This window comes from Sphaeramia orbicularis, chromosome 15, assembly GCF_902148855.1.
Source record: "Sphaeramia orbicularis chromosome 15, fSphaOr1.1, whole genome shotgun sequence".
Taxonomy (NCBI): domain Eukaryota; kingdom Metazoa; phylum Chordata; class Actinopteri; order Kurtiformes; family Apogonidae; genus Sphaeramia; species Sphaeramia orbicularis.
The window spans coordinates 6,453,486-6,525,087 of record NC_043971.1 but is presented as its reverse complement, the minus strand read 5'-3'; the positions used below and the strand labels follow the sequence as shown (position 1 = coordinate 6,525,087).

Here is a 71,602-nt window from a genome sequence, read left to right as displayed (position 1 = left end):
AACAACACAGACCGCAGTAGGAGTCAAGATTATCAGACTGAGCTCAAGAAATGGCGTTGTGTGTCACACCAGTTCTTATGGCATTTGGTGTGCTGTGCCTACGCATTTTCAACCTTTCACGTCTTATTCAACGCCATTTGATCCCGTGTCAATTCATGCCAAGATCTCCAGTTAACATCCAATCCAACTTTATTTGTAAAGCACTTTAGAACAACCACAGTGGACCAAAGTGCTGTACAGAATAAATAAAAGAATAAAATACAAGAATAGATTAAAAGACATAGAACAACTGTACAAAAAAAGAAAACGGGGCTGTACAGAAGAATAAATAAAACCTAACTAAAAGAATAAAATACAAGAATCAATTAAAAAAAAACAGAAGCTGTACAATTTAAAAATAACAAAAAATGTGTAGATTAGGACATCGCTGGAGGAGAACATCACTTTATTTACTATTTACCATGTTTTACCTTTGGAAGAATGGAAGCTCCTGTGATTTAAATATTGCATCTGTCCATATTAGCGTTGTATAAAGTACTGGAAAGTCCCACTTGAGTATAAGTACAGGTACCTGACCAAAAAAATGACTTTGGTAGAAGTTCAAGTCACCAACTGAAATACTACGTTAGTATAAACAATGGATTTCAATCATAGATGATATACTTGTCATGGAACATCTTACATATAAACTGAAGTTAAAAGAAAATCTCTGTGAAAAACTGGGGAAAGTGGCTGACATTCACAGACAAATGTATCTATTAAGGGACCTTAATATTCTGACACCATCACAGGCTGTTCTTTTCATGTTTTTTTTTTTCTTTCTTCTACTCCTCAACCTGAGGAGACTGTTTTGTACTGTTAAAAATTGAAAAATAAAAATTGTTAAGAAAAAAAAAAAAAAAAAAAAGAAATACTACGTTAGTTAATACTAAGTTAAAGTCTTTAAGTATTTGGGTGCTTCTATGAAACTGGGTTCATTTTGGTACCTGGCACTTTTCCAGCTTTTTAGATCCAATAATAAAAGAGAAATGTAGACATATTTTCCCCCAGGATGTACCTACTGATGACCTCAGATAAATGCAAAAAAAAAAATCTACTCTTGCTCTGAGCCATCCCAAAATTAATGAATTTAATAAAATATTGGAGCCAAAAATAGGACCTGAATTGGGACATGGAAAAACTACCTAGGTGTCTGGCTGTAAACGGTCTTATATAGTGCTATAAATAAAGACACTGTGTTAAATGTGTCGATCCTAGTGGTTTTTCTAATCCAGACGTGGGGTTTTCATGAATCTCAGTCTCATTCCAGGTTTTGTTTGTAACCCGTTGTGTCCACTGGTGTTACATGCAGAACCTGCCCATTTAAACACATATAAATCGCGAATGATTTTGTAACAGCGGCCATTTTTGTCAAACACTCTGCCTTGCATGATTAGTTTAATTCCCAAAATGTACCTGTGAGAGAATAAAAAGTTATTCAAAAAAATAATAGCATGTAATTTTCGTGTCCTTTTGACCATGTTACATAATATAATAATAATAATAATAATAATAATATATAATAATAATAATAGAAAAATAGTTTCTCTTTTATCTCAGTAAACATTTATTTTTAAAACAGATCCAAAGTGCTTCCAAACTTGCTTCATAACATTAGTCTACATCTGGTTTGAATTTGTAGCCCCTCTGTCCTGTTTTTAGGACCAGTTTCATAGAAGAACCCATCTAGTATTTACTGTACTAAAGTATATCAAGTAATCTACAATGAAATGTATTTAAGTATTGAAAGTAAAAGTACAGGTAAATGTTATTAACAACTAAAGGCAGTCAGAAATTTTAATATTACGCTGCTGCTCACATCAGCAGGTTGACAGGTTGAGTGTGGACCATCATTTGCACTTATTCATTACACGATTAGACCCAATGACAAACCAGCTTCCAGATTTTGTTGCAGTCACCGGTAATCTCAGTGGTGGAAACACCAAATTTGCTTTAAATTATTTTTGTAACCAGTAACGATACTGTGCATTAAAAATATATGGGAGTAGAAGTATACAGTTGAGATATGGAAATGTAGTGAAGGAAAAGTGAAAGTAAACACAATAAAAAAAAACAAAAAAAAAAAACAGTAAAGTACAAATTCTCCCAGAACATACATGAGTAGTGAAGTAGAGCTGCAACCGATTAATCGATTAGGTGCTGGAAGCGAATGCAAAAATTCACGATTTGATTAATCGACTCGAATTGATTGAAGGGAACTATTCTATTGCAGTTTTCCTGAATTGAAGCTTCTTTGTGCGTCACAATAAGCGTCCGTGTGAAACACAACAGTGGAACCAATGTTTAACAGCAGAGAAATGAAGGAAACAAAGCTTTGATTCAGGAGAATTGTGGTTGAATAATTTATTTTTTGATCACTTTCAGTTCAATTCAATTCAACTTTATTTGTATAGCCCAATATCACAACAAGGTTATCTCAAAGGGCTTTACAGAGTCAGTTGGAGTAAATAAGTCAAATAAACAGCAAGAAAATGAGTAGTGTCCTGGGCATCCCCCGTCCTTAGACCCTCCTTCTCAGCAAGGAAAAACTCAAAACCCAGTGGGAAAAGGGAGAAACCTCGGGGAGAACCACAGTGAAGGAGAGATCCACTCCCATGGACGGACAGGCTATAGATGCACCAGGACTGATGGACGTCCATTTGCAGATGTAGTTCCAGTCTGCAAGGATGCAGTAGGGTGGACACATAGGGGGTCCATCCCGCTGGATGAGACAGGCAGGAGCGAGGAGGCCCATCCACAGTGGTGAGGCCGAGGACGTCCATCCAGACTTTGAGTCTATTAATCGATTGCAGCTCTCTAGTGAAGTGTTATTACTTAGTTACTATACAACACTGTTCCATCGTGCACATTTTGGTCATATTAAAATTCTTTAGCTGTAGTTTTTTATCCCTTCTATGAAGTGCATTAATTCTTTCTTTCCTTCCTTCCTTCATCTGTACATTATATAAAACAGTAACTTCCAACGTGCAACTCCACTCTGAAAACAACAAATACAGATAAAGCTACATGACTTAATATGTGCCATTTTGTTTTGTTGGCATGCATTCAATTTAATATCCCCGTGTACTTCCTCATGTGCAAACGTTCCACCAGAAAAACTTGTCTGCTGACACGACTTCCTGCGCCCAGAGCTGCAACAACTCATTAGCTTATTAAAACTGTCGCTGTGATAAATAAATGTAAGAAAATAAACAACAGCTATCATGGTGTGAACACATATGGGTTAACAAATATTCAAAAGAGACATAAGATGGTGTTGATTATCACTGTCTGAGCAGAGGCAGCAGTCCACAGGATCATCCTCCTCCTCCTCCTCCTCCTCCTCCTCCTCCTCCTCCTCCTCCTCCTCCTCACTGGGGTGAAGGTTTTTGTCTCGTCCTAAATCACTCTCGTCTGAGACTCCTACGTTTTAGGTTTCATCGGGGGCCTCGGAGGATTCTCAGAATGTTTGTGAATAGGTGTTTCTTCTGAGGACCAGCTCTGAAACTGTAACCAGGTCATTTATGTCAGCCTCAAAGTCACGAAACAAGCGTCTCTCACGAGTAACAAACACTAATAGAACTAAAAACGTAATTTCCTGCAGCACAGCGTCTGTCTGTGGCCCAACTGTACAGCACTGGGAGATGAAGGAAATGAAATACAGATGGATCAGTGAGCCGTGAAAAAGACTTTAATGCATAAAATGAATAAGCGTCGGTAGAATAAAACAACAGGTCTGGAGTGGAAAATGATTTAGATATTTGGAGAATGATCTAAGAGTGTATGAACATTTACAAGCGTGTTGCAGTCTTTGAAAAGACGCCAAGAGGAAGTAGAGAATCACACCTGATCTGTTTTCAGACCAGAGTTACTGTAGGTTTGACATATTCATCAGTCTGTCAGTTTGGGTTTGGAACAGTTTTATTAGTACATGAGTAATTACACTGCAAAAATCTAAATCTGACCAAGTGTATTTTTCTCATTTTTAGTCAAAATATCTCATCACATTTAAAATAAGACAATCACCTAAAAAGTAACTTTTCAGTGAGATATAAGAACTGATTTTTAGACAATAGATCTGGAAAATCTTATTTCAAGAAATCTTACCGAGGTAATTTTCACTTGTTCCATTGGCAGATGTTTTTTTTTTTTTTTTTGCTTAATTCAAACCAAAAAATCTGCCGATGGAACAAGTGAAAATTACCTCGGTAAGATTTCTTGAAATAAGATTTTCCAGATCTATTGTCTAAAAATCAGTTCTTACATCTCACTGAAAAGTTACTCTTTAGGTCAGGGGTGTCAAACTCATTTTCTTTCAGGGGCCACATTCAGCCCAGTTTGACCTCCAGGGGGCCGGACCAGTCAAATAATAACATAATAGCCTATAAATAATGACAACTCCAAATTTTTTATATGCAAAAAAAAACAAAAACAAAAAACATTTAATTATGAAATCATTTACATTTTACAAACTATCCAAACAAAAAAGATGTGAATAACCTGAACAAACTGAAATTTCTGAAAAAAAAAAAGAAGAAACAATAAGAAAAATTTGATCATTATTCTGTCAACTTAAACATGTGCATTACAGATCAGATCTACCAAGACACAAGACAGGCAGAATATTGTGAAAATTACATGTATTTTCCTTTAGACATTTCAGGTTGTTCATATTTGTTCAGGTTATTGACGTTTTATTATTAAAGAATATCAGAGTTTAATGTTCATTGCAATAAATCAAAGAGAAAACATTGGAGTTGCCATTATTTATAGGCATAACGTCATTATATTTTTTCACATTAAACATTCACATTAAAGAACATTTGGAGTCATTATTTCTAGGTTATTATGCTGTTATTTTTGAGTTCAATGCCCTTGACTGTTAATATCTTCTGCACTTTGCAAATTCATCCTATGGGCTGGATTGGACCCTTTGGCGGGCCGGTTTTGGCCCCCGGGCCGCATGTTTGACACCTGTGTTTTAGGTGATGATTCTGACATGTGATTCTGCTGACGCCGTGTCGCTCTGTTCTCGTAGGTTCATGGAGCCGGCGGTCATCGTGTGCCTCGGGGGAATCCTTCCATTCGGATCCATCTTCATTGAAATGTACGCTGATGCTTGCACTCCTAAATCCTTCCGTACATTCACTGATCCTCGCAGCTGTTGACACTTCCTGTTTCCCTCCAAACTCCAGGTACTTCATCTTCACGTCTTTCTGGGCCTATAAATCTACTACGTCTACGGCTTCATGATGCTGGTCCTGGTCATCCTGTGCATCGTCACCGTGTGCGTCACCATCGTCTGTACATACTTCCTGCTAAACGCTGAAGACTACAGATGGTAGGTGGAGAAAACACCCTAAACATGTTCAGTTATGCTGCGTTTCCACTACGTGGAACTGACTCGGCTCGACTCGAGTACCAGGTCCTATTCCTGGAGACCGTTTCCATTACAGGATACTACCGACCTGGATGTCATAGCCTTGCGGTGCGTTACTTCCGTGTCGTCTGCTCAGAGAGTTGCTGATAAACTCGCTCGTTCCGTGTTGTCTCGTCAAGCTCATGCTGAATTTTTACGTCTGAACCTCCTGGACAAACCATGGTGTAGTTTTACAGGCTGTCATCATGTGGATTCACCTACCGCTAGATTTACTGTCAACTTCTGCATCTGTTTTTTGTAAAACGGCGGGTCACAGAGACGACTGTCTGACCAATCAGTGGTCTGCAGTGTTTACACGTCATGTTTTAGTATCTGGTCCCCACTCCTGGAACCACGGTGGAGGTGATACCAAAAAACTAGTACCAGGTACCAGATTCCAGGTCCTTTTTCGTAATGGAAACACAAAAAGGCTGAGTCGAGTTGAGCTGATACCACGTAGTGGAAACTAAGTAGAAGTATTACACATATTTAACCTAAATAATGTGCTTTTTTTTTTTTTTTTTACTGATTTGTCCTTTAACTGCTGTTTATTTTTTCTTTTGTTTCTCAGGCAATGGACCAGCTTCCTGTCTGCTGCATCCACTGCTGTTTATGTTTACATGTACTCCTTTTACTACTATTTCTTCAAAACTAAGTGAGTTTCACTCTGTGTTTGCATATATTTAACATCATTAATGGTAACCCTGTAAAACCATTTCTATCATATTTGCTACGCCAGGTTCTGAGATTTTTATCTTATCAACAAGGTCAATACTTTCCTTAATTTGTTGTATGTGACCTGATGTTTTGTGCCCCTGGTGGATTATCATCCCACTACAGCCAGTGGAAAGGCTTTTTTTTTGTTTGTTTTTTTGCCTTTTTCAATATGAGCGCTAACATTAAATCATCCAATACACATTTTATAGGAAAGTCTTTGGTAATTTTCAAAAAGTTACGTTAAGAAGAACATTTATTATTTGGTTGAAAATAGAAAAATATTTAAATTTTAGAGCCATTCAAGGAAATAAAAAGGCTGTAAAAAGTTTTAAGAAAAAAAAAAAAAAAAACTACCTGAAATGTTCTATATTTTCAAAATGTACTGTTAAAATTATTTTTTTTGTTGTAAAGTTAATGTTGTGAGCAAAAAGTTGCCAAAAATGGCCAATTTATTGAATGTGATACAAAAATATATCAAACAAAATGATACGGCAATTTTTTTTAGTTTGGATTGTGTTAAAAGGGCTGATAAACATTTCAGTTCTAAAACATTAGGATTTAGTGGGTGCGGTTTTCCAGGGTTAAGATCCTGCTCTTACGTGTCTTGTTTTTTCCTGTGGTGTTTCAGGATGTACGGGCTCTTCCAGACGTCCTTCTACTTCGGCTACATGGCGGTTTTCAGCACCGCTCTAGGAATCATGTGCGGTGAGTTTCATATGCATTACAGAACCAGAACCAGAACCAGAACCCACCACTTCAGCTCCGTCCTCTGGTTCCAAACCAAACCATTAAATGTAGATGACGGGACTGAAAGGTGAAGCATGTTTCCTAGAATTCTCTGTCAGTCCACGGCTGATATTTGCTGATATCAGACGATCTGCACAGAGGATCATTTCACTGATGACAGCCGCTGATTTTTATCAGTGTTTTTTTCATGCATTTCACCTCGTCAGGGCCCCACAGTCACTGGACACCTTTGAAAAAAGACTCAACACATTCCTGTTTTCCCAGCTTTTCATGATTTATGATTTTTAATGCTAATAATAATGATGATGATGATGATGATGATAATGATAAATTGAAAAATTAAAAAAATATATTGAAAAATTATATATATAATTTAAAAATATATAGAGAATACAATGAAATATTAAAAGAAATTCTATAAGTAAACAAGTAAAAATAAAAAATGCAATATATAAAAATATTTAACATTTTTGAAAAATAAATGAGATAATATAGAAAATATAAAAAATAATTTCTCTGTTGCAGATTTTTCTAAATGAAAAGTGCTATGTAAAAGTATTATTCTGCTCCTTTGTGTGACTTAAAAAACCCCAAAATAACATCAGATATGAGTAACTGACATTTAAATGATGAATATCTGTAATTTACTGATGCTGAAGTTTTAAGGAGCCGCAGGAGTGGAAATGAGTGGAAAATGCTCCAATACTGAATGAAAACCCACTTTTTTTCCAGTCCTCAGTAGAAAATGTGTCCAGTTGAATCTGATCAGTGATCAATAATTCCAGCTGAGTTTCCACAAACCTCTTACCTCCGTCGTGACCTCCGTCTTTCCCTCATCTCTCTGATGGAGTCGAGTCCTATGATGAAAGCTGCTTCTTTTGTCTGTTTAGTACAATGAGCTGCTGTTTTTTTGACCCGTTAGATGAGATGATGACGTTCAGGTCAGTTCATAACGTGGTTTAATGTGTCAGTAGGAGACGGAGGACGTCAGTTTTATTTAACAGACGTTTGATCACACGTGCAGAACTAATGGAACCTCAGATGGAAGAATCCTTTTAGTCTACCTCCTGCTGTAGTCGTGTTGGTCTCGTACACGTCGCAGATCCATCTGTAGTAACCGAACCTTCAGTCGACCCCGGGATCCTTGATGTGATCAGTTCCAGGTCACAATCAAGTATCAGGGAGTCGAAGCCGATGAGGTGAAAAATAAGGAATTAAGACCAGGGTAAAAAAGTGATTTTATAAACCTCATGTCCTCTGATGGATACGAAACTATTTAGAAACGGTTCTTCAAAATTATTAATTACAGCTTTGAGCCGCGTATTTTACCACAGTTTACCTGAAACCTCCTCCTGTAAACTTAGTCCACAGTCAATAAGAAACAAAAAAAATTAAGGAAATAAAATACAAAGTAAATATTTAAAAACTCAAAAATTTCTAAGAAAAAAAAACAAATCTATAAAATAAAAAATTATGAAGTCTATTGTAAAAATAATCTAATCCATAAATCTAACAAATCTTATGTATAAAATAAAAAAATCTGACATCTATAATAAAAAATCTAATCCTTAAAATCTATTAAAAATATATAAAATCTAAATAATCTTCTGTAGACAGTCTACAATTAATAACAAATAATAAAATATTTTAAAAAGCTATAAAATTATGTGAAATAAATCTTACAAAAATGTAATCCATAATAAAAAAATCTAAAATCTATACAATAAATTATTTAAAAAAAAATCTAAATCTTGACGTGAAACCCCCACAGACGCTTCTCGTTTCTTCTCAGACTTTTAATAATAATCGACTGAAGGTAATTACCGTCACTATTTGCTCTGTGTCCTAAATCCACCTTCATCGTCTACAGTTCAGCCCGTTCTTCAGCTTTTAAAACCCGTTGAGCTCCTGGTCATTTTGTCTGTTTTTCTGCATGTTTCTGGTCAGTCCTCTGTGTATCGGTCCATCTGACCTGCTGTTTGTTCCTCAGGTGCCGTCGGGTACATGGGAACAAGTGCCTTTGTGAGGAAGATCTACACAAATGTGAAAATCGACTAAAGCGGCGCCGCAGCAGCAACAACACCAGGGATCTAAACGGATTTACCTACGCGTATCCTGAAAGACGGCGGGCACAAGTCATTCTTTATTACGTTTTCTTTCTTGCAAAGAGATTGTGAGAATCTCACTTTATACAAATGTAGTTTTTTCCATTTTCTGAATGAATTTCAGCGCCGCAAAAACAAAAGAGCAAATCTGTGGGAGAGAAAATCAAACACACAGTTCGGTTTTTATCAGATGCTTTCAAAACCAACGTTGGGGTGAAGGTTTAAAAAAAAAAAAAAAAAAAAGGCTGACATGGCTTTTTTTTTTTTTTTTTTCTCCTCCCTCCGACCCAGTCCCACCTGAGACCAGAGAACATACGGTAAAGTTTATGGATGGAATAGTGAAGCTCTCTTCGTGAAGAGGCCTAAGTATGGAAAGCCTTTTGTTCTATTGTGTCAGAATATCGCAGAAGGCGCGTGTTCTGACTTTATTTCTATTTTGTATTCTTGAAGTCACTCGACGTTGCGTTACGACACAGTGCGGTAGTTTGCTCAGATTTACTTCCACTGCAAAAAGAAAAAAAAAAAACAAACAAAAAACAGTACGATGCTGTCGTCACTTGCGAATCATTCCCCCGTTTCCGCCGTGACTCTGACTTCCCTGTTACAGTAGCAGTCCATCCAGTCGCGATATTTTAGTCCTGCTGTAGTTCGCTGTACGCACGACGGCCGAGGGACAGTGGAGGTACAGTAAGAACCCATTTTTAAAAAAGGATGTTTTGATGTGACCGCATTTCCCCATTTAGTCTTCTGTTTTCTTAATGGTTGGGTTTGAATGAAGTCCTACTTGTAAAGATAATATATGGATGAGGGGGGGAGTGTATATAACCTTAATAATGTACCTTAGATGTAGATCCCAAATGTATTTTCGTTGTACAGATTTACTACAGGGTGTTTTTTTAAAGAATCATTCAGTTCCAAAACAAAAAAAGGTATATTTTGATTTTTTTTTTTTGTTTGTTTTGTTTTTTGTTCTGTGTTGGTGCTTGGGGGTGGGGCTGGTGGCGCTGTTACATCTTTGCCTGAAATTGCATGAAGTTTCACCGAACCATCACTCAAATTCCACTTCAGTCAGCGCTGTGTTTTTTGTTCTGTTTTTTTTTTTTTTGTCTGATTGTTGAGCATCTCATCAGTCTCTAAATGTAAAAAAGTACGTTTGGACGGCCGGTAGGGGCGCTCACGGACACACTTCAGATCTTGAGTTGTCGTTTAAAAGCTTTAAAAGGCTCTACAGTCTTCTGGTTAAAGCCATTTCCCTCCTGTTCTTTCTTTGGTTGCCTAACCCGAAACAATCTTTGTGAATGTCAGAAGGAATGAGGCACTTGCTTGTTTCCCGCAAAACATACTGTACAAAGTGACGTTTCTGTACACTTAACTAGATGTTTTCATAACCACATGCAGTGCTGCGGAGTGTTTCAAAATGCTTTTTTTTCATTTTGTGTAAATACAGTATGTACCCTACTTGTATGAGAAGTTGGCAATGCCTTTTTTTTTCTAATTTCCAGTTCTCCCCCACTGAAGTTGATTTTGGCACCTCATGTTGTGTACCGATGTCTGATTAGACATTTTGAACCTGCATATTTAACTTGCTGTAAAAAGAGAAAATAAACATGTTTATGTACAGGGGTTATTAAGTGTGGTTTGCCTCCGCAGATTATTTTATCGCACTGGGTTGGAGTTAAATTCATGCATAATTCAGACTGGTTTTCAGATCTGGAGCAGAGACTGGATGACATGAACCGTCGCTGCAGCAGGAGAATATTTCCACTGGTGATTAATCTGCCAATTATTTACTCAATTAATGAATTAATCATATGTTTCAAAGCTTTTCAGCACAACCTAAGATGTTTCACTCCTTAAAAGACAAAAACTAAAACTAGTTTGTCTTGAATCAACTAATTGACATTTTAAGTTTTAATCGACTGTTGCTGTCGTTGTTTTATTCTAATTTCAGGACATTTTGCAGATTTTACAGCTGTCATAACACTTTAAAGACTCAGTTGGTTTGTTTGTATTAATTACCCCGCCCCCCCGAAAAGGAGGCATTATTTTTGGTTCGGTTTGTTAACCCTTTCATGCATGTGGTCACTCCAGTGGACAGTTATTCAAAGGTGTTCTCTTGTATTTTCATGGGTTTGTTGTTTTAGTTCCACATCAGCCAACACAGTGGACACTTATGCATCATCCAATACACTGACATTCAGACCATTACTGTAACTTTACTGTTCTAGATAAACATGATCTGCACTAACATGTTTGAGTGGTTTAAAAAAAAAAAAAAAATTGCTAAGTGTTATTAGACTGTAATTAACAGTTTTGTTTGTATATTTTTTTTTCATATTATCTCCATGCAGGTATGTTAAAATGTGAGAAACATCAGATTAGCAACATTAAAATATTTTTATATCATAGTTTTCTCACATTATATCAGCAATACATGTTTCTTTGCTTCTAAAATTAACACATGGTGTCCAGAGTGGACATTTTGTAACTGTATGAAAAATAGGTTCATAAAAAAAATCAATTGTGTTTTTTTTTCCCATACCTGAAGAGGAATAAAAACACTCAGGAAAAAAATCTTGATTAAGGTTCTGATAATTAATGCATGAAAGGGTTAACTAAATTTCACATCTGTAGCAGCAAACTATAGGTTAAATTTATACCCAAATTGGGTTTTATATATACATACCCACACCTTTTATATATATATATATATATATATATTATATATACACATATACATATATACACTAGCAATATATATATATCATATATATACACATATATTATATATATATATATATAATATTACACACCCCACATACAATACAGATATATATATATATTATATATTGAAGTATTTGGGGCCAGCGATTGTAAAATAGATGTCATTACATTTGGGAAAAATAGGTCAAAGTTTGAATTTTAATTAATTTTTTCCAGTCTTTTTTTTTTTACCATTTACTTATAATGGGCAAAAATTCACATCTGTAGCAGCAAAACTATTGGTTGAATTCATACCAAACTGACGTTAGAGATAGCCAGTGATCCAGAATAGATGTCATTACATTTTGGGAAAAGTACGTCAAAGCTCAAATTTTTTATGAATTTTTAAAAATCTTACCATATGTGTGAGGGGCGGGGTCTGCTGTATCTGGCACCACTTGTTTTGATGTGAATTTAAGAGATAAAACATCAAAGTTACACCAAAAAAACATGATGAAAAAATGTAAAATGACAGTTTTGGTGGATTTGACGAGAACCATTATACAGAATCTATCCTGTTAAAGTTTAGGACGAGGAAATACTTTAATACTCAATACTTTTGTAGAGGCGGACAGACGTAACGCGCAGGAGCTGAAATAGTGGAAAAACTGAAATACACACAGTCTTTCTGCAGCTTTTTCCTCTCAGTCCAAATTTAAAGATGCACATTTGTTTTTTATTCACTCGTTGACTCTTTGTTGCAGTTTCAATCAACGTCTAATATTTACTCTCATTTGAGAAAAGGCCTGAAATTTTGGATCTACCATCTGTTCTACAGCGACATTATTTATGAAAGACAACAGGAGCGTCCTATTGGATCATCTATAATTAATTTAGGAGATTTTTTCAGGAATAAAAAGTCTGAATTCTGATTTGAGCTTCTTAGGTGAATTTTTTTTTTTTACTGCTTTGTGACACTGAACTGTATATAACTATAAATATTTTTGGGTTGTGAAGTAAACAGCTGTGAGAACCATTAGCAACAATTTCTGACATTGTAGAGACGAAATTCATTAATTAATGGAGAAAATAATTGGGCAGTGAACAATAACCGGTCTTTTTGTGCAGGTTCATCTATAATCCAGGACGTTGTTGAGTCGCGTTATGTAATAAATTCCTATTATGTAATAAAAGTTCAAAATGTAATAAGAATGCCACGTCACTCGTAATAAAGCAGCATTATGTCATAAACTGACGCATTTTGTAATAAACTACTCAACACAGTTATATAGTAAATTTTCGCATTATGTAGTAAGTTATGACAATTGGAGAAATTTTTTCCAAATGCACTTGACACATTTTTATGTTCAGGAAACTGTAATGCGCTAAATAATGTTTAAACTGTGTGGTTAAAGTTCGGATTCCATTACCTGTAGCTCCTGTGACTAATTTCTTCTAAATTGCTCTGAAATTATATTAATTTGGATTGTTATTACATCATGAACCATATTATTACATTTTTAAAAAAAATAAAAATGTGTCAAGTGCATTTTGTAATAAATTTCTCAAATTGTAATACTTACAACATAATGCGAAAAAATTTACTATATAATGTGTTGATGTAGTTTATTACAAAATGCGTCTGTTTATTACATATGCGGCTTTATTACAAGATGACGTGACCTTCTTCCTACATTTTGAACTTTTATTACATAACGCGGCTCAACAACGTCGAGGGGAAGGTGGTTTAACTCATTAACTAAGTAAATAAATATTGACATAAAATTAAATGGGAAAAAAAAAACGCGCAACTGAGTCTCATTTATACAGAATATATTAATCATATAATTCAGTGTTGAATAAATAGAACTTTGAACAGTAAACTAAACGTGAATATGACGTTTTTCGACTGGTACCATTTACTGAAGAGTGGAGTCGTCTCTAGTTGACCTTTCGAAGTACTCCTTGGATCCTTCTGGGGTTCGGTTTAATCTGGAAACACCAACAGAAACAGGTCAAACTAATGACACATGATGGCTTTTACTGATGCGGATCCTCTGAAAGGGTCCCAGGACTTGTGCTGCCTTCAGGTGCTATCGGGAAGATGAGTTTTTCCACTTGTGAATCGACATTGCCGGTGTGTTGCGTTCAATGCTTTTGTTTGTTCGCAGTGAAATGACAATGGTTTGAAACACAAATTAATCGTGACTCTGCTACATGAGTAAAACAGTTATGGACGAGTTAATTCAGGGGTCCCAAACTCATTTTCTTTGTAGGGGCCACATTCAGCTAAATTTAATCTGAAGTGGGCGGGACCAGTCAATACTAGCACGATAACCGATAAATAATGACAACTCCAATAGTTTCAGTGCAAAAAATAATGTTCAGTTATGCCAATGTTTACATTTACAAACTATCCAAACAAAAAGTATACGAATGACCTGAAAAAACGGAATTTGTGAAGAAATATAATACAATTTTATCATATAATGCCTCTACTTATTTATACATATGTTTATTTTTATTTTTTTAATTTATTTCGAACATGCAAAGAAAATAAGACAAAACAAAGCAAATTAAGACAAACAAAATAACATTTAAATGGACAGAATCTATCTTCAAGCACATACAAGTCTGAATTTTGCATGGTCGAAAAGGAGTAGGAAGAAGTATAAACTTATTTAATCCAACCCCTCAGTGCTTTTACACTTTTATTATTAACTTTATACAACAATCAGCCGATACTATATTCCCCTGGGTTTAGCAGTCGAACCACAACAATCCCAAATGCAGTAACTGAATTATCCACACCAGTCTGTTCGTGTCAGTGCAGTCATACAAACAGACTCAACAAATCAACATTCTCTTCAATAATCCAGCAGATTTATCAGTACATCATTCTAAACAAACCTCATTGTCATTATTAAATACTGGACCTCTCAACAATCAATTTCTTTATATCTTTTTTTAAACTGAATTATGTTGATATTGTTTTATCTCCACACACAATTTGTTCCACAGTTTTACTCCACAGATGGTGATACAGAAACTTTTTAAACGTAGTGCGTACTTTAGGAATCTTTCAATTTAATTTTCCCCATAAATTGTAGCCTCCCTCTCTTTCACAAAAAATTTCTTGAATATTGCCCGGTAGTAAATTGTTCTTTGCTTCATACATTATTTGAATAGTTTTGAATTCCACAAGGTCAATGAGTTTTAAAGTTTTAGATAAAGGTAAAAATAGTGGGTTTGTGTGTTCCCGAAAAACAACATTGTGAACGATTCTTCTTGCTCTTTTTTGTAAAATAAAAATTCTATGTAATGAACTCGTATATGTGTTTCCCCATACCTCCAAACAGTCACTTAAATAAGGTCAGATCAATGAATTATACAGAATCTGAAGTGATTTCTGATCTAATCTCCCCTTTGCTCTGGTCAGGACTGAGATGCTTCTGGATAGTTTGTTTTGTAGATATTTTATGAGGTTTCCAGCAAATTTTATCATCAATTATCATTCCAAGAAACTTGTTTTGATTCACCCTTTCTACAGGGTGGGGAAGCAAAATGTACAATGAACATTTAGTTGTTTTTTCTCAGCAGACACTACGTCAGTTGTTTTGAAACCAAACATATATTGATGTCATAATCATACCTAACACTATTATCCATACCTTTTCAGAAACTTTTGCCCATATGAGTAATCAGGAAAGCAAACGTCAAAGAGTGTGTGATTTGCTGGAATGCACTCGGTCACAACATACCAAGGAGATTTCAAAAAATAGTTGGAGTGCTTCCATAAAGACTGTTTCTAATGGACGATGAAGAGAATGGACTATGAGCCAAACTATAGGAGAAAGTCCTGGAAAGATACTATTAAAGAAGAATGGGAGAAGTTGTCACCCCATATTTGAGGAACACTGCCGCAAGTTTTCAGGAAGCTGTGAAGGCAGTTATTGAGAAAGAAGGAGGACACATAGATAAAAAACATTTCTATTATGGACATTTTCCTTGTGCAAATAAATTCTCAGTGACTTTGCATAAACTAATTGGTCATACACTGTCTTTCCATCCCCTGCCTCAAAATATTGTACATTTTGCTTCCCCACCCTGTATATCTCCACATCTTTTTTGTACCTTTATCTCATTACTTGTTTTACATTTGCCAAAACTCATGAATTTGTTTAACACAGCTTTATTGACAACTTATTTTTGTCAAACCATAATTTAGTTTATTTAGCTCAGAAGTGATTATGTCCAAAAGTTGCGTAAATCCTCACCGGTTCCTAGAATATTTGTGTCATCAGCATATAATATAAATTTCATTTGTTCAGACACTTTACATTAGGGCTGCTCGATTATAGAAAAAAAATATAATAATCACGATTATTTTAGCAATAATTGAAATCACGATTATTAAAAACGATTATTTGTTAACCTTAAAGTTGTTATTTTTTTCTTGCAAACAATGTAAAATATACTCTTAAACATAAATAAAGCTTTTAACCACTAAAAGTATGTTCACTTTTGTACGAAAAAAAAATCTTTGAATGCAAATAAGTGTACTGTAAATTCAAGTATGTTTTCCTTTTGTAAATAAATAGTGCACTGGAATTAAACTGCTCTAGACTTGCCATTGAACTGTAGCAATAAAAAAAAAAAAAAAAAAAAAAAAAAAAAAAAAAGCTCAGGTGAAGTGCAAATTATAAATTCAAGTATGTTCATGTAGTATGAAACATAGTCAATTCAGTGTGTGCCGTGAGGTTTCAGGTTCAGGCCTGCTGTATACATCAGCCATCTAGAATACATACGTTAGGGCAGTAGTTCTTAACCTTGTTGGAGGCACTGGAACCCCACCAGCTTCATATGCGCATTCACCGAACCCTTCTTTATTAAAAATAAAATATGATTTTTTTTCAAATTCAAGACACAGGTATATGTTTGACTGGTGCACAAAATGAACCGTGCATTAACATCACTGTGTTCAAAGAACAAAACCAATACAGTGCATGAACTCACAACAAATTACTACCTTTTCACAAAGACATGACCTTAATACTACCACACTGAAATAGTTTTAATTTTTACACCTTATGTATTCCACTAAGGAACTTATTGTATTTATGCTATGTATTTATCGTCATAACAACGATGTGGAAACTACTCAAATAATTCCATCGTCAGACAAGTGGAAGAGATTATAAACACTTCCGGATGTGTTGGTAGTGCTATAAGCAACAACAATACACCGCGTATATTGGATGTCAATCAGAGAAAGAGTCTCCGAAGCCGTTTGTTTACATACACGGACCTAGCCCGACACACACACCCGACTAATGAGTCGAGTGTGTGTCTTGACCTCCGCCGAACCCCTGAGACTGACTCACCGAACCCCTAGGGTTCGATCGAACCCAGGTTAAGAACCACTGCGTTAGGGTTATACGGGTTAGGGTTAGGTTAATACGGGAGTTGGGAATACGGGAGTTGCAGCGTAAAGAGATTCGGAAACTGAAGATTGCATTACGGACGAAGTTGTAGACGGAGTTGTTTTTATGTTTTAGTTTTTCATGAGATTATGATAAAGGTGGCGGTGGTTAAACTTTAGATGGTTCAAAAGGTTTGTTGTGTTAGCGGTCGGTGCGGACCACAATTACGAACACTTTTTGCACGTGATGTGTTTTTGCTCTTTGTCTTCTTCATCAAACCCAAAGTGATTCCATACAATTGAATTTGACTGCCTTTTTGGTTTACCAGCACTTCTGCTGTGATTCTCCTGCCGTTTTTCCAGACCGCTAGGTACAACTTTCCTCTTGGGGTGGACCTGCCGGCTAGCTGGCAGCTGTAGTTTAGAGGGGGGCGGGGCAGAGCAGCTCATGGGAGCTTGCGTGCGCGTGAATTAAACAACTCAAAATTAATAATCGTTTTTTCCTCGATTACATAATTTTTGAATCGTTGCGTGTAATAATCGAAATTGTAATTGAATTTCGATTAATTGCACAGTCCTACTTTACATATATCATTAATTACATTAGAAACAGTTTAGGTCCCAACACTGACCCAAATGCATCAAACACCCATATGCACAAAACCTTTAGTAACAGGCAGAATATTGTTAAAATTGCACTTAATTTTCTTCATTTTGTTCAGGTTATTCACATTTTATTGTTAAAGGATAGTTTGTTCATGTAACATCTTCATAATTTTATGTTTTTTTGCACTAAATCAAAGAGAAAAAAATTGGTGATGTCATTATTTTATATATTATTGTGTTATTATTTTTCAGTTTGATGCCCTAACTTGCACTTCGCAAATTTATCCCAGTGGCCGGATTGGAACCTTTGGCGGGTCGGTTTTGGCCCCCGGGCCGCATGTTTGACACTTGTGAGTTAATTCATCTGCTACAGCATCTTTAATGTTGTTTTGCTAAATCCTCAGCTAACGTAGAACTAAGCAGAACGTTAATACAAGCGTAGGTTATCATTCGAAATGTTGAAAAGGTCAAAGGTTATTTTCATCTCATGGATCAAATTTTTTCCCACTTCTCCAGTGGAAAATACGACACGAAGGGGCGTTCATGTTCAATTATGGAGTCTGTAACTAGTATTTACCATAAAACTACTACAGGGTTCCTACAGGTTAAATTTAAGACCTTTTTAAAACTACTTAGAACACAATTTAATGCCTATTTCACGGTCATACTGGCAAAAATTCGGGACTCCTAGAATTTAGGAAAATATATTTATTTAATCCAACGCCTTGTTCCCATCGTTCTGTTCCATTCCTCACTGGGGGGTGCAAAGTTAGAGATAACTGGTTCCTAACTTCAGTATAAATTGTCAGGTTGGAACTGAGTCGACTAACGTTACTTTTGTTGCAGTTTGAACATTTAAACACAACACAGCCTACAAGTTAATGGCAACAAATTTAAGACCTACCATATCAAATTTAAACCTTTTAACCCTTTCATGCATAGTGGTCACTACAGTGGACAGCTACTCTACAGCTGTTCTCTTGTATATTCATGGGTTTTGTTGTTTTAGTTCCATATCAGCCAACACAGTGGACACTTATGCGTCATCTCATAAACTGCAATTCATACCATTATTGTAACTTTGCTGTTCTTGATTGGTTCTTGAGTGGAAATCAATTGTTAATATTATTTTTTGCATATTATCTCCATGAAGTGAGTAATAACTAGTATTAGAATATGTTAAAATGTGAGAAAACATCAGATTAGCTGCATTAAACATGGTTTCATTTCACTGTTTTCATATCACTTTATGATATTGGGTTTTAAATACATGTTTCTTTGCTTCAAAAATAAAATTCACGGTGTAGCTGAGTGGACATTTTTGTAACTCCATGAAAACAGGTCAATTAAAAAAAAAAATTCAATCACATTGTTTTTTTTTTTTCATGCCTAAAGAGGAATAAAAATACTCAGGAAAAAAAAATCTTGATTAAGGTTCTCTTAATCATGCATGAAAGGGTTAAAGACTTTTAAAGTAGGTTTAATTAAGTGGGACTGCAGATGCAAATTAGCACTGATGCTAACTCTGGCATATTTACATGTTTAGACTGAAATGGAATGGATAAATGAGTTCATTAATGTGCACCGTCCTGCCTAAATAAAGATATATAAAAAAAAAAATAGTATAAATACCGTTTTGTAAATTCAAGACTTTTAAGACTTTTAAGACTCCTGTACTACCTCTTATTTATTCTTGTTCAAATTTTTTTTTACCTTTTTTTTTTTTAAATAACAAGGTCAGAGAGAAACAATGTCCTGTGCATCTAGTGACTGGACAATAAAAAAAAAAAATCTTTGAATCTTGAAAACAGGGTTCATACACATTTTTCAAGGTCAAATTCAAGCACTTTTAAGGTTTGTTTTCAAAGTTTTCCAGCACAGCACCTTATCCCTGGGGTCAAATTCATATCTACAGGAATATATATATATATATATATATATATATATATGTGTGTGTGTGTGTGTATGGAAGATTTTTTTTTTTTTTTAATCACAATAATGTACACTGTATTACGCTATAAACATCTAAAATTAAGTCTCATAACAGCAAAAAGTTTAGAAATTAAAGGAGAACATAAAGTTTGATTCAAAAAAAGGGAAGCCACTGGGTGTTCTTCAGACACACTCACACTGAGACTAAGATTAAGATAAAAATGAACCTGGAGTCGACCTCAGAACACCTGGGAATTTTTTTTTTTTTTGACAGTTTTTTTTTCACCTCTCTGTAAGGTGCTTTGGCTTGGACATCTAACCTGGCAGAGTTCATATTAAAAATAAATAAATAAATAACATCTCAGAGTTCTAATTTGAGCACTTTCCAGACTTTGAAAACACCACCAAAATTCAAGTACCCGTATGAACTCTGTGTATAATTCCCACAGCACCTGAAGGCAGCATTAGCACTGAGTGGACTTAAGGGTAGCGGGGTCTCACCGTGGGGGACTCCGGGGTCCAACTGGCCGGACACACCTCGCCGTGGGTCTCCACGAACTGGAAGGCCTTGACCAGACGGAGCGTCTCGTCCACGCAGCGGCCCACGGGAAGGTCGTTAACGCTCATGTGTCTGACCACGCCGTGAGGATCGATGATGAACAGACCCCTGAGGAAACAGGAAGTACAGCAGGAGTCAGAACCACACCCCCGAGGAAACAGGAAGTACAGCAGAGGAGTCAGAACCAGACCCCCGAGGAAACAGGAAGTACAGCAGATGGAGTCAGAACCAGACCCCCGAGGAAAACAGGAAGTACAGCAGGAGCAGAACCAGACCCCTGAGGAAACAGGAAGTACAGCAGAGGAGTCAGAACCACATCCCCGAGGAAACAGGAAGTACAGCAGAGTCAGAACCAGACCCCCGAGGAAACAGGAAGTACAGCAGAGGAGTCAGAACCACACCCCCCGAGGAAACAGGAAGTACAGCAGAGGAGTCAGAACCAGACCCCCGAGGAAACAGGAAGTACAGCAGAGGAGTCAGAACCAGACCCCCGAGGAAACAGGAAGTACAGGCAGAGGAGTCAGAACCAGACCCCCGAGGAAACAGGAAGTACAGCAGAGGAAGTCAGAACCAGAACCCCCGAGGAAACAGGAAGTACAGCAGAGTGAGTCAGAACCAGACCCCTGAGGAAACAGGAAGTACAGCAGGAGTCAGAACCAGACCCCTGAGGAAACAGGAAGTACAGCAGGAGTCAGAACCAGCCCCCGAGGAAACAGGAAGTACAGCAGGAGTCAGAACCACACCCCGAGGAAACAGGAAGTACAGCAGGAGTCAAACCAGACCCCTGAGGAAACAGGAAGTACAGCAGAGGAGTCAGAACCAGACCCCGAGGAAACAGGAAGTACAGCAGGAGTCCAGAACCAGACCCCCAGGGAAACAGGAAGTACAGCAGAGGAGTCAGAAACCAGACCCCGAGGAAACAGGAAAGTACAGCAGAGGAGTCAGAACCAGACCCCGAGGAAACAGGAAGTACAGCAGAGGAGTCAGAAACCAGACCCCTTAGGAAACAGGAGTACAGCAGAGAAGGAGTCATAACCACTCCCCGAGGAAACAGGAAGTACAGCAGGAGTCAGAACCAGACCCCGAGGAAACAGGAAGTACAGCAGAGGAGTCGAACCAGACCCCCGAGGAAACAGGAAGTACAGCAGAGGAGTCAGAACCAGACCCCCGAGGAACAGGAAGTACAGCAGAGGAGTCAGAACCAGACCCCCGAGGAAACAGGAAGTACAGCAGAGGAGTCAGAGCAAAGACGGACCTCCAACCACTGCAGCCATCATCTAATGCAGGGGGGTGGTCAAACATGTGGCCACCAAAGGGTCCAATCTGGCCCAAAGTGCAAAAATTACACTGAGACATGAAGTCAAGGACGTTCACACGCATTTCAGTCAGGTTCAAACCAAGGTTATTGTCGTTAACGAAATAACAAAATGATGGAAACTAGAATTGTAAAAACATTTTTAGTTAACTGAAATAAATAAAATAATAATTAAAGAAAAAAACGTAACTAACTGAAGCTGTATTGTGTGTTACAAACTAACTAAAACCTATAAAAATTATGATATAAAATTCCCTTCGTTTTCATCTTCGTCAGTGTCGGATTGATACAACAGCGATTTATTTCACTCTAGCAATTTTAAGCTAGCGATACTTCACAGTCCGTCACTTCTCGTCACTTGTGGTTTCCAGTCGTCTTCTGGTCCCCACTCTACCTGGAAACATGGAGACTAAAGTTGGGGAGAAAGTAGCAGAGTCCTGTCTGGGATTTATTGAATACGACGGAGGAAGAAGAGAAAAGATATGAAAAAAACTAGAACTAAACTAAGCATTACGAACTAGGAAAAGCACTCGGAGAGCGAAAGACCTCCACCAAGTCAGATCAGTGCCCCCCCCACCCCTGATCAACACCAAATTTAATCATTGTTCTTTGTGCAGTATCACATTTCCTGAAATGTTCATCCAAATCCGTCCATAATTTTTTGAGTTATCTTGCACATGGACAGACAAACAACGCCGGCAAAAACATAACTCGCGTGCGTCACTTTCCGTCCTACTTCTAATACTATGGGGTACAGTCCAGTCCGTGCCCCCGAAGAAGTGAAAGTGAAACTTTTCGCTCATTTCTCTTTTCCTCCTGAAGCTTCGTAAATGCATTCCATAGCTATGATCCGAATCAGGAGTCTGGAGGATGTTTTCAACTTCTGTCTCACGACCGTGGGACTAGACCAACCTCCAGGGAAAACGCTCCGATACCGACCTCGCATTTGTGCGTGTATTTAGTCGGAGGTGCACGCTCCCACAAACAGACAGGTCGGTGTGTGTGTTTGGCTTCCATCTCCATACAGACATTCTAACTCATCAACACCATGATCCAGTTCAATGACCGGCTATCCCCAGCCGCGGCGTCGCAGGGCAAACCGACATGTGTGGGACAGGTACACAAGGGCAATTAAATGACAATAATGATTTAATCGAGCAAATTCTTATCGGCAATTAATCGTTAGTCGATGAATTGTTTACATCCATAGCACACACACTTAAACTCACACATACGATCTCAACAGAACCGCTGCCGAAAAAAGGTAGTTTTAACCTGTTTTTTTAAAAATGGATACTGATGCGGCAAGTCTAAGTGTATCAGGCAGGGTGTTCCATGTTTGTGGGGCACAGACACTTACAGCCTCCTTTCAGCACAATGTGACCATCTAATGGGTCTGACCAGTGCGTAGCCTAACAGGCATTTTCGGAAATGTTATCGTGAAGTGCATTGTGGGTGCATTGTGGTCTTATGGTTGATGTTTGTATTTTATTTGAGCACTTTACAGAACATAAAAACAAATTTCACTGCACTGTACAATGGTATTTGCAGTGACAGTAAAGCTTATTCTATTCTATTCTATTCCCATCCTGTCTTCTCTGTACTTTATTTTCCTATTTGCTGCTGTCAACTGTGTCATTTCCCCGTAGTGGGATCAATAAAGTTTTATCTTATGACCTCTGATTTAATTCTCTTTAATTACTTAATTAATTGAAGTATATAATGATGTAAAATGATCCCCAAATGATGGGAAGGCTCCAGATGCTTGAAGTCGGCTGCTTCATATGAAACATTAACGTCTCCGTCCAGTGTTTCTCCACAGCGTTGTAACACGCGGTCAGTTTACGACTGACAAACCTGTTTTACTGCACGCTGTAATCACAGACCACCGCCGCCGCTTCAACAGCCTTTCCTCTGAGGGACGGTAAAACTGCACTGAGCTGATAAACCCACTCCACTGGTGTCTGTGCCTCTGCCTCACACAGATGGAATCCTCCCAAACACATAACGGACACTCGGGGTGTTCTCCTCTAATGAACATCTCACAGCTGTGGAACCAACTGATAAACTCACTATTAGAGCAGTGGAACCAGGACTGACTGTGTGTGTGTGTGTGTGTGACAATGTTCTAATAGTTTTGGATTTTTCATTATAGTTTAGTTTTATTTAGTTTTGATTTTTTCTCTAATTCAGTTAGTTTTCATTCGTTTTTAGAGCAGGTTTGCTAGTTTTTATTAGTTTTCATTTTTTTCCTAAATGCTTAGTTTTAGTTTAGTTTTAGTATTAATTTTAGTTTTGTCGTATCTTTTCTCTTCTTCTCCGTCGTATTCCCATAAATCCCCAGACAGGACTCTGCTGCTTTCTTCCAACTTTAGTCTCCATGTTTCCAGGTAGAGTGGGGACGTGAAAACTGACTATAAACGACAAGCGAACGAGAAGTGACGGACCATGAAGTGTCGTACGGTGCTGCTAGCTAAAATTGCTAGAGAGCGAGATAAATCGCTTTCATATCAATCCCACATTGACAAAGACGAAAACGAAGGGAATTTTATCCATAATTTTTATGCGTTTTAGTTAGTTTTGTAAACACACAATACAGTTTCCAGTTATTGTTTTTTTCCTTTAATTATAGTTTATATTATTTCAATTAACGAAAATGTTTTTCCATTCTAGTTTTTGTCATTTCGTTAGTTTTCGTTAACGATAATAACCTTGGTGTGTGTATATGTGTGTATATGTGTGTGTGTGTGGTGTGTGTGGGGGGTATTACCTTAGTGCGATGCCTGGACCCTCCAGCAGAACCCCGTAGTCCCGCGAAATCTGCTTGTTGAGGTCTGACAGCAGAGGGATGTGGATCTGTCCAAGACCGCCAGTCTGGACCAGAGACACAAACAGGTTCAACATCAGAAGTTTTTTACAAAATGAGGAACGAGTGCAGGTGTGAAGGTGCACGAGGACTTCAAATAAAGACGCAAGAAGTTAAAGACAAGCAGAAATAGTGGAATAAAAATATTTACATGGGAGAAAATAAAAAGACAATAATAATAATAATAATAAAACTGGAGTTTAGGGTGGAAAACCTGGAGGAAAAGGCATGATGGGTAACTGGAGTATTGTGTTGAATATCTGTGTAATAAACTGTAAGATACGATAAGATAAGTTAAGATAAGATAAGATACGATAAGATAAGATACGATATAGGAACTGAGGACAGACAAAACCACCAACAAAGGACCAGTGGATCACAATCATTGAAGGAGTATATACATTGGCAACTAGAAAAGCACTCGGAGAGCGCAGACCTCCACCAAGGCAGATCTGCCCCCCCCCCCCCCCCCCCCCCCAACTCACCACCAAAATTTAATCATTTGTTCCTTGTGCCAGTATCAACATTTCCTGAAAATTTCCTGAAAATCCGTCCATAACTTCAAACAAACCCTGGTAAAAACATAACCTCCATGGCGGAGGTAATAATGAAAAAACAATGATGTAAAACTCCCAAATCTGTCCTCCAGAAAAGTGCTGTTCAGACCATAGTACGGGGGGGGGGGGGGGTTAGGGTTAAGCTTAAAGTTAGGGTTAGGGCTAGGGCTAAGGTTAGGGTTAGGCTGGGTTAGGTTTAGGGTTAGGGCTAAGATTAGGGTTAGGGCTAAGATTAGGGTTAGGCTAGGGCTAGTGCTAAGGTTAGGGTTAGGCTGGGGTTAGGTTTAGGGTTAGGGCTAGGGTTAGGGCTAAGATTAGGGTTAGGGCTAAGGTTAGGGTTAGGGCTAAGGTTAGGGCTAGGGCTTAGGTTAGGGTTAGGGCTAAGATTAGGGTTAGGGCTAAGATTAGGGTTAGGGCTAAGGTTAGGGTTAGAGTTAGGGCTAAGGTTAGGGTAGGGCTAATGTTAGGGTTAGGGCTAGGGCTAAGGTTAGGGTTAGGGCGGGGTTAGGTTAGGCTAGGGTTAGGGCTACGATTAGGGTTAGGGTTAGGGCTAGAGTTAGGGCTAAGGTTAGGGTTTAGGGCTACTGTTAGGGTTAGGGCTAGGGCTAAGGTTAGGGCTAGGGTTAGAGTTAGGGCTAAGGTTAGGGTTAGGGCTAATGTTGGGGTTAGGGCTAGGGCTAAGGTTAGGGTTAGAGCTAGGGCTAAGGTTAGGGTTAGGGCTGGGGTTAGGGTTAGGGCTAGGGTTAGGGCTAAGATTAGGGTTAGGGCTAAGGTTAGGGTTAGGGTTAGGGCTAGGTTAGGGTTAGGGCTAATGTTAGGGCTAGGCTAAGGTTAGGGTTAGGGCTGGGTTAGGGTTAGGGCTAGGGTTAGGGCTAAGATTAGGGTTAGGGCTAGGGTTAGGGTTAGGGCTAGAGTTAGGGCTAAGGTTAGGGTTAGGGCTACTGTTAGGGTTAGGGCTAGGGCTAAGGTTAGGGCTAGGGTTAGAGTTAGGGCTAAGGTTAGGGTTAGGGCTAATGTTGGGGTTAGGGCTAGGGCTAAGGTTAGGGTTAGGGCTAGGGCTAAGGTTAGGGTTAGGGCTGGGGTTAGGGCTAGGGTTAGGGCTAAGATTAGGGTTAGGGCTAAGGTTAAGGTTAGGGCTAGAGTTAGGGCTAAGGTTAGGGTTAGGGCTAGGGCTAAGGTTAGGGTTAGGGCTGGGGTTAGGGTTAGGGCTAAGATTAGGGTTAGGGCTAAGGTTAGGGTTAGGGCTGGGGTTAGGGTTAGGGCTGGGGTTAGGGTTAGGGCTAGGGTTAGGGCTAAGATAGGGTTAGGGCTAAGGTTAGGGCTGGGGTTAGGGTTAGGGCTAAGGTTAGGGCTAAGGTTAGGGTTAGGGCTAAGGTTAGGGTTAGGGCTAATGTTAGGGCAAGGGCTAAGGTTAGGGCTGGGGTTAGGGCTAAGGTTAGGGCTAAGGTTAGGGTTAGGGCTAAGGTTAGGGTTAGGGCTAAGGTTAGGGTTAGGGCTAAGGTTAGGGTTAGGGCTAAGGTTAGGGTTATGGGTTACAGATACGTAAACCGGAGATCTTGGTATAAATGGACACATGATGAAATGGCGTTGAATAACAGGTGAAAGGATGAACGTGCGTCGGTCTAACACACCAAACACCACAAGAACTGACACAAGACTGAGCGTGAATCCAACCACCAGTCTGACACAACTGTGGTTCAAAACGTCCTAAATTCTGCTCCAGTCCACTTCCACCAAACAACCTACAGCTAAAATAAACTTACACACACACACACACACACACACACACAGGCTCCTGTTCAGGGACGTGACCTTTGACCCCTGGGTGGACATGTCAGTGGGGGCCGTACCTTGCGTGGGGTGTTGGTCCAGGCCAGGTGGGTGAAGTGGGAGTCCACAGACACACCCACCACCTCACAGTTGACGTCGTGGAACTCATTGGCCTTATCACTGAAGGAGATGATCTCTGTGGGACACACAAACGTGCTGCAAGAGACGAACAGGAGACCAGAGTAAGACACGACTGAAACGGAACAGTTCAGGGTTCCATTATTTTGAATTTCCCCTTGGGGATTAACCCCTTCATGCACAGTGGACAGTTCTTCTCCAGCTGTTCTCTTGTATATTCATGGGTTTTGTTGTTTAACTTGCGTATCAACCAACACAGTGGATACTAATGCACCATCCCATAATACACGTTACTGTAACATTCCTGTTCTTGATAAACCTGATCTGCAGAAACATATTTGAGTGTAAATCAATTGTTAGTTGTTATTAGACTGTAATTAACAGTTTGGTTTTTTTAAGTTGTTGTGTTTTGTTTTTTGCATATTATGTGAGTGAGTAATAACTGCTATTATAGTGTGTTAAAATGTGAGAAAACATCAGATTAGCAACATTAAAAAAAACCAAAAACATTTATTTCATAGTTTTCACATAGTATGTCAGTAAATACATGTTTCTTTGCTTCAAAAATTAAACGCATGGTGTCCAGCTGAGTGGACATTTTTGTAACTGCATGAAAAAGAGGTTCATAAAAAAAAAAAAAAAAATTCAATCACATTGTTTTTTTCATGCCTAAAGAGGAATAAAACACTCAGGAAAAAATCTTGATTAAGGTTCTAAAAATTCATGCATGAAAGGGTTAATCAAGTAATCTATCTATCTATCTATCTATCTATCTATCTATCTATCTATCTATCTATCTATCTATCTATCTATCTTTCTCTCTTTCTCTCTTCTCTCTTTCTCTCTCTCTCTATCTCTCTCTCTTTCTCTATCTATCTATCTATCTATCTATCTATCTGTCTGTCTTCTCTGTCTTTCTCTCTATCTATCTTCTCTTTCTCTATCTCTCTCTTCTCTCTCTCTCTTCTCTATCTATCTATCTATCTATCTATCTATCTATCTATCTTCTCTGTCTTTCTTCTCTCTTTCTCTCTCTCTCTTCTCTGTCTTTCTCTCTCTCTCTATCTATCCTCTCTTCTCTATCTTCTCTCTCTCTCTCTATCTCTCTCTCTTTCTCTATCTATCTGTCTATCTATCTATCTGTCTTCTCTGTCTTTCTTTCTCTCTCTTTCTCTCTCTCTTCTCTGTCTTTCTCTCTCTCTCTCTCTCTCTATCCTCTCTTCTCTCTCTCTATCTTCTCTCTCTCTATCTCTCTCTTCTCTCTCTATCTATCTATCTACCTAGCTCTCTCTCTTTATCTATCTCTCTATCTCTCTATCTATCTATCTTCTCTGTCTTTCTCTCTCTTCTCTCTCTCCCTATCTATCCTCTCTTCTCTATCTTCTCTCTCTCTCTATCTACCTATCTCTCTCTCTTTCTCTATCTATCTATCTATCTATCTATCTATCTATCTATCTATCTATCTCTCTCTCTCTCTCTCTCTCTCTCTCTCTCTCTCTCTCTCTCTCTCTCTCTATCTCTCTCTCTCTCTCTCTCTCTCTCACAGACATTCCAGGTTGTTCATATCTGTTCAGGTTATTCACATTTCATTGTTAAAGGACAGTTTGTAAATGTAAAGATTTTCATAATTTAATGGGTTTTTTTGCACTTAAATAGAGTTGTCATTATTTTTAGCCATACAGTATATTTTTTCCCCTTAAACCAAAGATATAAGAACATTTGGAGTCATTATTTATATTATTATACTATTATAGTTTCGGAAAAACTTATTAGCCCACCCTTGTTTTCTTCAGTTTCTTGTTCGTTTTAACTAAAAGCCTGAGGACCACTGGTTTCATGTGTGCAGGTGACCACTAGTACAGGTAAACAGGTCTGTGCACTGTACTTACAAATCTAGCGGGTAGAAGAACAGGACCAGGTATTTGCCCTTGAAGTCGTCCAGGCTCATCTCTCTGAACTCCCCGTTGTGGACCGCCGTGGCCTTAAAGGCGGGGGCCGGCTGAGTGACGGCGGGGGCCCATCTGGAGGAGCCTAAAGGGGACATACACACTGAACACCCTCTGCGTCTGCTTTCACATCAGTCATTCAGCCGCTGTTCTGTGCTCTGGTACGTACTGGTTGAGAAGCAGAGTCTCTGAAGGGCAGGAGCGCTGAGGGCTTTAGGCGGCTCACGGTGGCAGGATGTGCCGACCTTCAGGCCTCCGGCTGCAAACCTGCCCTACGACCAAGCATTCACAAGGAGAATTAACAGACAGATACTGAAAGGGAAGTTCTGCCTGAAAAAAGGTGCGAAAGAATTGGCAGAAAAGATGTGTTATGACACTTTTATTGCAAGGAAAACATGAAGACACTTAGACGGGCTGTTATAATGGCAGACCTAAAAGAGTTAAACATAAAAAAACAAAAAAGAGACAAAGAAAACTTCAACGTAAATATGTTCAAAGTTTAATTTTACTAAGTTACATAATCCAACATGGCCGCTGCCCTCTGACATCACAATATGCAAATTTACTCTCATCATAAACTTTGGGTCATACCCCATATTTTTCTCATTTACAGTAGGACTTAATGTGTAATCACTTCCAAGCTACAGCTTTTTGAAATCTTTATATCAAAATTGATTTTTTTTTTTTTTTTTTAAAGGGTTAACAATCCTCCAGAAGAGGATTAGGGCCACTGGGGAAAAAAAAATTAAAATTAAGGTCCAATATATATTTTTTAGTATTATTATTATGAGGAAAAAGTCATATTTCTGAGATTAAAGTCAGAATTCTGAGAAAAAAGTCAGATTTCTGAGGAAAAAAAGTCAGAAAACTGAGATTAAAGCCAGAATTCTGAGAAAAAAAAAAGTCAGCAATCTGAGAAAAAAATCTGAATTCTGAGTTTAAAGTCAGAATTCTGGAAAAGGTCAGAAATCTGGGATTAAAGTCAGAATTCTGACTTTTTTCTCAGAATTCTGACTTTTTTTCTCATAATAATAATAAAAAAATATATTGGACCTTATTTTATTTATTTATTTTTTTCCCCAGTGGTCCTAATCCTCTTACATACAATCAACTCAATCCTTAAAAAGGCTCCGTTACCTGGACAGTGGACACATTTGTCCCCTACTTGTCTAAACTGATCTAAACTGATCATCAACCTCTACTTCAGTGTATTCACTGGGCTGGAACCAGTTAAATGTATCATCCATGAAAATAAAAGCTGTCCTTCCTGTTCAGAGCCTGTTCTGTCAGGATTTTCTCTTGTTGTTGTCACAGAGCAGAGGTCACCATGTGCTCTATGGACAAGATTTTCACAAGGACCACTTTAGAAATCCTCACAAAAGCAAGGTTATTCCATCATCTGCAGCAAACCAAGACATAAAAACACTAACATAAACATAATACGCGTAACCCTGGGGCTTTCAACGATGACTATAAATGACAGTCTGGACCACAGCGGGTGCTTTAGTCAGTGGTGGAGGGCAGGACGCCGCCTGCGACAGGACTAATTGGGGTGACTAAGAGGACTAAAGCAAAGCCTGGACTGGCAAAAGGCCACATCGCCTAAAAAAAGGTTAAATTAATGCCACAGTCATTAATAGTTGTCCTGAACTGCACTAATAATACCAGTACGAACACCTCCTCTGCCTGCTCTTACACGGAACATGTTTTATTATTACAGTTTGATTTTCAAGCAGAGAATGCAGGAAAATATCGGAACCTTAACCCTGCAGCTGTTTCCTCCTGAAAAGCAACAGAAAAAAAAAAAAAAAAAACTGTATAATTTCTATTAGAACACGATGACATGTTGTGTGAAAGCTGCACATAAACCGTGGGCCCTTTTGACCTTTTAGCATTAAAACAGGTGGAAATAATGACTGCCATTAATCACGGACTGCATGTTTTTAGATGACAGTGTGTGTGTGTGTGTGTGTGTGTGGGCTCAGTTCGTTAGTGTTCTCCGTTAAACCTGTGGTCTTTGTCTGAGACGAGTCAACACGTCCAGTAGAAGAAAAGGCCCATTGTGTTCAGAACAACACCAATTACACCCCGACACTAATGGCTGTGGAGCAGATAAAGGTGCTATAAAAGCTCCAATGTCTCTTCCTTTTAGTTCTGCCGTCGCTGTAACCTTGTACTCAGTTGTGTACCACTCACAGACACTTTTTTCAGTTCAGTGTAATGTTTACTCTACGGTTAAATGATGTGGTGAAAAAGACATGCTGAGATTGTTGAGTACAAACACAATCAGAGTCCACCTACTTGGTTATTAAAGAAAATGCACGGATTATTACTCAACTTTTTTATTTATTACTTATTTTCTCCCCCATTCCTGTTGTTACATCACCTTAAATCCTCTTTAATGAGCAGCTTTTTGCATTTACATATAGGGGTGTAAGAAAATATCGGTTCTGCAATATATCGTGATATTTCATTTTACAATACTGTATCGATATTAAAAAGTACTGTATCGATATTTTTAGGTATTTAATCAAATGCAGATATTGTGGAGGTTCATTTTTATTGTTTGTTTTCCTTTTTTGTTTAGATTTTACTTATTATTATTTAACACTCTTTTAGTAAATAATGTTAGTTCCTTTGTTGGGAATGAACAAAAATAATATTATGATGTTAGTTCTGAACTAATAGAATATGAACATTTGTCTTAAACTGTAATGTCTGTAAAACATAAGTTTGAACACGGACATTTTGTGATATAGCATTAGATCCTGTTCTGATCAAATAAAAATGTGTTCAGTGTTTGTGGATATTTCTGGTGTAATTCAATTCTTCAAGGAAATAATCATTAAAAGAAAACAAAACAAAAAATTGCCTTTTTAACAGTATCATGATATATCGCGATATATCGTATTGTGATCCTAGTATTGTGATTTGTATCGTATCGCCAGATTCTTGCCAATACACTGCCCTAATTACACACAACTGCACAGGCTGATATTAAGATTTGATGAACTGTGCAGTAGTTTACACCGAGTTTCCATGTATAGAGAATTTTCAGCATTTAATAATAATAATAATAATAATAATGATACATTTTATTTGTAAGTGACTTTCACGAAACCCAAGAACACTGTACAGCAAAGGATAAAAAAAAACAAATACAAAAAATAATAAAAATACAAAGGAAAAGAAGTGAAAGATGTAGTGCGGGATAAGATGTAAGGGAATTATTATGGTGGATATTTACGTCAAACTTCATGTTATTCCAGTTTTCAACAAAACCCTAATGCACAGGTGTCAAACTCAGATCCTCGAGGGCCGGTATCCTGCATGTTTCAGATGTTTCCCTCTTCCAGCCACACCTGGCTCAATTAATGATCAGCTCATCATCATGCTCTGCAGAAGCCTGATAATGATGTAATGGCTTCCAGGTGTGATGGAAGAGGGAAACATCTAAAACATGCAGGATACCGGCCCTCGAGGATCTGAGTTTGACACCCCTGCCCTAATGGGAGTCCTTACCCTTATAGAAAACACTATTTTCAATTATGTTAAAATGATGCTAATTAAATAAAATGATCCTACAGCCAGAGGTGGAGAATCCCAGCTCCATAAAGTAAAATTGGTGCCATGTATTGGTTCTACCTGCTCACTACACACAGGTGATTCCACTAATTATCCCTTCATCTACCTGGATGAGGAGTAGTGCTCATCAAAATGGGCTGGTTCAGTGACAGGTTGGAACAAATACATGGCAGGAGTTTAACTTTATGGAGCTGGGATTCTCCACCTCTGCCTACAGCTCCTGCTTTTGTTTATGTAGCAGATGTAAGTCCATGTCAGGTGAAATGTCCAGGCTGAGGACGAAAAGCTTCTGTTATTTTTATTTGTCTACTGTACAGTCCTTTGGTCAGCTTTGGTTGTTGTAAAGTGCTTTAAAAATAAAAACTGATTGATTTAAAATGAACAGAAAACTCTCCAGGATTCTTAAGTGCTGATGTGCAGAAATGATCACACAGATGTTTTTAACATACAGTCTTTAAACCTGCGTTATTCCCTTCATTGTATCCAGAATTCACCAACCTACAGGAGACATGCTGTATTACTCACAGTTCAGCTTTAGGCACACGGAGGACATATATCTGTGGACAGAATTTTGAAAAGCTAGAAAAACAAAAAACCTACAAAAGACCCAGTTGGTGTCTCCTTCAAACCATTCAAAGTGGTTTTTATGCTCTTGCCACTGAATTTATATTTCTATATACATTTATACAACCTCTTTACAGTGCATCCTAAAACTGGACATAATTACCTTTGCAGGACCTAAAATCTTAGAAAGTATCATATTTTTATTTTCTACCTGTTCTTATTTTAGCAGCTGATTCTTCTCTAGACAATTCTTTATGTTCATATTGTTTTGTTAATATTAATTTTTCTGTTATTTAATCACAAACACATCATTTCATCACATCCAATCTGGCCCGCGGGATGAATTTGTGAAATGCAAAAATTAAACTGAAGATATTAACAATCAATGGCGTCGAAATCATTTTAATTCAGGTTCCACATACAGTCCAATTAGATTTCAAGTGGGTCAGAGCAGTAAATTATTGTCATTATACCCTATAAATAATGACAACCTCAAATTCTCTGGTTTTTTTTGGTGTAAAAAAGTAAAGTTACATGAAAACGTTTACATTACCAAACTATACTTTTACAAAAAACATGAATAACCCGAACAAACATGAACAAACGGAAATGTCTTAAGAAAAGTAAATGCAATTTTACCAATCTTCTGCCTGTTACTAAATGTTTTGTGTGATTTTAATGCATATGTGTAAATGATAAACTGATAAACCAAGGCAGAATATTGTTAAAACTGCACTTGTTTTTCTTAAGACAATTAACCCTTTCATGGATGATATCCACATTTGTGGACACATAATTGAAGCTCACTTTACAAAGGGTTATAAATGACAATATTCTCCACATCACATGGGGTAGTCTCTATAAACCCTGAGCAGTACAATGAAAAAAAGTATCATCTCAGTCTTAGGATTTGGACTGCTCTGTGATCTCATAAAGTAAACCTCTGAAGACTCAGCTATGGGTTTTCTGTCTACGTTTGTGAACAAGAGTTTCACTGCTTTATAAAAAACAACCAAAAAAACCAAAACTGTCCATTGCAAAGGACATTCCATAAAAAATGCATCTGAAAAACTATTGCATCATGATATAGGCAATTATTTAATTAGAAAAAGCCAAAACTTGGGTCTCAGGAGGTTAAATTAATTAATTCTTAATAAAATCATTATTTTAAAACAATTCAAAATGCATTTCAACGTTAGCTTAATTTTGAGTAATAAGATCAATCTAAAAAAAATCTAGATTTTTTTTCATAATTCATGCATGAAAGGGTTAAAGTTGTTCATGTTTTTCAGATTTTTAAGGTAACTTTGTAGATCTAAAGCTGATCATAATATAATTTTACTGTTTTCACTCAAATTGGGCTGAATGTGGCCCCTAAACTAAAATGGGTTTGACACCCCTGCTCTACATAGTACAATAGTTGCACAAACTAACATTTTTGCGCATTTAACACTTGTTTTTAATTGTTTTGTTAGTTTGTTTATTTGTATATGCTACTCAGTGGTCGGGTATTACTCATATTCCCAGTTCAAATACACTTAATTAATCACGCCTGATATGACTCAGGTGGTCCACATGGCCGCGGACCACAGGTTGGTTACCACAATGTCAGGTTCAAATGTACGACACACACTACGTAACGGATTTTAGGTCGTAAACCGAATACCAATCAGTACCAGATACAGACGCCGAACAGATATTAATAAAACAACACAGACTGAGAGTAAGACTCCGTGTGCAGAACCACAGTTCCAGAGTATTTTCTACTTTCACTCACTGCTGTCCTGAGCACTGCTCCCAAGGCGGCTGCCATCTTGATTCCTTACGTCAGATGTGGGCGGTGCTTTCCGGCAGGTTTTTACGTCAGTAACGTACGTTGAGGACGCAGACCCGCCTTCAAACGTATAAAAACACCCACTAACTCCTGTACAGGCGGTAGTTTTATATTATATGGATTTATGATTAAAGATATGAGCAGAAAAAGTGTTCGTAATGTTATTAAAACAGATGAAGAAGCTAAAAGATACGAGCTGCCGTGATGCCTTCAGGTTCATCAGGTGCAGATAAATACTAACGCCAAGCAGTATATCCACCAAAAACTAACTGTGCCACTCAGTTTCTGTAAGTCTGAGGCTGTTTTATCAGATAGCCGTGAAAAAAAAAAAACCCCAAAACAAACCAATAAACAAAAAAACCCCAAAAACTATATGTCTATGTATCAAGAGTTTGTCTTTGAGCATTGTGTTTAGCAGTTCTGTTATCATCTCTGTTTAGACATATATTTGAATGAATGAATGAATGAATTTATTTATGGTTTTACATCAATCACTGTAGTCAGTACATCAATCACAATAAACATAAAAACAAAAAAAGGAATAGGCTAGAAGCAAAAGCTTATTTTTTTTGCCTATCCTTTTCTTTTTTTTTTAAATTGATATTTTGACAGACAGTACAACATATGCCATCATCACAAAATACAGTAGAAGACATAAACATCATCCACTGTCTGGTTTTCAAATATGCACATAAGACAAACACCAGCAAACAAACTAAAAAACAAACAAACAAACAAACAAACACCACTTGTGCCTTACATTTAAGTTCTACATTTGTCCTCTCATTCTACCTCTCAGTCAGTATACTGGATTAGGTCAGACCAGACTTGCCTATCCTTTTCAACTAATACACTGCTTACAACAACTTAAATGTGTACAGCATCGAGCATTTACACCATAATAATAATAATAATAATAATAATAATAATAATAATAATAATAATAATAATAATAAAAACACCACCACCAACAACAAAAACATATCTACCATCTAAATTCAATATTTCTGAATAATTTTAAACTTCAAGTACTTTTTTTTTTAAATTTCACCAAAGGAGTGGATAACTTAAATGCATCATGAGGTCCATTCCATTATTCCCATAATTCCACACCCACAATCCCAGTTCATCTAGACTTCACATCTGTCCTCACTTTAATCCACTCACACATACGAAAATCTCTGAAATTCGAATTTTCTCTCTTAATTCCAAGAACCACAACTGGTATTTGAGACAATACTATTTTTATCCTTCATGTTCCATATACCTATTTAGAGACAATTCTTTATATCTCTTTTTAAATATATTTATGTTTGTACTTTCCTTTATTTCCTGTTCTAGGTCGTTCCACAAAGTCACTCCACAGCTTGTTCTGCACATACTTTTCATTGTTGTTCTTACTTTATGCTTTTTAAAATTTAGCTCTGCCCTTAGATTGTAGCCTCCTTCTCTTTCAGTGAACATTCCCCAAATATTTTTGGCAATAGATTATTTCTTGCTTTGTACTTCATCTGTGCTGTTTTTTAACTTTAACCAAATCCATGAATTTCAATGTGTGTGATTTTATAAATAGTGGGTTTGTGTGTTCTCTGTTTACTGCTTTGTTTATTGTCCTTATTGCCCTTTTCTGTAGTGTGCATTTGGAAAACTATAATTGTAATTTAAATAATTTGCAAACTAGTTAAATACATTAAAAAATAACTAAATGTTCTGTTTTGTCATTGCTCCACATGACGGTGTTGTTCTTGAAATATATTTAAAACGACCAGTTTTTTGGGAACTCTTCAAATATTTTCAAAAAATGTCAATATTTCTGATGGTACCTGAACACAACATATGCACGCCCACATCGACCACGTGACTAAATGCGGAAGTAAATTCTGTACAGTAGTATCCATGATTTGACCTCACATGAGAAATCCATGCCTGTGTGAGTCGTGTTTAGTGGTTTGTTACCGGTACTTTTTTTTTTTTTTTTTAGGTTTATGTCGTGAATGTTGTCGGTGTTCAGATGGATCCTAATCTGGTGTTTTGGAAGAACGAAGGACAGGTGAATGTCGACTGAGAGCAGAATGCAGATCAATTCTAATTTGTCAAACTGTAAATACTTTACTCCTCTGGTGTTTTGGTTGGTGTTAAGTGTCCTGTGTTTTCCTTCTGTCTTAGTCTTTCTTTAGTCGATTCCGGATCTGGTTTAATATTCTGGACCCACTGTCCCAGCTGTCCACTGATGTGAGTATAAGATCTGATGTTTAACCTAAAGAAATGTTCAGATCCTGTACTGAAGTAAATGTTTAATACTCACAGTCTAAGTACTACACAAGTAAAAGCATTCAAAGCCTTACTTAAGGTAAAGTATTATCAGAAAAACACACAAGTATGATAATGTGAAGTAAAATAGTCAGTGTTTTATTAAATGTCATGTTTCTGATTCATTTTAATGCTGTGCTGGGGAGTAAATCTCATACAAATAATAGTGATTAACATCCAGTAATTATTACACTGGGTTACAAAAAAATGTTTTTTGCAAGTTGTCTAGGTTTTTTAACTGAATCAGGACCATTTTGCACCACTAAATCCAAAAATGACATCTGTTTTTCTCAATCAGGTCAGGTTTTTTTTGCTAATTTGATTTTGAAAAATTGGATCTTCTCACAAAATTGATCACATTTTTGTGACTTTATCAGTTGATTTTTTTTTTTATATAGTTCTCACCCAAAATAGGTTTTAAGAGAAAAAAAATCATTTTCTAACAGGATTCTTGTTAAGTACAATGGTGGATTCACCGCAGATGTAGCAGAATACGTCAGGGTTATTTTTGCAAGATCTTCTAGTCGAAGCCATTTCATTCACCTGTAATATTAAAAAAAACATTAATCATAAATTGGCAAAAGCAAAATCTTCAGAACTTGTTTATTGTAAGAAATATGAAAGAATTTTGTATCATATGATGTGAAAATGCCCATAAATGTAAGCAAAAATGTTCAAAAGCCAATATGTAGCATAGTTCAGAAAGTTGACCTGATTGAGCAAAAATGAATGTGATTTTTGGATTCAGCACACCAAAATGATCCTAAATCAGCTCAAAAAACTTAAACAATAAATATGTTGTTGACCAGTGTTATTTATGGCAGTATTATAGCAAAAGACTATCAATAGTTTAACTCAGGGCTGTCAAACTCATTTTAGTTCAGTTCCACATTCAGCTAAATTTGATCTGCAGTGGGCCGAACCAGTAAAATAATAACATAATAATATATAAATAATGTCAACTCCAAACTTTTCTCTATGCTTAAGAGCGAAAAAAGTAAAATTTACATTATGAAAATGTTTACATCTACAAACTATCCTTTCAAAAGATGTGAATAACATGAACAAACTGAAAAAAAATAAGTGTAATTTTTAACAATATTCTGCCTCAGTTTATCATTTACACATGTACATTATAACTTACAGATCACAGTGGATCTACAAACACACAAATACATTTAGTAACAGACAGAATCGTGATAAAATTGTACTTACTTCTGTTAAGACATTTCAGGTTGTTCACATTTTTTGCAAAATTATACTTTGTTTTAGTGTAAATGGATGAAAATATTTACATTTACAAGGAGAAAAATTTGGGGTTGTCATTATTTTTATGTTATTATGATTATATTTGACTGGTCTGACCCACTGGAGATTGAATTGGTCTGAATGTTGAACCTGAACTAAAAGGATCGTTAATATCTTAGTGTAATTTTTGCATTTCACAAATTCATCCCAAGGGCCGGACTGGACCCTTTGGTGGGCCGGATTTGGTCCCCAGGCCACATGTTTGACACCTGTGGTTTAACTAATGAAGAAGACACCCTGGAACACAGAAATAAATAAATAAACTAAAACTGCATAGAACAGATTTGACATAAGTAACTTAAATGGACAAAGCCAGTTACTGAAATATACAAACATGTTACTAATAATGAAAATGATGTGGGTTTAGACATTTTGTTTGTTTAATTGTTTTCGTTAGAGCTCTAATAATACTGATAGGCCAAACTGTTGTAGTTTAATCTAAATCACTGCATTATTTTCTCTAAAATCCTCATGTTTTTGGTGTTTCTCTTCTCTAAATTAGTTATGTTATTCCAGATGTATTTTTTCTGACTGTATCACCCAGCTTTAGCTGCACTCATAGATCAAGTACAATAAAGTATCCTAATTAAAAGTACTCAAGTATCCCTGAGTCATCGGGAACACATAAGGATACTGTTCAGTTTTTGTTTATGTTGGGCTGGAAGGCTGTTCTGACCAAATGGGTTGGAGAAGAACCTCCTTCAATCCATCTGTGGAAGTCTTTGATATCAGACTATATTTCTCTGGAAAGACTAAGATTTTATATTAACGATCAGAAGGACGTCTTTACATGGAAAGTTTGGAAAAGTGTTGGAATATCTGGGAACTCAGACTGTAACTACCGGAAATAGATTTAATACGGACTTTTGAGATCATCACTGTGGACATATTTTAGATCTGCTTTACATTTCATACAACCTGTATGCACTGCGCTGGACGGTATAATTTTGTAAATGTTCAATAAAAAGAATGTTTAAAAAAAAAACAAAAAAAACCCAAAGTACTCAAGTAGTTTTCCACTTTTTATATGTATTTTTAAATTTCTTAAGAGACATGCACTTTTGGCATTAATATTATCAATAAGGGTTTTTTGTTGTTGTTTTTTAATTATTACTGCAGTTACTGAGGGCTACTTTATATTTTTGCTTTTACTATTTTATTTTTGACTTTATTTACAGACTTTTTGATCTTTTTAATTTCTTTTAATTTTAATCCTGCTATTTCTTATACTGTTATAAAACTACTGATTTCCCCTCTGTGGGGCTGATGTAGGATGTGATCTGATCTGACAGCACATCTAATGTATCATATTATAAAAGAATGATGTTTTTATGATAAAATGAACAGAGAAATAAATGTAGATGAGTAGAAGTAGATTTTGTTTTCATTTCCCTTCTTGGTATGGTATTTGAACTTCATTTAGCTGTATTAGGGTTCTTTTCCCTTTGGAATCTCACTTCTTCCCATCCATCTATTTATTTATTTACGTATTTAGTGTTTCTATTACAACTAGTATTATTGCATGGCCATTATTACCTCCGCCAAGGAGGTTATGTTTTTGCCAGGGTTTGTTTGTTTGTTTGTTTGTTTGTTTGTTTGTCTGTCCGTTAGTGTACAACATAACTCAAAAAGTTATGGACAGATTTGGATGAAATTTTCAGGGTTTGTTGGAAATGGGATAAGGAAGAAATGATTAAATTTTGGTGGTGATCGGGGGGGGCCCACGGGGGGGGGGGGGGGGGGGGGGGGGCTACTGATCAGCCTTGGCGGAGGTCTGCGCTCTCCGAGTGCTTCTAGTTATTCATTTCTTTTTACTCTTTATTGAAAGAAATGATATTTATAGATATATAACCATCATTTCTTTTACTTTTATATCATTTTTATTTATCCCCCTACTTCATGGAAGGTATGCAAATGACATTCTTTTACTTTGTTTAAAGTACAGTTAAATCAAGGTGAGGTCATTCTATAAATAAGCCTTCTGGGTTTCTGACCTCACCTGCACATTTTCGTACCCTTCTCTCTATCAAGAGATATTTACATGTATTTGTTTTATTTCATACTGTATGTGCAAGTAAAAAAAAAAAGAAAAAAAGAATTACAAGGTTGAATACATAGTCTTTCCAATAACTTCTATACTGTATTATTTCACTAGTTAAAGTACAGTTTTAGTTCTTATTCCGCTGCTGTGTTTAACTATAGTCTCTGTTACAGGATGAAATACTGAAAGCTCGCGCTCGACTTAAAAGTGAAGACAAACAAAGTGAACAGGTGAGATTCTGATGATGAACCAGACCCAGACCTGATGATGTACTTATTTCCTTCTGTTTCCTTCTACAGGATGCACTGAATCTTTCTCTGGTGAGTCTTTAAACGTGTCATAGGATGAAAACTGAGTGGGTTCTGTCTCCAGTGGATATGTTTGATCTTTTTTATGAGTGATGCATTTACTGAATCTGAAGTTCTGCTGTTTTCAGGTGTCGGTCCATGCTGATTCTGGTGCTATTCTTCCATTACTTTTCCGCCCTCCTGGTAAATATCACAAATATAATATTGTACAAAAAACACTTTAGTGACAAATCAAAGTGTTTATATTGAAAATAAATGGTTGAACTTACCGTGGTCCAAACAGATGCTGAGACTGTGTGTTCTGTCATGTTCTTTGTAGTTTTTTGGCCCATATCTGCTCCTTTGGTACGTCTGATGGTGAAAATACTACCATACACACAGTGAAACATGATATTGTGTTTTTGTCGGAAGGAAATGAAGGTAGATCTTTGTGTCCTCAGGTTTATGCCAGTTTTTTGCCATTTAACAGTGTCAAACCAGCTCTGTTTTATCAGGTAATGAAGCTCTAAAACATCATCTACACATTTGTAACGTGATGTGGACATTAATTTACTTAAAAAAATGCATTCTTGTAGTTTTTGCTGCAGAGCTACAACACTGGGTTCAACTACGCAAACAGAAACTCTTCATCAGAACAGGTAAGAAATAAGACACATTAACACAAACTGAAATATTCAGTGTTCAGATGTGGAGTCGAAACTAAGGAATCAAGAACGTCTTATTTTAATAGTCGCTCAAATTAACACCGTCTTATAATCCTTTTTTTTTTTTTTTTATTTTATTGAAAAATATGGCACATCAAAGACAGAAAATTAATCCCGTCAATGTAAATACATTCATACATTGGCATCTTTGGCAGAACTTCACAACTCTTTATTCTAAATACTGCGATGATAATTTGAAGGATTTCTAAAACATTTCTAAATAGAAATACTACAGGAATGAATGACTGAATTAATTAATTTTGGTTTTTACTCCAATCATTTCACCTAGTATAATAATCGTAATAAACATAAAAACCAAAAAAGGAATAGGCTAGAAGCAAAAGCTTATTTTATTTTTTTTTTGCCTATCCTTTTCACCTGATACACTGCGTACATTAAATTAAATGTGTACAGAATCGAACATTCACACCATGAACAGAAAAAAAATTAACAACAAAACCATATCTACCATCTCAATTCAATATTCCTAAATAATTTTAAACTTAAGGCACTTTTTTTTTTTTTTTTAACTTTTTAAATATAGCCTCTTTAACAAAGAATCTTCATTACAAATGTAAAAGTAGTTCCTGTTTTGGAGTCTTTTAGTCGTTCATGACATTATCTTTGAATAAACACATTAAAACATACACATTTATATGCAGATGCTGATATTGGCCAATAAATCGGTGCATCTCCACCCCTTTTGTTCATTAATGCTATATTTTATCTCTGTTTCGTCATCCCCAGAAGAAGAGGATGAGTCTAAACCAGCTCCTGTTGATCGCTGGAACAATATCTTACACGACATGTGCTGGGGTTTGTACCTCCTGGATCTGCTCGGGACATTTCCTAAAATTCTTTAAATTTTTTACCAGACCTTTTATTAATTATACTTTTGTTTTTTTTCTTTTGTTCAGACAAGGTATAGTTTTTAGATGTTACCTTGTCTGAACAAAAGAAAAAAAGAAAAGTATAATTACATGAACAGAAGACAAAATGAACATCATTAGCCGGATCATTTATTTTTTCCGTGTCTTTGTGTTTCAGGCTCTACCTCAGATTATTATTAACCGCCTTCATGTGAAAAGCGTCCCAGTGCAGACGTTCTGCAGGTCCATATTACCCATCCCACTGGCAGCTGTTCTGGCCTTTTTCAATGTGATGACCGTCAGAAGTCAGGAACCAGACAACGGAATCCAGGTGTTTGATTCCAACGGAAACTCTGTGGGCTTTTCTAAAGCAGCAGGAGAAAAGGTAAAAAAAAAAAAAAAGGAGCAAGACTCAGGGTTTGTACAGGTGTTTAAAACCAGGAAAAAGTCTTAAATATGACTTTAACGGAATTAGATTGAAAAGTCACATTAACCTTTTAACCCTTTCATGCATGAATTACAAGAACCTTAATCAAGATTTTTTTTATTCCTCTTCAGGCATAAAAATAAACAATTTGATTGATTTTTAAGAACATATTTTTCATGGAGTTACAAAAATGTCCGCTCAGCTGGACACCATGTGTTTAATTTTAGAGGCAAATAAACATGTATTTACTGATATACAGTGCAAAAACTATGAAATTAAAATGCTGCTAATCTGATGTTTTCTCAGATTTCAGCATACCTGCATGGAGCTAATATGCAGAAAAAACAAAAAAACTTTTTGTTTAAAAAACCCCACTATTATAGTCTAATAACAATTAGCAATTTTTTTTTACACTCAAACATGTTAGTGCAGATCAGGTGTATCTAGAACAGCACAGTTACAGTAATGGTATGAATGTCAGTGTATGGGATGATGTATAAGTGTCCACTGTGTTGGCTGATATGGAACTACAACAACAAAATCCATGAATATTCAAGAGAACCCCTTTGAACAGCTGTCCACTGGAGTGACCACTGTGCATGAAAGGGTTAAAGACTCTGACAATAAAAATAAGTTTGTCTTTATTTATTAACCTTTATTTTAACATTATCATATGTATTTTCCTATATATAATTTATTGATCATGTACCAAGGGGCTTTAAAACACTTGTGGAAAAAGAACACAGCTTTGGCATGATTTAAATCTCAGGTCTGAGATTTAGATCTCATACTTTTAAAACCAAGAGAACCATGACTAGTTTGTTACCTTCATCCATCAGATTACTAAACAACTGATATGAACTGGTTGGTGTATGCTTGTAGGTGTGTGTGTGTCTTTTGATTTTTAACATTTGTGTTTGTATTTTTAACTTTTTAACATTTGTATTCATCTATACTTATTTATTGTTTAAATATGCACTGGTCGCTCTTCACAAATGAAGTTCCTGGAAAAAAAAAAAAAAAAAAAAAAAACGGAAAAAGAAAGTTCTTTGAATTGAATTGAAATCACAGTTTTACACAGATGGACTTTAAGCTGTATTTTTTAAACCGTGAGGTCGCCTGAAATTTGTAATAATTGATAAAAAAAATAAAATAAAAATTGGGGTGGGGGTGGGACCTTTCTGTGTGGAGTTTGCATGTTCTCCCCGTGTCTGTGTGGGTTCTCTCCGGGTACTCTGGCTCCTCCCACCATCCAAAGGCATGCACTGATAGGTTAATTAGTTAACCTAAATTGCCCATAGGTGTGAATGTGAGAGTGATTGTTTGTCTCTATATGTTCAGCCCTGTGATGAACTGGTGAAATGTCCAGGGTGAACCCCGTCCTAGCCCAGATGTAGCTGGGATAGGCTCCAAGCGACCCCCGTGACCCTAGTGAGGATAAAAGCAGGTTCAGAAAATGAATGAATGAACATAATAATTACTAATAAAAATTGTTTTTTTAATGATTCAATATATATTTTATTATAATTAAAACACCACACACTTTTCCTATAAAATCCAGTTCAAATAAAATCCAGGATATAATATCTGAGAGGGCATATGTTGATTGATCTGATCATGTGACACAGTTGCAGTCAGAAAACTGGACCGAACAGAGAATGGAAAGATTTCGCCTGGCCCCGCTAAGACATCTCCAAAAGAAAAATGTCTGTTTTGAATGTCTGGGGTCGTCAGAAATTTGTGATGTTAAAATGGGGTCAGGAGCCATAAAAGGTTGGAACCACTGGGTTAAAGGCTGGTATCAACGCTTGCAGAAGTGTACTGACCTTAATGGAGCATATGTTGAAACATAAACATCATAACTTGCACTGTTTTTTCCACAAACTTTTTGACACCCCCTTGTAGATGCTCTTAAAAACTGAATAAATTCAAAGGTTATTATCCCAAAACAAAGAAAGCTGAAGAAAAAGTGACATTTTCAGCTAAATCTATCATGAACTGAACATAAAAACAAGCGTCTCCAACCACTGCTGTTTGTCAAACTACACTGGTTTTTGAAACCTGTCCAAACACTGACCCATCAGTGGCTGGTGTTACTGAACAGATATTAAACACATATTGTGTTTGTTCAGGCTGTGAGGGAAACGGCCGTATCCAGAGCAGCTCTGATGGGTACGGCTGCTGCTGTTCCCAACCTGCTGGTTTTATTCCTGCACAGGTGAGTCTTTATTATACAGTACACTGCAAAAATCTAAACCTGACCAAGTGTATTTTTCTCATTTCTAGTCCAAATATCTCATCACACTTAAAATAAGGCATAATCACCTAAAGAGGAACTTTTCAGTGAGATATAAGAACTGATTTTTAGACAATAGATCTGGAAATTCAGATTTTTTTTAATTTTTTTTTTGCTTGAATTAAGCAAAAAATTCTTGAATTAAGGAAAAAAAAAATCTGCAAATGAAGCAAGTGAAAATTATCTTGGTAAGATTTCTTAAAATAAGATTTTCCAGATCTATTGTCTAAAAATCAGTTCTTATATCTCACTGAAAAGTTACTCTTTAGGTGATTATGCCTTATTTTAAGAGTGATGAGATATTTAGACTAGAAATGAGAAAAATACACTTTATAAGACTTTGATTTTTGTCCAGTGCAAATGAATATTTCTCTATATTTAACTTTTCTTAAGTGATTTATCACCAATTAATCTGATATTTTCCCGTGTTTTTTTTTTTTTTTTTTTTGTGAAAATCATGTATTTTCCTATATTTAATTTACTGATCATGTAGATGTTCATAAAAGATTAAAGTTGAGGGTTATTCTATCAGCAACAGAGAAAACTGAAGAAAGTGACTTTTTCAGCAAATATATCAATAACTGAAGTGTCCGCTGTCATTGATCTAACTCCATGGGTTTTACTGGTGAATCAATTTTTAGACAACAGATCTTAAAAAGCTTATTTCAAGAAATCTTACCAAGATAATTTTCACTTGTTGCATTAGCAGATTTTTTTTTTTTGCTTAACTGAAGATTTTTTTTTTTTTTTGCTTTATTCAAGCCAAAAAATCTGCCAATGGAACAAGTGAAAATTATCTTGGTAAGATTTCTTGAAATAAGATTTTCCAGATCTATTGTCTGAAAATCAGTTCTTATATCTCACTGAAAAGTTACTCTTTAGGTGATTATGTCTTATTTTAAGTGTGATGAGATATTTGGACTAGAAATGAGAAAAATACACTTGGTCAGATTTAGATTTTTAAGCTGCTACTTCTGTTGAGTTTCATATCGCTGCTTAAAACTCACTTTTTTGCCCCGGCTGGACATTTTACTGTTATTTTAGTTTTAAATTATTGTCTTTAGTGTTTTATTTTTTATTGTTTTAATATTTTAATGCATGAACCGTGTGTCAGTATACTTTTATTCTATTTATTGTCTTTTACTTATATTCTGTTTCATGATTATGTACAGCTCTTTGGGGCAGTAGTGTCCGATTTTAAATGTGCTAAAAAAAATGAATAAAAATTAAAATTGATTCGTAAAATGAGATCACAATAGGAGCACGGCCATGGAATGAATTAAATTCATCCTGAAATCATGAGCAGAACTTATTTTCCATTGGTTTGGTTTATAGATTCTTCCTTAAAACATCTTGACATTTTCTGTTTTTTTTCAGTTTTTCATTAAAAAAAAAAAAAAAAAAAAAAAAAAGCAAAACATGACAACTGAAGAATAATAAATATCCGCTGACTGAAAGGGGATAAAGTCAGAGCTGCTGTTTGGTTTTCAGACTCCGGTTCGTGCAGAGGAACGTCATTTTGGCCGCCTCCGTCCGTCCTGTGAGCGTCACGTTGATCCTGAGTCTGATGATCCCCGTGTCCTTCAGTCTGTTTCCACAACTGGCAGCGGTGAGAACCACGAGACTTTTCTCTGTTCGCTTACGATGACATGATGCTGACGCCCACTTTGTTTTTAACAGATAAAGAAGGAGGAGTTGGAGGCGGAGCTTCAGGCGGCGGCCGTGGACGGACACTTACTCTACCACCGAGGACTATAACGAAAACAAAAACGTACTTCGACTCCAGTTTCGTGCAGCTTTTTCCTCCCAGTTTAACGTGTAAAATTTTATTTAAAAACCATTAAAAACAACACACGGTTTCTGATAGTAAAGTCATTTATTGGGGTGTTTTTATAGATAAGAAATATTACATCAATTCATGAAAATACATTTAGTTTTCAGCATTTCTATATTGCACTGTGTTATGGAATGCCATTTATGCAACAGCAGTTTAAATGACATTCAAATGTGCTCGCAGTTGTATTTTCTGCATGGTATTTTACTGTGTTAACAAAAAAACACAAAAGTAGATGCATTAACGTGGCCTTGAATCAAGGCTCCAATACATTTTCATGAGGTTTGTATTAATGTCGACTCATGCAGAGCTCCACCTCATGCATAATTTTATTATTTACCTCGATTAACCCATAAAGACCCAGCAGTACTTCTGTGGCAGATCCCACACTGCAAAACCTAAATCTGACCAAGTGTATTTTTCTCATTTCTAGTCCAAATATCGCATCACACTTAAAATAAGACATAATCACCTAAAGAGTAACTTTTCAGTGAGATATAAGAACTGATTTTTAGACAATAGATCTGGAAAATCTGTTTGTTTTTTTTTGTTTGTTTGTTTTTTGCTTGAATTAAGCAAAAAAAAAAATCTGCAATTGGAACAAGTGAAAATTATCTTGGTAAGATTTCTTGAAATAAGTTTTTCCAGATCTATTGTCTAAAAATCAGTTCTTATATCTCACTGAAAAGTTCCTCTTTAGGTGATTATGTCTTATTTTAAGTGTGATGACATATTTGGACTAGAAATGAGAAAAATAAACTGAGTAAGATTTTCATTTTTGTCCAGTGCAAAATATTTCTCTATATTTAACCTTTTTTTTTTTAAGTGATTTATCACCAATTAATATAATATTTTCTCCTGTATTTTGCTTTTTTGTGAAGATCATGTATTTTCCTATATTTAATTTACTGATTGTGTATAATGTTCATAAAAGATCAGATTAAAGTTGAGGGTTATTCTATCAGCAACAGAGAAAACTGAAAAAAGTGACTTTTTCAGCAAATATATCAATAACTGATGTGTCTCCATCCACTGTCACTGATCCAATTCCATGGGTTTTACCGGTGAATCAATGTTGTAGAAGATGACGGTGTTTCCACAGTAACTACGGAGCCTCTGAACATCCAAATGGGTCATATGTGATGACCACGAAAAGATGACAAACTGTATATTTATACCAATTATTTACATGTATTGATAGGATTAGTGGATCAACAGGTATTAAACAGTTTAGGTCAGTAGATGGTTTTGGTCACCAGTGGATGTTTGGGTTTTTATGGGTTAATAATTCGATTAATTATGCAGAAAATATACAAGTTGACACACATTTTAATGTCATTTAAACACAAAATCACTGAGCTGGAATGCACATAAATGCTATAAGGATCATGTCTAATACTGAGGCACAGAACCGTCTGTTTGGCAACGTGGATGAGAACGTATTTAAAAGCTCAAATGTTGGCGTTAACGATGCGCAATTAAAAAAAGACAGAACCTGGACGTTGAACACGTGAAGCAGAAAAACTCATCGGATGAACGGAAGCATCTGATGAGGAAGCTCTTCTACTCAAACGTGTAAATAAAATGTCCACATCACAACACCGACGGCCTGGATTCAAGTCGTGTGCAGATCATTAGTAAAATACAAAAATGTGTCATTGTTACAAAAATGATAATAAACCACATGTTGTGCAACGTCTCCTGGAGCTGTGATCTAATAACCACGAACAACGCAGTCTCTGTCGTCTTAATATTATAAACTGTTTCCACATGTTTCACAGTGTCATATGAGCCCACTTTAATGCCATACCGACGCTGGGCAGTGCACACCTATGGACTGTGTCGCTTCTTTTTCCACTAAATCTATATTTTATTAGATTTATAAAAACACATTAACTGTAATTTTTTTTTTTGTCAGTAAGAGCCAATATTAATCTGACAACATAAAACATTGTGATATTAGTACAAACTCTGAGTCAAACTGTAAATTATCGGCGCAGTGAACGGCTAAAACTCTCTAAAATCCCCGCGCTGTGACGGCGTTCTACGAACCAGATGACACAGTCTGTCGGTAGAACCGCACACGCAGACCGGCTCATATCCGTAAGAGCTGCTCGGCAGCCGCCAAATGGAACAGGAAGTTCTCCGTGGCAGGAGGGAAATGATGCTGCTTTAAGGCGTCCAGCGTGAGTTTGGAGTCGTCGCACTCATTGGCCAAGGAGACCAGGTTGGACAGAATCTCTTTGGTCTTCACTGAAATGTCCTGTTAATTATAATAAAGCCACAGCCTTCACACTCAGAGCAACGAACAGGGTGATTTGGTTTGGTTTAGACCCCCACCCCCCCCAAAAAAAAAAAAAAAAAAATACACTGAAGATATTAACAGTCGAGGATGTTGAACTGGTTTTAGCTCAGGGGTAAAATAATTCAAGTAAAAATAATAGAATAACCCATAAATAACGACTCAAAATCTTCTTCTTGGTTTAATGTGAAATAAATATGACATTATGCCTATAAATAATGACAATTTTTTCTCTTTAAGTGCAAAAATATAACATTAAATTATGAAAATATTTACATTCCTTTACTATTACTATATCATATTATTACTATACCTTTACTATATATCATTTACTGTCCTTTAACAATGAAATGTGAATAACCTGAACAAATATGAGTCTGGTTTCGACCAGCTCGATATGTGAAGTGTCATGAGATATTTTTTGTTATGATTTGGCACTATATTAAATAAAAGTTGATTAAATTTGACTGATTGATATGAACAACCTGAAATGTCTAAAGAAAGGTAAGTGCAATTTTAACAATATTCTGCCCGTAACTAAATGTTTTGTGCCTTTGTGGATCCGATCCATAACGCACATGTATAAAGGATAAATTGAGGCATTATACTGTTAAAATTGCACTTATTTTTATTAAGAAATTTCAGTTTTTTCAGTTTATTCACATCTTTTTTGGATAGTTTTTAAAATGTAAATATTTTCGTAATTACCTCCGCCAAGGAGGTTATGTTTTTGCCAGGGTTTGTTTGTTTGTCTGTTTGTTTGTTTGTCTGTTTGTTTGTCTGTTTGTTTGTCTGTCCGTTAGTGTGCAACATAACTCAAAAAGTTATGGACAGATTTGGATGAAATTTTCAGGGTTTGTTGGAAATGGGATAAGGAAGAAATGATTAAATTTTGGTGGTGATCGGGGGTGGGGGGGCCCACCGGGGGGGCCACTGATCAGCCTTGGCAGAGGTCTGCGCTCTCCGAGTGCTTCTAGTTTAATGTTATTTTTTGCACTAAAACAAAGAGAAACATATGGAGTCGTCATTCTTTATCGGTTATTATTTCACCGGTCTAACCCACTTCAGATCACTTTGGTCTGAATGTGGAACCTGAAAGGAAATACGTTCAACATCCATGTTGTAAAGTATCATCACTGCTCTCATTGTTGTAACATCACATAAAATTCTCTAAATCTGCGAGAAATTAAAAACCCACATAAACACCTCCATGTGTTATAAACTAAACTGTTATGACATGCAGTGTGTTTACGGTCGTGTACACAGCTCTGTGTGGGCGTTCTCACCTTAATGACCTGACTGTCGGAGCGGTCAGTGTCCTCAGCCGACTGGACGATGAGATGGCCGATGTCTTTGTGCAGCTTCCCCATGGCCATGGCCTCTGCAGCGGCAGAGTGAACATACGTCTGAGGAACAGCCATCTTAGGCTACATTAACACGGTAACGATCTGAACCCAAACCAAAGAGCGGCGCTGTGTTCTCACTTTTAATTCTGCGTTTAGACGTGCGTTTTGAGAGGGAAATGTGCATACAGAAGGACACGCAAAAGTGTGTTAAGTTTCCTGCATTTGCGGAAAAAATTATTAGACCATCAAAAGTCATCAAAAACAACAGTTATGCAGTCAAGTACTAACTCCTGTGTGTGTCATGTGACTAAAACAGACAGAAAATAAACATGGAATGCCTAAAAGCACCTTTTTTTCAGTACAATGCCATAGATATTGATGTAAGAACTGAAGTGATTTTGGTTATTATCAAGAAAACATGGAAAATGGATAGATATCAGCTCTGAAATTAAACTACTATGAGCTATTTTTGTTATCATTATATTTGTCCAAACAAATGGACCTTTAGTTGTACCAGGCATTAAAATGAACAAGAAATTAAAGAAAACAAGGGGTGGTCTAATAATTTTTTCCGCGACAGTACTTATTGATGTAGTATGCACACCAGGTGGCATCACCACCACTAAGACGAAGTGCCTGCGTGGAACCTGTCTACTCCTCTTCCTGTTCTCTCCTAGTGTGAAATACAATCACAAAACAGGAAACAGAACACTACTCTGTAAAGATTCATGACAATTTCTGAAATGACTCTTGGATGTATATTAAAGCAGCTAGGGCAGGGGTAGGCACCTGTGGCTCTGGGGCCACATATGGCTCTTTAGCATCTCTCTGTGGCTCCTCTGGTCAAAAACACAAGGAACATTTTGAAATGAACTGAATGAGTCATTACTTTTTAACATTGTTGTAGGCCTGAATCTTTTCTAACTTTGTCCATCTGCAAAATTACACGAAATAAAATAATTTTTTTACAGCATAAAAACCAAAATGGATTACTTTCTTGCCAAATTCAATACAAGATGTTCTATTTGTATTTGTTTGTAGTTTGTAGGTAAGCCACTATACATGAAAGTTGTGCTTTTTCTCCATTACACAACGTAATTATATTTTGGAAATAGTGTCCATCATTAAAAAAAATGGTACAAATCTCGCTTGTTTTCTTTCTTGTAGTTGTATAATTTCATAAATACACCAGATGTTGCATTATTGTAATGGAAATACAAAGTTAAATAGCAAACTAATCACAAATACACTACAGCAGAGCAGTCGCCTCATGGTAAAATGTGGATGGGTTTAAATATTTTTTTCATGGCTCCAGACAGATTTCTTCCTTTTTTTCCGAGACAAAAATGGCTCTTTAAGTTGTGAAGGTTGCCGACTCCTGGGCAAGGGCAACTTGAAGGTCCATCACAGGGAAATAATGCAACATGTTGTTTTCAGTTGTCTCAGTTCCCAGAGTCAGAAGCAGACATGGAGAAGCTGCGTTCAGCTTCTATGCTCCACATGTCTGGAACAAACTTCCAGAAAACCTCAGATCAGCTGAAACACTCAGTTTATTTAAATCCAGGTTAAAGACCCACCTGTTGACAGCTGCATTTGAATAGAGTTTTTATTCATCAGTTCAGATCTGCACGATTCCCTTTAAGCTAAAAGTTTTTATCTGTTTAATCTGCTTGTCTCTTTTATCTGTTTATCTGTTTTACCTATTTATCTGATTTTTGTTTGTTTTTCTCATGCCTTCTGCTGTAATGCTTTTAATGTTTTATGTAAAGCACTTTGAATTGTCTTGTACATGAAATGTGCTATAGAAATAAAGCTGCCTTGCCTTGCCTTTTCCTGTACTGGCGTGTGCCTATGATGTAAACTGTACACGACGGGAAAATGCAGTTTTGCGTTTTCAACCCTTTCGACCAGTGTTTCTCAAGGGGGGCACTGGGACACCATCTGGGGGCGAGAAACCTGAAAAATGCTGAGACTGAAATGGGGCAGTTAGTCTGTATAATATTAATATCTGCATGCTATGTCAATGGCAAATCACCATGCCTCATCCCCCTCACCCCACCCCCACAAAAAAATTTACACTGAAGATGTTAATAGTCAAGGATGTTGAACTAGTTCTAGTTCGGGGTAAAATAATTCAAGTAAAATAATGACATAATAACCTATAAATAATAACTCAATTTTCTTCTTGGTTAATGTGAACTAAATATTCCTATAATATATAGTCTGTATAAGTATCAATATCTGCATATTATGGCAATGGTGAATCACCACAGCCCCCCGCCCCAGTCCTCCACAATAAGGCATGTTGTGGTACCCCACCCCCCACCCCCGGTCACGAGGGGGGCACAACCTATGCAATGTTGGAGGGTCATGATAACATAAAGGGGGCATTTGCTCAACAAGGTTAATAAACACTGCTTCAGATGGTGACGCGAGAGTGGAGCGCTTTTCAGATTTCCACTGTGGATGGTGCTTTCCCTTTTTAGCACCTTCAATGAAAGGTTCATGTGATAAAATATTTTGTTGTTTTCACCCGAGAGCGTTGTGGTGTAAACTGGGCCTTAGAAACCCAGTGTTTGTCTGAACATCCTGTACCTTTGGCGCTCTGGGACACGGTGATGACGCTGTCTGGAAGGTTGACGTACACATCAAACAGATCCGATCTGTTGCTCACCTCCGGGTCGACGAATCCTGCTACGTACCCTGCGGAGAACAGGAACATATTGGGAGATAAATAATTCACTCCCACGCCGCAAGATGAGAGCGATGGCGGTGCAGATGGCGTCTAATCACCCAGCATAAGGAGGAGAGTCGACACATAGGTTTCCTGTTAATTAGACAAATAAACAGGAGACGTCCTCACCAGGGCATCTGCTTAAATCCTCCAGTTCAGTTTCAGTCAGGTGCACATATGGATGCAGGATGGACCAGTCCTTCCTGTGCCACGTCAGAGCCGGAAGAACTCTAAAAACCACAGAGGAAGATGAAAGAACCTCCGGCACCAGATTATAAAAGACCTAAATCATCAGTGTCTTGTTAAACCTTGTAAACTCCAGCAGCGCTTCGATACGAGGGTGATGGACCACGATCCTCTTCTTCAGCATGAGGGCGGTGTAGAGGATGATGGTCTCCATACCGAACTGAGACACCACGTCTGAGACAGAGCAGAAAACATGGACCTAAAGGACCCACTTCTACATCTGAAGTAAACCCAGCTCCCTGAAAATATCAGGTCTGCTGAGACTCTGAGTTCTTTTAAGTCTAGGTTAAAGACTCACCTGTTCACTGCTGCCTTTGACTAAAAGGCTTTTGACTTTTTAAATGTTATATTCTCCTTCAAAACTCTGCACTGCAACTCTTACTTTAATATGTGTGTGTTTTTATATTTTTGGGTTTTATGTGTTGTTTTCTTACTTGCTGTTTTTAATCACCTTTTACATGTTTCTTTTATAATGTTTTAAATGTGTTTCTTTTTCCCTTGTCGTTGCATTTCAATGTCCTGCGTGAAGCACCTTGAATGGCCTTGTTGCTGAAATGTGCTATATAAATAAACTTGCTTTGCCTGTTTCCAAGACGGTGTTCATGAACAACAGCAACAAACTGGACCCATCATGTTTAGTTTGATGTTCTGGGGATTTAAAGGCTACATGTAATGGAATTATAATGATAATTAAATCACAAAACATTGACATTTTGTTCCTATTTTTATATTTTAACTTGTTTTATTTATTTATTTTTATTTGATTTTAATGTGTTTAGTGCTTTTATTCATTTGCATTGTGTTTTTATTTTTCTGTACAGCACTTTGGTCCACTGTGGTGGTTTTAAAGTGCTTTATAAATAAAGTTGGACTGGATTGGGAAAAAATAAAAGTAACTGCGATCTATTACAGTTACTGGGAAAAACACTATTACAAATTACAGTTTGTTGTGCACCTGACAGTTTTATTTTGGCACATTACTTATTATCCAGGTTCTTTACCCAGATCTTTTTTATACTTGTAATGTATTATGTATAGTGTTTGCTCTTGTGTTCACATTTTTAATGTGTCATGCTGCTGCTACAGTAATTTCACAGTCTGGGATAAATAAAGTTCATCAACTACAAGTGTTTAGAAGTGTTTCTATCTATCTATCTATCTATCTATCTATCTGATTTATTTTGGTGGTTGTGATTTACATGGTCTACATGTAGTATTTCTACTTCCAAATATTAAAAAAAATACCTAACATCATCATTTGTGTTTTGAATATAGTGCTGTCAAGTTTCGCCAAAGATGCCAATGTATTGGATTATAGAGTTATGAACTGAATTTATTTACATTGATGGGCTGGTGGATTTATGTGACCACTAGAGAGAGCAGTGAGTCACTCTGCCAGTCTCCCATGATGAGAAAAATTAACACCATGGGCCTTTAAACAAAATATCCGAGAGTGACCAGATGGGATGAGAAAAAAAAAAAGTGTGTCAGTGATAAAAGCTGAAACACTGTTGTTTTCTCCACTGGACAGACTGAATGAAAAGAATGGGTTTAATACTGAAATGTCAGAGTTTCTTCTACACGGTTGAGTTTGATTATTTCGGTTTATGAAGGTATAAAGTTATTATGGGATGTTATTATCTTTGCTAAATTGCTGTTTGTTGATCCTCGGTTCAGACTAAACTGTGACAGTTCTGACCTTGTTTGTTCAATTCCAAACAGTTGTTTAGTTCTGTTACTGACAACACAAACTGAACAGAAAACAGAGGTGATTTGTGGTTTTACTGTGACTGTTTTCAGTCTAAAAACTGAGCTATAATGTAAAGTTTACATTACATCAGCTGATAGTTTACACTGTAAACCAGGGGTCTCAAACTCATTTTAGTTCAGGGGCCACATTCAGCCCGATTTGATCTCCAGTGGGCCGGACCAGTAAAACAGTAACAGAATAACATAAATAATGACAACTCCAAATTTTTGTCTTTGTTTTAGGGTAAAGTAAAAAAAAAACAAAAAACATTAAATTATGAAATACTTCCTTTTATAAACTATCCAAACAAAAAAGATGTGAATAACCTGAAAAAACTGAAATTCTTAAGAAAAATAAGTGCAATTTTAACATATTCTGCCTAAACTTATCATTTCTACATGCGCATTATGGATCAGATCTAAAAAGACACTAAATACTTAGTAACAGGCAGAAAATAGTTAAATTGTGCTTAATTTTCTTTAGACATTTCAGGTTGTTGATATTTGTTCAGGTTATTCACATTTTATTGTTACAGGATAGTTTGTAAATGTTAATATTTTTATGATTTTATGTTATTTTTTGCACTAAAACAAAGAAAAAAATTTGAAGTTGTTAATTCAAGATTTTTTGCTTAATTCAAGATTTTTTTTGCTTAATTGAAGATTTTTTTTGCTAAATTTAAGATCTTTTGCTTAATTCAAGATTTTCTTTGGCTTGATTCAAGATTTTTTTTTTTTTACTTAATTGAAGATTTTTTTTTTTTGCTTAATTCAACATTTTTTCCTTAATTCAAGCTACTTTTTTTCCTTAATTCAATTCAAGACTGGAATTTTTGACTTTGCAAAACCATCCCATGGGCCAGATTGGACCCTTTGGCGGGCTCCATTTGGCCCCTGGGCCGCATGTTTGACACCCTTGCTGTATACTATCACCTGATGCAGCACGTGAAGATTATAAATCACAATGTTATTTTGAGTGACAAAATTAGTGTATATGAATCTTAGCTTGAAGAAGAAAACATGATGATACCATAATACAGATGTGTGTAAACAATGAGCTTTATACTTTATTCAGTGAGTGATACAGTCTGTGGATACATAGTGTTGATTCACTGGTGGTTTTGGTCCTTAGTGTGTTCTGGTATTTGACTTCACTCACTAGTTGGGTTCATAAATTAATGCCTAGAGTGGACATTGAGATTAGGTCACTTTCAACCCCTCTACATAAAAGTCAAAGTGAAACCAGACTTTACCTTGACTGAACCGGCCAAATACGCCTTCCGAACGTCGTAGTCTTTGATTAGAAATGATCCGTTCTCGTCGCTCTGGCAGATGCCTTTGGTGAGGACGGTGATGTAAGCCTCCATCATTTTTACCGGACTGCCGTGTTTGACGTACATCCTGAATACAAAGAAAATAAATAAGATGAATCTGTTCTGTTCTGTTGTGCTGAGAGCGATGTGTTTGTACATGACTGGTTATTAAAGCAGCACCCTGTACCTGCAGAGTATTCTGCTAAGAGCGGCATACTTCTCAGGATTAAAGTCTTTCGCTGTAACAACGATTGAAAATGAGTCACCTTGAAGGAAGAAAAACAAAGAAACAGACGTCAGTACACATAATACACAGAAAAACAGTCAGGTTTAATTTAAAGTCAATTCAATTTTGCCTCCAAAGCCCAGTGTCACATATTTACCTCAAGAGATTTAACAGTCTATACAAAACACAACATTAAGTAAAAACTCACAATAAAACCTTTAACCTAACAACAGAAAAAACCTGAACAACAGACACACATGAGCAAACCTTCATCCACAATAGCAGATGAATAACATCAAGTGGTTCTAGTTTGCCTCATAAATGTCTACAAATGAACACACTGTACCTTACTGAGAGCTGTCGGTTCCTGTACCTCGACTGTGGTGATGTAGTACCAGGTGCGACAGAACTGACCGAACACAAAGGTGTGGAAATCCCGGCCGTCCTGTGTCAGACAGCATTACTGAGCAGAACCTGCCTGAGCTGTGAATCCACTGATGGATAACACCACACCCACAGAGTGTCTCCATTCACATCTTTCTCTGGTCACACAAAAGGAAACACAGCAAGTAAATCAAACCGCATAGTTTTAACCCAAATACTGGTCTTCAGTAGAAGTATGAGGTACATATCCTTACACACACTTACACAGTCTTTTTCTTTAATTCTTTGTTTATATTTTTATTGTACTTTGTATATTATTGTTTTATTCCTATTGTCTCTCTTTAAGCTAATACTATAATGAGGTGAGATTAATTTTATAAGCCCCATGCGGTTTTCTGATCTCACCTGCACAATTTGTTTCTTTGCTTGTCCTAATGTTTGATTTGTTGTTGTGCAAAATAAATAAATAAATACATATACTGAACAAAAATATAAACCCACCATGTGCAGTATTTGTGTAACTCGAGACACGTGGCCCAAAATGAGCTCCAATGGCTTATAATTGTAAAACACGGTTAATTCTCTTAACTTATAAACAAACTTTGTGTCCATCTCTGGTAGTGTGCACTTGCTCTGTGGTCTAGTGATTCCACCCACAACACAGCTGTAGCATGTCCAGACGCTGCTCAAAACGTGTTAACAGTATTCAGACCCTCCTTACACTGGGGACAATAAAAGGACACCTCAAAATGTCACATTCCTCAGATGTCATCATGCCACAGATGTTGCTTGTCATGCGGGAATGGTTCTGGATTATATCCTCTGTGTGGATCTCAAAGAGGAGTGGAATAACATTCCACGGGCCACAGTTGACAATATTGTCAACTCGATTGTTGCTCTACGGAAGCCAATGGTGGACACATGAGATACGGAGCTGTGACTTCTTCAGCGGCCCCCATCGTGTCCACATGAATGTCCCTGAATGCCAGACGCCACTATCATATTCAAACGGACCGTGATCTGTACCACAGCGATCAACAGAATAAACTGTGTGCGATTTAATATATTGTGCAACAACTATTGCTATTAAAAAGTTAAAGTGTCACATGGTGCGTTTATATTTTTTGCTCCATGTACATGACAGGTAGGTAGGTAGGTAGGTAGGTAGGTAGTAGTAGGTAGGTAGGTAGGTAGGTAGGTAGGTAGGTAGATAGATAGATAGATAGATAGATAGATAGATAGATAGATAGATAGATAGATAGATAGATAGATAGATAGATTTTCAACTGTATTAAAAACACTAGTTTTCCAAAAAAAGTTCTCAAAAAACACTAAAACTAAATAAATTACCTACAATGAACCATGAAACTGAAATTAAAATTAACTTAAACTGAAAGACACCTGCGGGAAAAACAGCTTAATTTTCACTTCCTCTGGTGCTAATGGTTTATGCTGAATATGAATAAAATAGCTTTGCACAATATGTGGCTGTTAATCACTAATGTTTTGGTTGTAATTAATATTTCATGCATTGTTTCATCTGACATTTTCAGCTGTAAAGTAAGACTAAAGTCACAGCACCAGAACAACATTAACTAAATATAAACTAAACTAAAAATAGTCAATTCCTCAAAATAAAAATTTAACTATTCCTATAACCACAAAACTTAGGTTAAAGCCCTGGTTTATGTTTGTTGACAAGTAAGCTATTGTGTTTGAGTAATAGAAATACTGAAGATAGTGAGGTTATTTTCTTTGTTGCTTTTTTGTTGTTTCCTCCTCCTTTTTTCCAAGGCAACAGAGAAAATTATAAAAAAGATTCAAACTGACACTATGCTAACCTATAATGTGTGACAAAATTCCAGTCCAATTTTTCAGTGGTGCATCTTTGGTTGTATCCATTTCACCAAAGCAAAAACAAATAATAAGTTTAATGCAAAAATTGTTTGGCATTCAAGTAATGGAAACTATAAGTATATTATTGTCCAAAATGGTCACAATATACTTTTTTTTTTTTTTTTTTTTTTTTAAACCAAACCCTGCAGCTCTGACTGAAAGATTACAGATGGTTAAATGAGCTTAACCTTAAACCTATGCAGCAGTAAAAGGAAACATAAAGTTAAACTGCACAGTAAAATTATAATACACTGACAACCAAGTTACAGCACAAGGATTACTTTTACTGTCAATTGAGTACATTTTGCTGATATTATTGTGTGTAGTGAGTATTTTCACTGTTACTGAAAATGTTACTGATTTTTTTTGTTGTTGTTTGTTTTTTCTCATGCCTATACTTTTTATTGCTTCCATGCTGTAATGCTTTTAATGTTCTGTGTCAAGCACTTTGAATTGTCTTGTACATGAAATGTGCTATATAAATAACCTGCCTTGCCTTGCCTTACTTCAGTAAAAGGTCTGAATACCTCCTTTCCATTAAAAGTAAGTATCTAAACAGTGATGTAGGTGTAAAGCCTTTAAACCCAGGCTGATATAAAGGTATTACGGATGAACTGGGGATGCGGAGTCCTGCTGATGGGACACTTTCTGGATCACACTGGTGTCATGTGATTCTCCTACACCTCCAGAACCAGAGGCGTCACTTTATCAAAAAAAAAGCCACCAAAAACTGAGAATGACATGTGAAAAAAAGCACACTTACCAATTAATCCGACGCTTAACATAAGCTGCGGTTCAGTTGCTGCCATATTCCATACCTGGAAGAGTTTCACAACACAAGTTAACAGCTGTAAACACGCAGAAACGGCCTCCTCCGTGACTGTAAACTCAACCGTCCGGTACCTTAACGAGCTGCTACCGTGTCCAAACCGTCGAACGCGATGCTGGAGGGCTTTAATAAACTGTAAATGTGATTCAAATTATCACTGGACTGGGTGTGAGCTCTGCTGTCAACAGACTTCCCTCTCTACGGGAGAAAAGAATGTCTTCCTTCTTCCGGGATAAATGGGCGGAGCCACAAGAGACAACCAATCGGCTACGAGGGTGCGTTCACGGTTCTTGAAATTTTGGCGTAATACATGGTGTTCATAATGTGGAGTTAAACGTTTTCTCAAACTAAGACCCAAAAGTTAAACCTCACCTTATGAAAATATGATATAATATGATAAAATATAAAAAATGTTAGAGCCAGAAAACAAGCCACTTAAAAGAGGGAAAAAAATCTAAATGCTTTCATGTAAATTTGTAAAACAGTTTTCTACTTTCTTTCTATGACAATAAACTTCTAGAACATTAATTGTTTTGTTGCTCATCAAGAAGTTTAATTAAGGAAATTCAGAGCTTTTTCCTTGAAATATCACCTGTCTACCCCTAATTATAATATTATTTATTATTTTGTTTCACCTAACATGACCTTAAATGCCACTGTATGGTATATCAGAAGGTTGTTGAATAACATACTCTATTCCCCCAATATAAACAGGTCCACGATCCATTTTTGTGTCTTGACCCTATGTTTGGAAGGCACCTCTAAATAAATCCAAATGCTGCCTTCATGAGCCACAGTGGAGGTAAAAGGGTTCAGATTATTTCCATGTGTGAAAAATGCTCTAACACTGTGAAAATATTATACTAAATAACTACAAGTCATAAATGTTCATACCAAAGCTTAATGAAAAGATTAGTCATCGTTCTTGTCAGTGTTTTATGCATATAATGCTTTCGGACTCTTTTTAACACAGAGGTAAATATTCGTGCGCAAAATGTAGTTGAATAGATGTGGATCTAGAGTTAAACGTTTTTCAAACTAAGACCCAAAAGTGAAATTTTGTATCTCCCTGGACCTCAACTTATGAAAATATGATATAATATGATATAATATTAATGTATTAGAGCCAGAAAACAAACCACTGAAAACAGGGAAAAAATCTAAATGTTTTCATGTAAATTTGTAAAACAGTTCTCTACATTCTTCTATGACTATAAACTTCTAGAATAGGATTTTTTTTGTTGCTCATAAAGAAGTTTAATCAAGAAAATCCAGAATTCAGAGCTTTTTCCTTGCAATATCACCTGCCTTCCCCAAATAATATATTATTTATGTTTCACCTAACATGACCTTAAATGCCACTGTACAGTATATCAGAAGACTGTTGAATAACATTACTCTATTCCACCCAATGTAAGCAGGTCCACGATCCATTTTGTGTCTTGACCCTATGTTTGGAAGGCACCTCTAAATAAATCCAATGCTGCCTTCATGAGCCACAGTGGAGGTAAGAGGGTTCAGATTATTCCATCAGTGAAAAATGCTCTAACACACTGTGAAAAATATTTAACTACAAGTCAAGAGTGTTCATAGCGTTCACAGCGTAATGTTAATTACTCATTTTGGATTCTTTTTAACAGGGAGGTAAATATTTGTGTGCAAAATGTAGTTGAATAAAAGTATGATGAAGAAAAAGTAAAGTGAAAGTACTTCAGATGTTCTGTTTAACGGTATAAAAGAGTTTCTGGTTATTTTTTGTCAAAGATGGAGATGCTATTAAATGTTTTGTTATAATTGGTTAAATATAAGAGTTAAGGTGATGCACAAATAATTCCAGTTAAAAATGTCTTAATTACAGTATCATGCTCATACACATAGGATCACCATATTTCTATATTACATAAATGCCTCATATAGGAAAAGGAACAAAAAGAAGAAAAAGAAAACAATATTTGACAAAATATAGTAAATGAGCGACACCCCATATTCAGTAGATTAAAGTACTCTTGCTAGCATATAAAGCACTGAATGGTTTAGGCCCAAAATACATCAGAGACCCTCTAGTCCAGTATGAACCATCGTCGCCTGGTGCAGGTCTGCTCTGTGTTCCAAAAGTCAGAACTAAACATGGAGAATCAGTGCTCAGTTTCTATGCTTTGTATATCTGGAACAAACTACCAGAAAATATCGGGTCTGCTGAGAGTTCTTTTAAGTCAAGGTTAAAGTCTCACCTGTTCACTGCTACCTTTGACTAAAAGGCTTTATACTTTTTAAATTTTATATTCTCCTTCAAAACTCTGCACTGCAACTCTTACTTTAATATGTGTGCATTTTTATATTTTGGGGGGTTATGTGTGTTTTCTTACTTGCTGTTTTTAATCACCTTTTAGATGTTTCTTTATAATGTTTTAAATGTGTTTCTTTTTCCCTTGTCGTTGTATTTCAATGTCCAGCGTGAAGCATCTTGAATTGCCTTGGTGCTGAAATGTACAATACAAATAAACTTGCTGTACCTTACTTAAAAGTCATGTATATTAACTAGCAAATTAAATGTATGCTCAAAATGTTTAGATGGCAAAATATATTCCATAAGTTCCTGGTTATTACTATTTTTTTTTGTTTTTACTAAAACTACCTTTAGCCAGTTATATTGAGTAAATATTGCTTTTATTTCAAAGTTAAAGTCCTATCCTTAAGTAACCGCTGATTACACTGGGTTACAAAAAATGTTTTTTTGCAAGTTGTCTAAGTTTTTTCAACTGCATTAGGACCATTTTGCACCGCTAAATCCAAAAATGACATCTGTTTTTCTCAATCAGGTCATTTTTTTTTTGCTAATTTGATTTTGAAAAATTTGATCTCCTCACAATCTGCGCCCAAACTTTATCTTGGTCACCAAGTTTAATACCAAAACTAGAAGCACTCGGAGAGTGCAGACCTCCTCCAAGGCTGATCAGTGGCCCCCCCTGTGGGCCCCCACCCACCCCCGATCACCACCAAAATTTAATCATTTCTTCCTTATCCCATTTCCAACAAACCCTGAAAATTTCATCCAAATCTGTCCATAACTTTTTGAGTTATGTTGCACACTAACGGACAGACAAACAAACAAACAAACAAACAGACAGACAAACAAACAAACAAACCCTGGCAAAAACATAACCTCCTTGGCGGAGGTAATAAGATTTTATGAAACTTGTGACTTGATTCCTGTTAGGTACAATGTGTATTCACCGCAGATGTAGCAGAATACGTCAGGCTTATTTTGCAACATCTTCTAGTCAAAGCCATTTCATTCACCTGTAATATTAAAAAAAACATTAATCATAAATTGGCAAAAGTAAAATCTTCAGAACTCGTTTATTGCAAGAAATGTGAAAGAATTTTGTATCATATGATGTGAAAATGCCCATAAATGTAAGCAAAATGTTAAAAAGCCATATGTAGCATAGTTCAGAAAGTTGACCTGATTGAGCAAAATTAATGTGATTTTTGGATTCAGCACACCAAAATGATCCTAAATCAGCTCAAAAAAACTTAAACAATAAATTTGTTGTTGACCAGTGTTATTTTTCAGTGTACTGTCCTAAAGGGGCGGGACGATAGTGGAACCCATTTGACCCGGAAACAGGAAGTGACGTCTGTTCGCCGCTTTGGGAACCCTTGCTAGTCAACTCACGAGGTTCGTCCTTTTCAGCCAGCACCGTAGCAGCGGGTGTGTGCGTGGCTTTAATGGACTGGTGAAATTTGTCAAAATCACCCCCAAATTCAGACACTTTTGAGTTTCGCTACGAGCCACCAACATGCCGGCGTATTTTCAACGGCCAGAGAATGCTCTGAAACGAGCGAACGGTGAGTAAAACACGGCTTTTGCGTTTTAATGGGCTTCAGACCTGCATGCTAAACGGCTAACGCGCTAACGTTAGCCTGAGTAACTGCTATTAGCTTAGCTCCAATGGCGCGGAAGCCATATCGCTTTATTCAGATGTTAGCATATACCGCACTGACCAGGCAATGTTGTGTAAAACGAACGAGAAATTAAAACGTAGATCGCTAATACAGCATCACCAGAACTCATAACAAAGCCATAATGTTGTCTATGGTGTTTATTAGCTGCTGTCAGGTTGATCCTGTTCTGTCAGTGCTAAGGTAATGCTAATTTTCTTAGCCGTTCAACAGGGCCTAAGTACGTCAAGCCGAATTACAGGATTTCACTATTGTCTGCAAATGTTACCTCCAATATAAGGCGTAAGTGCCAGCATCATTGACTAATCATTGTAAAATCAACATATTATTACTAGCTTAACAAAATCTAACGGTAACAGTTGGTCCCAAGTGGATTCCTTATTAAAATAGGTTTTTAAGTTTTTCTTTTGTGTCGTTATATTGTCTTTAATGTTTTCCAAAAATGGTTTACACAGTCACAATACTAAGGCTAGAATATGTGTTTTCTGTCTCTCTTGTCCCTGCACCCAAGTCCTAACTCAACTTTGCAAAAACACTGTAGTACCCTCAGGTTATATGAAAACTAAAACACAAATTTACTCATGGAAGATAATAATCACACAATAATAGCACCCTCTCACCTCAACCAAGATTATGAAGATCATTCTATCAACTAAATGTAGAAGGTAATAAATTAATAATCAGTGTTTCATTATTATATTTAATGTCTTTGTGGTAATTTAAACCACTTGTCATGGCATTAATTACTGCATGTCATTGACATAAAGGTATGTTGCCTTTATGGCTGTGAATGTTGAAGGATGAGTGTGTTAAGACAGTATTAGTATTATTCTCGTGGTGTCAGTCACTTTAGTTTGTCAGTTATTCCTGGTTTTGTGGTTCCTGTGAGGAGCTATTATTCATACCATCCGTGTACTTATTATTTATTAGCTCTTGTGATAGTTTCATGTTAGTAGGTCACTGCTGCTAATTAGTTGTTTATATGGTATTATGGATTTTTTTTTAGAGACACTGGAAGTTTTAAACTGCCTTCCATCTCTGTTGGCTCTCGTTTTTCTATTCAATGTGAAGTTTAAGTTTTTACCCATTTAGTCATCTTGCCCTTTCTTGTTTTGGCTCAAACAGCTACTTTACCTTTTTTTTTAACCTTCATGCTGCAGTTTACACATTGGGGTGTGTGGTTTCAGAAAACACAATCTGGAATTAAAACTGCAATCTGGAAAATAACCAAACCTCCAAATGTACATATACTTAAGAATGCTCCGAGTTAGATTCCACCACTGTATTAACATGTTAATCGTTTTTCTCCATGTGCTTATACAGAGTTTTGGAGGTGGGCAAGAAACAGCCAGCCTTGGATGTCTTGTACGATGTCATCAAGAGCAAGAAACATCGAACAGGCAGAAGATCCACGAGCCATCATGCTCAAATACCTGGAGCTGTGGCGTGGATCTTCGCAAGAGTCATCTGGCCAAGGAGGGTCTCTACCAGTACAAGAACATCTGCCAACAGGTCAGTGTGGACATATGTGCAGTATCCCACACATTATTTAGCTACCTGTTCTTTCTGAGGTAATGAGTAATCCTCATCTGTCCCCTCAGGTGAATATTAAATCTCTGGAGGATGTGGTCAGGGCTTACCTGAAGTTGGCAGAGGAGAAGACAGAGACGGCAAAGGAGGAGTCTCAGCAGGATGGTCCTGGACATCGAGGATCTGGACAATATTCCAGACTCCGAAAGGTGAGGAGAAAGTAATTAGCATGAAGCAAACAGCGTTTTAATGCTTCAGAAGGCACCTACATACATGTTACTTGTTAAGCCCCGAAGCAATACACTGTTAACTGGTCAACCACTGATGCGAGTTACAGGCGTGTGTTTAACTGATAGGGGATATTGACATTAGTTTATTGTCTGACCTCAGTGTCCTCCTGAGTGCTGTGAGTGGAGAAGACACCCAGGATCGTACGGATCGTCTGCTGCTCACTCCCTGGGTGAAGGTCCTGTGGGAGTCTTACCGCAGTGCCTGGACCTGCTGCGAAACAACTCCAAGGTGGAGCGCCTGTACCATGACATCGCCCAGCAAGGTACAAACACAGGCTGAACCCTTTACAAACGCTTATTTCTACTGATTTCAGTCCGAGATGCAGTTCATTTGTGCGTAAGAAAAACATGTTGGTGTTTTTTGTAGGTTTATGTTCCAGTTAAACTAGAGAAAATGCATGGCCAAAGTTTTCTATTCTTAGATTTAACATTTGCTGGAGTGTTATTAATTAATTAATTTTTATTTTATTAGTTTATTGTATCGTGGACAACCCCAATTAATTAACTGTATCAATAACAGTAAAAAGGGGCAGCTTTGGCCAACATGGCTAGTATCCTGCTGTAGTCCCCGGCCTGATGACAAAAGACACCCCAAAACAACAATATATTGCAGCACATTAATTAAAAAGAGAGTTAAGATAGCTAAGAGACACTAGTTAGACTTCGGATATGATAGTTTCCTCTTCCTCCAGTACCATTTAAAAAAATATTTAGTAAGAACTTGATACAACCTGTTGTGCCAGTTATATCAGTTCATCTTTTTCTGTGCAGCGTTCAAGTTCTGCCTTCAGTACACGCGCAAAGCTGAGTTCCGTAAGCTCTGTGACAACCTGCGCATGCATCTGGGCCAGATCCAGCGCCACCACAACCAGAGCACCGCCATCAACCTGAACAACCCTGAGAGCCAGTCTATGCATCTAGAGACACGTCTGGTGCAGCTGGACAGTGCCATAAGCATGGAGCTCTGGCAGGTCTGAACACTGACTCCTTTAAAGAACTGTGTTTGTTGTGTGTCTGCACATTTTCCACCATTTACTGTTTAAAAAAAAAAACATGCAATGGAAAATCCATACAGTAAGGTCTGGCTTGGACTGAAATCTGTTGTTTGTTCCTTCAGGAAGCATTTAAGGCTGTGGAGGACATCCATGGCCTGTTTGCTCTTTCCAAGAAGCCTCCCTAAACCCCAGTTGATGGCCAACTATTACAACAAGGTCTCTACTGTCTTCTGGAAATCTGGAAATGCTCTTTTCCACGCCTGCACCCTCCACCGCCTCTATCACCTCTCCAGAGAAATGCGCAAGAATCTCACCCAAGAGGAGATGCAGAGGTATGTACTTTTATCACCTGTAATAAAGTGCACATGTTCTGCTCAGGTCGAGACCAAATGGTAAAATAATCTTACTCTCCATCTTCAGGATGTCCACCAGAGTCCTCCTGGCTACACTGTCCATTCCCATCACCCCCTGAGCGCACTGATATTGCTCGGCTGCTGGATATGGATGGGATTATTGTGGAAAAGCACCGCAGGCTGGCCACTCTCCTGGGCCTGCAGTCCCCGCCAACCCGCCAGAGCCTCATCAACGACATGGTACATTAAGTACACAAGAATTTCTCATATCTACAAAATATGTTCTAATTTGTTTCTGTTGTTACCGAAACAAATTTCAACAATAACATGGTCTTCTTTCAATAAGAAATAAAACCCAGCAAGGTTCTTAGTGAGCATGTCATTGTGCTCAAGGACTTTTAAACGTATCTGTGTATAAAATGCGTCGTAATATATATTTTCTTTTCAGGTGAGGTTTAATCTGCTGCAGTATGTCGTACCTGAAGTGAAAGAACTCTACAACTGGCTTGAGGTCGACTTCCATCCTCTGAAGCTGAGTGGGAGAGTGACCAAGGTGAAGACTGTGCTTAATAATAGAAATGTTCCCTGCCTTTTTAGATTGCGTTAATAAAATCTGTCGTCACTGGTTGTCAAAGCTGAACGCCTGTTCTGCTCTTAGGTGTTGGACTGGGTGAGAGATCAGGCTGAAAAGGAGTCTGACCTCCAGCAGTACGTTCCTCACCTGCAGAATAATACCATCCTGAGACTCCTGCAGCAGGTAATTCCCTTCGATTGTGTAGTTTCCCCCAGTACAGTCTAAATTATCTGTAGTAATGTGTTAATATCTGAGTTTTCTGCCTCTTATCATCAGGTGGCACAGATCTATCAGAGTATCGAGTTCAGCCGTCTGGCTTCCCTGGTTCCATTTGTGGACGCCTTCCAGCTGGAGCGCTCCATTGTGGACGCAGCCCGTCACTGTGATCTGCAGGTGAGGATCAGACCTTATGAATACATAAATAATGATCAAACTAGGGATGTCCCGATCCGATATACAGATCTGTATCGGCTGCTAATCTGGCATTTTTTATGAAGATCGGATCAGATTTAGTCACAAGAACCAGACGGCCAAAGGTTCTAATTTGTCTCACAGTATGAATTTAGAAAGTGCAAAAATTATACTAAAGTTATTAAGAGTCAAAGGTGTCATAGTTGTTTTAGTTCAGGTTCCACATTCAGCCCAATTGTGATCTCAAAGTAATAGTATAATGACTCCAAATTCAAATCAAAATTTTATTGTAAAAACTTGGTATCGGATCGGTATCAGATCGGTACTGGCAAAACTAATCCTAAAAAAAAATCAAATCGGAAGCAAAAAATTCCAGATCAGGACATCACTAGATTAAACTGTTATTACCACGATGAGACCTGATAAGTATCACAGCTCTAATGTTCCCTTTGTTCTTCTAGGTTCGAATCGACCACAGCTCTCGAACGCTGAGTTTTGGTTCAGACCTGAACTACTCGACTAAAGAAGATGCTCCGGTCGGGCCTTTCCTGCAGAACATGCCTTCAGAACAGATAAGGAACCAACTGACCGCCATGTCCGCTTCTTTGGCCAAGGCCATCCACGTCATCAAGCCCACATCCATCCTGGTAAGTTCAGTATGTTATCGAGGAGGTCATGTGATCAGTAACCAGACTCCCCTGGAACCACCTGATTGATGACAAACATTATTATAACCTTTATTTAACCAGGAAAAAAAGTCATTGAGATTAAAAATCTCTTTTCAAGAGTGTCCTGACCAGACCAGAAGTTACACAAAATAGAAATCCTAGCCATACATCCACACTAAAAATACACATAAAACACAATAAAAGTACATTCTAAAACCATACATAAATCACTAAAATAAGACATACACATGTAAAACACCACCATTATTTTAAAAGGTACTAAAAGTATGTCAGTGTTCCTTAAAAGCATCTCAAAGCAGAACCCGATTCAGTCAATTAGAAAAACATCTACATCCAGATAGATCCTTTTCCCAATCATTGAAAATGACTTTGAATGTATTAAAAGAGACCAGTTCTTTCAGTTTTATCTCCTTCTGTAAGTTGTTCCAGGCAGTGGCAGCAGAACATTTAAAAGCTTTCTTTCCAAATTCTGTTCTGACTTTTGGAACCTGTAGTGATAACAGATCCTGGGACCGGAGACTGTAATTATTTCAGTTATTCCAACAGATGTAGACCAGTAAATATGATGGAAGCAGACCTAAAATGCATTAATAGATACAAGAAAATCAGCTCTGAACATATTTGTAATAATACATACATTTGTCTACTTTCTTTAAGCTAAAGTATAATTTGGTCTGATTTTTCACTTTGTAGCAAGAGCGTGAGGAGAACCACCAGCAAGCCATCGCTGCCTACCTGAAAAATGCCCGCAAGGATCACCAGCGCATCCTGGCTCGTAGACAACCATCGAAGAGCGCAAGGAGCGTCTGGAGAGCCTGAACATTCAGCGTGAAAAGGAGGAGCTGGAGCAGCGCGAGGCCGAGATGCAGAAGGTCCGAAAGGCTGAGGAGGAGCGTCTGCGGCAGGAAGCCAAAGAGAGGGAGAAGGAGCGCATCATGCAGGAGCACGAGCAGATTAAGAAGAAGACGGTCCGGGAACGACTGGAACAGATCAAGAAGACTGAGCTGGGAGCCAAAGCCTTCAAGGATATCGACATTGAGGTATAATAGGATTTTTTATTTATTAAACCAGATACTGTGTTCCTGTAGTGAATCAATGGAAGTAAACTGATCATACTTTATTGTTTTATCACACAATCTTAGACTTTTTGTCCTAGTTCATGATGCGGACAACTCTTTACATCCAGACCTTCAACATGTGGATAAAAACAACAAACAAATCCATATAAGAACATTTCTGGATTTGTGCATAAATGTGCAGGTTTTAAGCCCAGATCTATAACCATGGCTCATACAGTTGCTTGAAATCCTTGAAAATGCTTGAATTTTAATGTTTTCAATGTGTTTTCAAGGTCTGGAAAGGGCTTGAATTTAATTTAAGTGCTTGCAATTATAACTTTGTGATGGTATTATTTATTTTTTAATATTAAGTCAAGCCAAAGCTACTTGCAGAGAGGGAGATGCATTTTGAAAAATAAAACTTTATGTCAAAAAAGAACATTACCAGGTGTTCTCAGGTCGATTCCAGGTACATTTTTATCTTAATCTTAGTCTTGGTGTGAGTGTGTCTGAAGAACACCAAATGGCTTCCCTTTTTTTTTTTTGGATAAAACTTTGTGTTCTCCTTTAATTTCTAAACTTTTTGCTACTATGAAACATAATTTTACAATGTACATAATTGTGATAAAAAGTGAAAAAAAAAATCATGGATATATATATATTCCTGTAGATATGTATTTTACCCCAGTGATAAGGTGCTGTGTTGGAAATTTTAAAAATGACCCTTAAAAGTGCTTGAATTTGACCATGAAAATATGTAGGAACCCTGTAAACTTTCAATGAAACTAAAAACACCTGTTCCATCCAGGACCTGGAGGAGCTGGACCCTGACTTCATCATGGCCAAACAGGTGGAACAGCTGGAGAAGGAGAAGAAGGAGCTTCAGGAGCGACTGAAGAACCAGGAGAAGAAGGTAAATGACATAAAATGATAGAAAAGACAGCTACATAACACCTGTACAAGACTCGGACATGAATCGCTCTTTTCTTGCAGATCGACTACTTTGAGAGGGCGAAACGGCTCGAGGAAATTCCTCTTATCAAAAAGGCTTATGAAGAGCAGCGCATCAAGGACATGGAATTATGGGAGCTCCAGGAGGAGGAGAGGGTATGAAAGAAACATTCAAAATGTACATGAATAAAAGATGTATTTCTCAGTTTCACAAAATGTAACAATTTCTTTTTGTTACAGATCAGTAACATGAAAGTTGAGAGGGAGAAGGCTCTGGAGCACAAGAAGCGCATGTCCAGGATGATGGAGGACAAAGAGAACTTTTTATCTAAAATAACAGCTGCTCGTAGTTTCATTTATGAGGTAAGACCGTTGGGTGGCTGTACCTAAACAAGTCCTGGTTCAGACATGGCAGAGGTTTCACATTAATCTTTGTGCTTTTGAAGGAAAAACTGAAGGCATTCGAAGAGCGCCTGGTCGAGGAGAGGAAGAAGCGTCTGGAGGAAAGAAAGAAGCAGCGCAAAGAGGACAGACGCAACGCCTTCTACCGCCAGAAAGAGGAGGAGGCTCAGCGCATCCACGAGGAGCAGCTCAAGAAAGGTCAGAACTAACCTTTTTTGAACATTCACGAAACCTACACTCATACAGCATCACTGTAGGATTTACAGGGTGCTTGTGCAGGTCTTGAAAGTCTTAAAAAGCATGAAAAAGCATTTGAAACGCTGTTTTCCAGACCTTGAAAAGTCTGGAATTTTGTGTGAAAGTATGGAAAACAGTTTCTCTCATAGTTGAATTTTAAAGTCTGTTCAAAGGCACATAATCTTGTAAGATCAGAAATG

At 37.0% G+C, this 71,602-nt stretch overlaps 5 protein-coding genes across 6 annotated transcripts in view; 3 read left to right on the top strand and 2 right to left on the bottom strand.

Moving 5' to 3' along the window:
• tm9sf3 (transmembrane 9 superfamily member 3) overlaps window positions 1-10,652 on the top strand; it is a 25,815-nt gene extending 15,163 nt beyond the window's left edge. The window contains 6 exon segments of the mRNA XM_030155936.1: window positions 5,078-5,146; window positions 5,235-5,266; window positions 5,269-5,380; window positions 6,030-6,113; window positions 6,804-6,880; window positions 8,913-10,652. Coding sequence (XP_030011796.1) covers window positions 5,078-5,146; window positions 5,235-5,266; window positions 5,269-5,380; window positions 6,030-6,113; window positions 6,804-6,880; window positions 8,913-8,980 — 442 coding nt within the window. The 3' untranslated portion in view covers window positions 8,981-10,652.
• Window positions 10,653-13,546: 2,894 nt separating this feature from the next.
• On the bottom strand, window positions 13,547-34,847 carry prdx3 (peroxiredoxin 3). Its single transcript, XM_030156418.1, has 7 exons — window positions 34,768-34,847; window positions 29,011-29,113; window positions 28,785-28,926; window positions 26,838-26,973; window positions 24,335-24,438; window positions 20,192-20,357; window positions 13,547-13,722 (listed from the first exon to the last, which is right to left on the bottom strand). The coding sequence occupies exons 1-7, from the start codon at window positions 34,801-34,803 to the stop codon at window positions 13,672-13,674; spliced, it is 738 nt and encodes a 245-aa protein (XP_030012278.1). The 5' UTR covers window positions 34,804-34,847; the 3' UTR covers window positions 13,547-13,671.
• A 1,836-nt stretch (window positions 34,848-36,683) lies between these two features.
• On the top strand, window positions 36,684-47,187 carry LOC115434456 (sideroflexin-4-like). 2 transcript variants are annotated; one of them, XM_030156417.1, is made up of 13 exons: window positions 36,684-36,874; window positions 36,991-37,056; window positions 40,657-40,713; window positions 40,783-40,803; window positions 40,920-40,974; window positions 41,111-41,136; window positions 41,232-41,285; window positions 41,367-41,429; window positions 42,246-42,311; window positions 42,543-42,749; window positions 44,924-45,009; window positions 46,579-46,696; window positions 46,768-47,187. In XM_030156417.1, exons 1-13 carry the CDS (start codon window positions 36,836-36,838, stop codon window positions 46,843-46,845), a joined length of 936 nt encoding a protein of 311 aa, XP_030012277.1. In that variant the 5' UTR covers window positions 36,684-36,835; the 3' UTR covers window positions 46,846-47,187. The 2 variants fall into 2 exon arrangements, with proteins under 2 accessions (XP_030012277.1, XP_030012276.1); XM_030156416.1 differs by having other exon boundaries at window positions 36,685-36,874; window positions 42,243-42,311.
• Window positions 47,188-48,087: 900 nt separating this feature from the next.
• On the bottom strand, window positions 48,088-60,107 carry dennd10 (DENN domain containing 10). Its single transcript, XM_030155885.1, is given in 11 exon segments — window positions 48,088-49,184; window positions 50,510-50,604; window positions 53,165-53,272; window positions 53,433-53,533; window positions 53,612-53,723; window positions 56,542-56,699; window positions 56,799-56,877; window positions 57,177-57,299; window positions 57,302-57,379; window positions 59,881-59,935; window positions 60,021-60,107. Coding segments are annotated over 10 exon segments (1,068 nt in total). The 5' UTR covers window positions 59,927-59,935; window positions 60,021-60,107; the 3' UTR covers window positions 48,088-49,016.
• Window positions 60,108-63,633: 3,526 nt separating this feature from the next.
• LOC115434138 (eukaryotic translation initiation factor 3 subunit A-like) overlaps window positions 63,634-71,602 on the top strand; it is an 11,262-nt gene continuing 3,293 nt past the window's right edge. Inside the window, 22 exon segments of the mRNA XM_030155884.1 lie at window positions 63,634-63,802; window positions 65,236-65,309; window positions 65,312-65,424; window positions 65,514-65,603; window positions 65,605-65,651; window positions 65,833-65,924; window positions 65,927-65,995; window positions 66,504-66,703; window positions 66,850-66,906; window positions 66,908-67,059; window positions 67,148-67,193; window positions 67,195-67,320; window positions 67,529-67,633; window positions 67,739-67,837; window positions 67,931-68,047; window positions 68,527-68,712; window positions 69,448-69,532; window positions 69,535-69,794; window positions 70,621-70,725; window positions 70,806-70,919; window positions 71,004-71,126; window positions 71,210-71,363. Of these exon segments, the coding sequence (XP_030011744.1) occupies window positions 63,750-63,802; window positions 65,236-65,309; window positions 65,312-65,424; window positions 65,514-65,603; window positions 65,605-65,651; window positions 65,833-65,924; window positions 65,927-65,995; window positions 66,504-66,703; window positions 66,850-66,906; window positions 66,908-67,059; window positions 67,148-67,193; window positions 67,195-67,320; window positions 67,529-67,633; window positions 67,739-67,837; window positions 67,931-68,047; window positions 68,527-68,712; window positions 69,448-69,532; window positions 69,535-69,794; window positions 70,621-70,725; window positions 70,806-70,919; window positions 71,004-71,126; window positions 71,210-71,363 (2,467 nt within the window). The 5' untranslated portion in view covers window positions 63,634-63,749.

Coding starts and splice junctions, on each gene's coding strand:
- prdx3 (XM_030156418.1), bottom strand. CDS start 34,803: ATGGCAGCCGCCTTGGGAGCAGTGCTCAGGACAGCA. Junction 29,114..34,767: donor GAGCAGTGCTCAGGACAGCA/GTGAGTGAAAGT, acceptor GCTTGGTCGTAG/GGCAGGTTTGCAGCCGGAGG. Junction 13,723..20,191: donor GGACCCCGGAGTCCCCCACG/GTGAGACCCCGC, acceptor TGGTGTTTCCAG/ATTAAACCGAACCCCAGAAG.
- LOC115434456 (XM_030156416.1), top strand. CDS start 36,836: ATGGATCCTAATCTGGTGTTTTGGAAGAACGAAGGACAG. Junction 41,430..42,242: donor GAAACTCTTCATCAGAACAG/GTAAGAAATAAG, acceptor CGTCATCCCCAG/AAGAAGAGGATGAGTCTAAA. Junction 45,010..46,578: donor CTGGTTTTATTCCTGCACAG/GTGAGTCTTTAT, acceptor TTTGGTTTTCAG/ACTCCGGTTCGTGCAGAGGA.